The sequence below is a fragment of the Mchenga conophoros genome, linkage group LG12 (genome assembly GCF_057382185.1).
Source record: "Mchenga conophoros isolate Kocher_MC1m ecotype Shallow Benthic linkage group LG12, M_conophoros_male_GT1.1, whole genome shotgun sequence".
Lineage (NCBI taxonomy): Eukaryota > Metazoa > Chordata > Actinopteri > Cichliformes > Cichlidae > Mchenga > Mchenga conophoros.
The window spans coordinates 13,357,169-13,429,257 of NC_140537.1; the positions used below are offsets into that span (position 1 = coordinate 13,357,169).

The 72,089-nt window shown below is 41.3% G+C and overlaps 1 protein-coding gene across 7 annotated transcripts; it reads right to left on the reverse strand.

The window, feature by feature from the left end:
- Nucleotides 1-2,364: 2,364 nt before the first annotated feature.
- On the reverse strand, nucleotides 2,365-59,510 carry pbx3b (pre-B-cell leukemia homeobox 3b). Of its 7 annotated transcripts, none has more exons than XM_085293803.1 (11): nucleotides 57,829-59,510; nucleotides 57,159-57,238; nucleotides 14,872-15,113; nucleotides 13,748-13,938; nucleotides 12,602-12,737; nucleotides 11,750-11,779; nucleotides 7,942-8,107; nucleotides 7,277-7,354; nucleotides 6,731-6,843; nucleotides 5,741-5,830; nucleotides 2,365-4,130 (listed from the first exon to the last, which is right to left on the reverse strand). In XM_085293803.1, exons 1-11 carry the CDS (start codon nucleotides 58,074-58,076, stop codon nucleotides 4,038-4,040), a joined length of 1,467 nt encoding a protein of 488 aa, XP_085149929.1. In that variant the 5' UTR covers nucleotides 58,077-59,510; the 3' UTR covers nucleotides 2,365-4,037. The 7 variants fall into 7 exon arrangements, with proteins under 7 accessions (XP_085149929.1, XP_085149930.1, XP_085149931.1 ...); XM_085293804.1 differs by having other exon boundaries at nucleotides 57,159-57,232; nucleotides 57,829-59,505; XM_085293805.1 differs by lacking the exon at nucleotides 11,750-11,779 and having other exon boundaries at nucleotides 57,829-59,507.
- Nucleotides 59,511-72,089: the final 12,579 nt, after the last annotated feature.

Sequence of the window (72,089 nt, forward strand, 5' to 3'; positions counted from 1 at the left end):
CCGTGTGTGCTTTTAAAAGAAAGAAAGAAAGAAATATAGTTTAATTACATATTTAAATATCCTATTAAAATGACTAAAACGTGATTTCTTAATTATGGCTCTATGTTCAGAATAACAAATACATTTTTCCATGAAAAACAGATGTTCAAAGAGACACACGACTACTCTAATTTGCACTCTTCAGTCACTGTTAGGCTGAGGAGAATTGTTACGCTCGCATAGAAGTGTACACTTCTCAATATGATGATTTAGTAAAACACGGCTTTAATAGTCAAAAGAGAGATTTTATAATTGTGGATAAATGCAAAAAATGGAAATGTCCTTATGATTACATCACTATGATAGTGTCATAAAGCACTGATTAAAACTAAAAAAGCTAAAACAACAGAATATAAGTAAGAACTGAAGCCAGTCTTTCAGAGGACTTTTTTTGTCTTTGTTTTTGCCACTCTGCTGAACATATTAATCAATATAATGGCTGTAAGCTTCTTCCTCTTAAAATCTCTTCATTGGGTATTGGTATCATTTGCACTTGACACCACAGATGCTTTTAGATTTGAATGCTTTTGGAGTTTAACTGTTGATTATATTTTTTAATAGGATTTCCAAATTTTTTAAAAATGCATACACTGTTGTTTATTAACTCAGATTATCTTACACAGTGCTGTTCAAATCTTCAAATACAAATTCAGAAGATTTACATATACTTTCTGTTTTTTATCATATTGCTGCAATCTTTGATCGGCGATCAAAGCACCAACGTACACTTGTAATTATTCTCTGAAATCAGAAAGCATTGATTCCAGCATTATAGCGTTAATAAGGTTAACAACATAATGCTGTTTATGTTTTAGGGTGTTTGTGTGTACATTTTGAATATCAAGTCATATTGAAGAGAGGAACAATACGTTTGGCAGCTCATAAATTTCAGTTTGAACTTCCTACCAATTAAATCGAGCAAAAGTGTGATGCAATTACTTTTTTTTTTTTTTTACATTTTAATATTAACAATCACTCTGTTGAAACACAGTATAACATGGGTCCATGAACCAAGCATTGCAAGGCATAAATCATAACGTGACAAAATTACATTTTATATTTAATCTAATACGAACTCTACCTTAATAATACAAATGATATCTTTCTCTAATTTAATTGGCGCTAGCTTGGTGCATATTGCTAATATAATTCAGGATTTCCATATTTAATGATGCATGCCTTTCATGGTGAGTTTTACTTAGAAAATGTCGTCTTTAATGAACCTTAGAAAAACCTCTAATAGGCATAATCTTAGTAAATGTAACTTCTTTATTTAAAAGGTTCTGAGAGCAATTTTGCTGAGTGCAGTACTTAAAATGTAATAGTTGAAGAATTGAGGAAGCAAATGCATTTGTAAAGCTAGAATAAGCAAATAGATTGCACTCTGAATGGCTGAGAAACACTGAACTGACCTCTGCATGCTTTCAAGGATCCTTAGAGGGGATCAGAAAAGGATCAGATGTAAAAAAGGGTAAAACTGGGATTTTAATTTAATCTTCTAAGAAAATGTGTGCATGTGCACAGAAATCTGTGACATGGGTGTGTAGTATTAGGACAAAGGCACGGTTTCCAGAGAAAGGTGTTCAGTGTTTTTGCCTGGATGAGTGGACAAATATGTTCTCCTAGAAATTGCCTGTGCATTGCACTTGAATCACTCTTGTGCTGTTACTTTTTTTTTTTTTTTAACTGTGTGTATCAAAGAAAAAAAACAAACTTGTACATGTGCTTTGAACTTGCTGCTTGCTGGGGATGCTGGGAGTGTTTGTTGCAGCACTTTGTTGAAAATCTAGAGGGATCCATGACTGAAAGGGACAAACTCTGGACACGAGCTTAGTAGAAAGACAAGAATGAAGACCTATGCTAAGAAAATGAGAATAAATGGATGTCAATTTCCATGTGGAATTGGTAACCAATGATCCATTAAGCCAGCCTTTCCACAACAGACAGACAAAACAGCCTGAATAAGAAGTGCCTGACATTTCAGTTAATTGCACTTTGTCAGCTCTACAGTAGCTACAACCCAGGTCAAGTCCTCAGCGTCTACCCACAATATGTAAAGCTGGCAAATCCATACGTGATGAATAAATAACATGATTTTATCTCTAATTTGTATTTAATCTATCTAAAAACTAAACAGGAAATGTGTTTAAAAAATGAGAAGAAATGGCTTTTAATGACTCTGAAGTTTCGATTAATGAGCAGGAGCAGTCAGCTACCATTAAGTTGCATCCCTCGTTGAGAGTTTACAGAGATGGAGAAGAGAGCCGAGGTTCTACTTACCAGACAAGCGTTAAGGGAAAAACTAGAGACAACAAACACACCCCCTTGCTGTCATGAAAGCAAAAGGTTTATTCATGTTTGAAATTACACAACTACCACAAGGAAGACTTTTCAGTCCAGGGTGTAGTCTGGTTAGAAAGTAACACTAAACATCTTTAATACATTAGAATCACTGCCACAAATCATTTGTCATGACTTTTCAGTTTCAGAATCACATACAATAGAAAAAAGAGAAAAGAAGTCTTGAACCCTGTTGAACAGAGCTGGAAATGTACAGTTCTGAATACTGAAACCTCTATGCATTACACTTTTTATAGTGATTTTTTTTGTCTTTTTTCTCCGCATGATTTAGTAACAAGATGAGCAACATTCAAAATGTTCTTTTTTTTTTCCTCCCTTCATTATTTACAACAGTTTTAACTGTTTGGTGTTAATTTAACAACAATATTCGCCACACGTCCCCGCCCCTCCCGCGCGCCCACACCCCCCAGCCATATAAGCCACAGAGCAACAACATCTTCAGCCACCCAACCCCACCCCCTCCCATCCTCTCCCCGTCTATTTTCCATGGTATTAATATTGTTATTTCGTTGTTTTGTTTTGTTTTTATTTGTTATTTTAAGTTGCACAGCTGCAACATCATTTTATTAAAAGATTAAAATATACATTAGATTACATAGAGAATGAAGAGTTTACAGTGTTACAAGATGTGATCAAAATAACTACATAAAAACATTAAATAAGGGCCAAAGAAACTGTGGTGGTGATATGGTTTAGAGGTAGTAGGTGAGCGCTCTAAGCTACAGAAATGTTGGAAATTATTGGTTTCTATGAATGAGGTAATAAAGCTGGGTATTGATTGGTGGGGTGTATAATTACTCTTAAGCTATATTATGTACAACTTTTCCTGTGTAATGGGGGCCTGCTCCTGTGTGCCATGTTGTAATGATCTACTGTCCGTGTGTGTGTGTGCTGTCGAGGGGGGCTTCCATAAGCAGTACAAAAAAAAAAGGTTTACATATGTACATACTAAACATCAAATTATAAAATATGCAGTGGTGTCATGTTATAGTCAAGCAATCAATTATGCTTCTTTATGTTCCAGAGTTTGAATAGTCATTTCCTTGTACTAATGTATACAGCTGTAAGGCAAAAATAAATCTTGAAAGTAACTACAAAGCTGCCATTGAGCTGTCAACAACAGCATTGTTGAGTTGCCGGACAAGACTGCGAGCACATTACAGTCAAAGAAACAGCTGCTTTAATCTCTATGTTGTAAGGACTCAATTATCAAAATGGAGAGTGGCAATTAAATCAAGAATCGAACAAATGGGCCTTTAAGGTGTCATAAAATGTCACGGAAAACACACAAGTGTCATCCCGTACTTTTGAGTGGAGATAATTATCCTGAAAGCTTACTCTTATTTTTGTTTGGAAATGTGCATGTGTTTACCTCTACAGTGAACCAACAAATTAAAAAGAAGAAGAAAAGCATGGTGTGTACACTTGATTGATTTATGAAGAAAGAACAAAACAGCTACCGGGAAACACTTGGTGTTCATAATGGAGGATGGAGTTTCAATGCGTGCAACACGGTCGTGATACATTTTAAGATACGTGAAAACCAATCTGCTGTGAAAGTTTATGTTTCAATATCCTCTTCAGGTGGTCAGCCAGTTAAAAAGTCCTGCTAGAGGCGAAGATGCATTAATAGCGGATCAATTCGAGGTATCGGAGTGCACACTTCCAGGTCCTTCTGTTGGAGATATTACAGAAGATGGAGTCGTTGCATCTTGCCATCCCCCATTAGCCTTGGACACAAATGGAAAAGGTTGAGATTACAATCAAACACTCAATGCAATATGAACCTGGTAAATTCTAGACACTCCAAAAACAGAATATGTAGATATATAGACTGATTGCCCTAATGTGTCAGTTGATATTAAAATGTTGCAGACGCAGTTAGTCTAGTCTCTGTGTTACAGTAGCATCAGCAAAGAGACTCTCAAAAACAAATTTGTCCTGTGTCCCGACCAATGGGAGCGATCCCTGAAATCAGTGTCTAAGCAGATTTCAGAAGCGACCGACAGCTTGTCGCTACATATTCTCCTGTCAGTCAAGAAGAGGGAGGGCTAGGGCTGCGTGAGGTGGGGAGAGCTGAGGGAAAGTGACAGGGCAGGGCCTCTCCAAGAGAGCCAGTCTTAGCCAGCCTGACTTTGCTTTGCTCCAGGCGTGACCTAGCCTTTACTGGATCCCTCTACGTCACCACCAACACAGCTAAAGGTCTATGTGAATATATCAATAGTGCATTTTCTGGGCTATGGCTAAAAATGGCTGCTTTTCCACAGCTTTCTGTTCAGAATATGTTTTTTACTTTATTACTCTTTGTGCTCCGATCCTCTCTTTTCATGTGTTAAGGTTATTCGACTATTAATATTTTAGTAGGGATCACACTGAGCTCTGCTGAGCCAGTAGGCACAGGTCTACACTGCACATGGAAGTGAGAAACCTTGTGAGAAAGAAAGAAACACTTGATCCTACAAGGAGTTGACATGTCTAAAGAGCTTATAGCAATAAGGCTACAGCAAAGCCAAAATGACACCAACAGCACAGAATTGCTGGCAACAGCCGCCACCATTTGTTTATATTTAAAAAAAAGAAAAAAAAAGAAATAGATTTTTTAAAAACTAATTTAATACCTTATTTTCATGCTTAACTCTTACATACTATTAAGACTGTGAATATCTGTGCATTTCACCCAACAGGAATGCTAACACAAAGAGAGCAAATGCTGCAGTGTTGATACAGTGCCGAGAGAACGAGCTGTCTCCTCCTATTTCTCTCTCTTTCTCTCCTTCACTCTCCATCCTCCCTCATCAACGAAATTAATCTTTACTCTGATAGCTTCAGATTATGTGCTGCTTTACAAAAAGGCGCCGTATCAAACCTCATCAGGGAAGAAGAAATTCATGTCTGGAAAAAGGCTGCGGGCGATCACGTGATCATATTTTATCATGAAGATAAGTCTACGGAAAATGCTGTGAAGCATTTCAAAGCAGCTGAAATGCAACAGATAGGGTGTGTTTTTCCCCCCCTCCAAATCTCATTCTTGGTTTGAGTCAAACAAAGTATTAAAAGCCGTTTATTAAAGTAAATCTGATTTTATTCACCTGCTGTGTAGCATATTTTTTTATTAAAAGCAGCTTTTATTTAGATCAGGTGACACAGTGATGTGACACACTGGCTAATATTTTATTGTGCAGGTTGTAAAGCAATGTAATGCACTGTAATTTCATTGAATAAAATTAAAGGATAACCATGCAGCACTTTTATTGAAAAAAAAAAAAAAAAGTATCAATGAATTTCACACTCCCTTTGCCTCAACAAGCTCCACGTGTAAGCCAATAAAACCTTCACTTACATTTAGGCCATGTGGACTATACATCGTGTTTCCCCCCAGAGCATCATTGTATCCTGCCGTCTGACTGATAACATGGCGCAGGGTATCCACCTGAAGGGACAGACAAGGTGGACAAGCTGGTCAGCCGAGTGTCTCGCAGACTTCCAACACTAACTGTAAACATGCTTAGTAAAGCAAAAGATATTAACTGAAGTGAAATTAACAAAAAGGGACTTCTGAGACAGCAAATGTACTAACCAGAAAAAAACAGGGCAAAAAGATTTTCAAAATAAAATTAAAAACAAAGGATAGTGATGTTACGAGCATGCTCAGGTATACTACTTCATCTAAAGCAGTTGTGGATTGATACCAAATAAAAGCATAAGTAAAAGTAATGGAACACATAGACTTTAAAAAAAATCTTAAATTAGCTTTGATTTTTCTTTACCTTTATTATGAATGAGCATATATTTTTTCTGGTGTGGTAGTGAGTGTGTGCAGTGTGTCGGCTGTGTAGCTGCGTTAAACTCACAAAATGGAAGACATCAACAACAAACAATAACAAGATGAGACAGGAAGATAGCGATACAGAAGTACAGAAAAAAAGGGGATAACATTGTACCAAAAAACCCAAATACCAACCCAAGAGCTCAAGTCAAAGCCAAATGCATTCAGACAATGTTTTGAATAGTAACCAGGAAACTGCTTTGCGGCATGATTGCAGTGGGGTGGGATCATATTTTGGCGGCCAAAGCATTCCATCCAAAGCGAAATAGTCAGTAAACACTTCAGTCAATGGGCTGTTATTGGAGGCCTCACTTGGTAATTTGAACTGCCCGTGGATGGGCAGCATGTTTTTCTTATTTATGTTTTTTGGATTTTTTTTTTTTTTTTGCTTTTTTCAGTTTGTTGTGCTTCTTAGACTGCACTGTGGATGGCTCAGTACACAGGCAAGACAAGGACAGCTCTCTGCACTAGTCGTCAGGAACTGTCCCTGATTGTTGCTCCTACCTGTGACTGTACATTGGCTCCGACTTGTGCCCCTTGGTAAGAATCCCCATTCAGACTCTGCATGCTCAAGAACATGTCCCCAGAGTTTGGGAGGTTAAAAGAACCTGAAGAACCTGGAAAGGGAAGATGTAAGTAGCTGAATACATGAGAGGGCTATAAAGGGAAAGCACAGGCACACACACAGACACGCACGCACACTGGCGCACACACATTTATCTGTAAAAAACACACCCAGCTCAAGCAGACAAACACACAGAAGAAAGACTCCCATAAAGCAGGCAACTACAGGGGTGACGGAAGAAAAGGCAAGGAACCAAAACAGAGGAGGAGAAGGATGATGTGCAGAAGAACTGAAGATCTTTTTTTACGAATGCAGTGAGCACAAATTAAATGAAAATCACATGACAACAAGGGGACCGGTTCTATATGTGGTTGGTCGCTTAAGCTCCCAATTGTTCCACATCACCTACTTCCAGTCTAAATTAGCAGGGAGGTATCACATGGTAAATGACAAGGACAATAAGAAGCTTATGAAAAGACCAGTACCAGTAAACATGTTGCTTAAAAGAGTGTTTTTGCTCTCTGCAGAATCCAGCTGAAACTCTTCATCTTTCATCTGGAATCCTGGGTGCAAGAAAAAGGGACCACTTCATAAGCTTACCACATCCCGACGAAGCTCAAGCTAGTCCAAACTCAGCATTACATTACTCATCAAACTTGACTAAATATGCCCTTTCAGGCTCTTTGCTTTTATCTCTATTTTTATTCAGCATCAACTGCACATAATACCATTTTGATACTACTACTGCAGGTAAAATGCTCCCAGCAATTATGTTTCACTTTTTTGCAAAATGCCTTTACCATTCAGTGGGAATACATACCATTACATTAGAAATGACAAGAAGTTGACAGAAAGTCAAGGGAAAACAAATCCCACGGCATTATTTTGAAAAAATTTTTCTTATTTTGCCAAAAATACATGTGTTCTCGGTTCACAAGTCAGGAACGCTCTCTTTATGCATGAGTTTGCTTGGCATCAACTGTCTTATAGACAGGAGACACTGTGATCCCCAAGCTGGGAGCAGAGCCTGTCACTCTAGCCTGTGTGAATGGTGCATGAGAGAGTGAGGCAGGCAGGCAGCAGGTTAAGGACTGAGGTAGAAGGTAGATCTTTTCGTTTGTTTTATTTGTCTATATGCAGGAATGCCTACCGGAGTTGGGTGTGGTAGGGGAGTTGGCCTGGCTGTTCTGCACTGCAGCGGCTGCAGCGTGTGCCGCATTTACAGCAGTCTTGGCGGCATACAGGTTGGCTTCTTCCTGAAACTTGCCGATATTTTTCTTGTACCGGATCCTTTTGTTGCCAAACCAGTTGGATACCTGCGTGGGAGAGCAGAAGGAGGAGGAGCAGAGGAGTCAGATGTCAAGCAGGCACAGCACCATGCACTGAGCAGTGCGATTGTTTCAAGATGTCATGTTTGGGTCCATCAAGTACCCAATTCCCAGCCCCTGTGCTAATGTCCGCCGGGTACACAAGCTAATTAAGCCGTAATCAGGAGCCACTTGTGTCTTCTCATGGATGGGAGCATGACATGCTCTCAGATCTGTCTCCTGACAAAACTAAAACACAAGGGGCTCCTATTGCACAGACACTGAAGTCGGTACATATTTCTCATATGAGGACTGGTTGTTAAGGATACAAATTTTGACATTTCCCTCAGTGCAACATATGAATGTTCATATTTTATCCTCCACAGAATTCTCACTGGTTCCAGACGAGTGGGTCCAGGTGATTGACATTTTATAGAAATACAGTTGCTTAACGTATTGTAATAATTCATCATATGACGAGTACGTCCAATTTAGCATAACCACTGGAAAACATTACACAGCTTTTTGGGATTACTGGGTCTGGGTTGCTTTACTTTGGAAGATCATAAAACACTAAGGCAATGAAACATTTGTGCACGCTCAGTGATTTAGAGCGCCGTAGACATGAGAAGCAGTACAGGGATTATTGGGGCAGGCCTAGAGCTCTTAAGGCTCGAGAAAGACTCGAGATCAAACATGCACTAGAAACTGGGTACGTTCAGATTTAGAGCAGTCGGATATGTTAATTTTGTTGGACCGAAACGATGCCATTCAACATCAGACACTGAAAAGTTGTATGGTGTGAACCTTATGTGTGAATGCTGGCTCTGCAATAACAGTGGAATAATAATGAGATGATGCTTGTTTTTAATGGTCCTATAAATTAGAGTGTCTTGTCGCTGTGCTGCAGCCCCCCTCTCAGGCCCTGCAGCCCACGGCTGGACCAGCCAAAGAGCAGCTGCCCCTAATGACGCTTTATTTAATTTCCACCCATGTGCTTAAATTTTAATATCCCCAGCAGCCCGCCGATGCTGTGGCGTAAAAACTGACTGGATTTGCAGGACATCAGATCATTTCTATCCTCCACGTCTCTGTGCTCTAAATCTTTAATATCTAGGCAATTAAAATTAATGACCATTCAGGCGAGGCCCACTGTTGGCAGGGTTTCCTTGACATCAATTGTTTGATGGGTTTACCTAGAGGTTAAACTAACAAGCAAGGCTTAATTGGAAGCAATGAAAGCCCTGGCCATCATCCTTTTTACTTAACCTGCTTAGAGTGGATTGTAGAGCCTAAGACGATGCAATATTGTTGCTCTTTTGGACAGCTCGCAATGTGCCCACAAACCCCTGAAAAATCATATAAAATGTTTTGTAAAGCTCATCAGTCTGTTTAATTTAACAAAATGTTCATAAAAACAGTGCATTAAACAGATCTGCATTTATTAAAATGTCAGTTGTGGCCAGTTGTGGTGTTTGCACGTTCAGACCTATTTTTATCATTAAATTTGACTTAATGGATACAGACTATACACTAGTTTACTTTCATCGCATATTACTTTCATCAGAAAGGAGGCAAATCTTGCAATAAAATATGACTGATTACTTCATAAAATTAATAGATTTTTTTTTTTGAGTGTGTTATGACTGTAGTGCACACATTTATTGTGTTACAAGCCTCAGCAGTCTGGACAGACTCAGCCGCGGTGGCGTCACATCTTGTAGATGTTATACCACCCTTTTTTCTGCACACACATTTCTCTCCTGCCCGATGAACTCTGGCTTCAGTGATTCTCGGGTTCAGCTAAAATATTGAATAGATGCACAGCACAGCATCGTAGCAGACCATGCATTCAATTGACTCCTATGTTTGGTAAGAATTACCTGACACCACCCGCACTCAAAGGCAGCGATTGTGTCATGACAATGCAGACTTCCTGTGCAAAGCTATAATACAACTGGCTTCATTGTTGCACACTGTAGTTAAGAGTTTGGACTATTTCATTGTGTCTCAGACTGCTTTCTGATCAATATATGACCAATGCATGAGCCAAAAGTGAGCTTGCAATGCCCTACTGTAAGATCAAATACAAAAAATAAAGCATTCGCTGCTTTGAAATTATTATTATTTTTAAATAGCTGAAATATTGGAAAGGGTGTCATACATTTTGCATTATAACAGAACATATTAACCCTGTGGTGGAATCAGGTTTAACAGTTAACCAGTGTTATATTGACACATATTACATCAAAGGTGGCCTCTGAAGCATCCACACACCTCAACACAAACTACATCCATCATATCCCATGCCCTTAGCCCTTTCTGCAATGCACATGCAAATTAAATAATAATAATAATAATAATAATAATAATAATAATAATAATAATAATAATAATAATAATAATAATAATAATAATAAAATGAATAAAAAAGGAAATAAGACCTGGTATCGCACTAGGTAATATTACCACCTTAAATACATCATTGTGCATCAGTTCTGTGCTCAAGCAGTAATTGGACATGAAACAGACATCTGCAATTTTGTTAATTCAAGGGTATTTTAAGGGCATTAAAAGTAATAATAGAAAGGAAATGTGGCGTTTGGACTGCTGGAATCTGAGTGTGCGCTTGACTTGAAGATGACTTCATTTTCAATGATCCCTGTTAAAATGATGCAGGGTGTTTCATCAGCAAAGATGTATTGAGCAAAGCTGCAAAGCGATATTGGCATACCATTCACAACTGATGGTGTTTAGTTAATGAACTACTTGTGCAATCAAGAAAGCACCAAAAAAAAGGGGGGTGGGGGGGAGGTGGGGGTATTAGTCCAGCCTGCAGCGTGACCACAGTAAGCCATATATGAATCTGAAAGGCTGGGCCACAGTGAGGGATAACATACTTATAGTGAACCCAGCATTATGTTAAGCCTCTCACTCTGTTACCCTCCTAAAATGAGCCAAAGCACTAAGAATAAGTCAATAATGATGTCTGCCATGGCCTCCGCTTATCGAGGAGTACACCACTAATGGGGCCCGGGATGAGTTCAGGTGAATTTTTAAAAGCCCTCTAATTTCTGCAAAGACTTATTTGTTCTCATGGGAACTGGTTCAGCGGACTGCTTTAGGAGACACTCAGACAACAATGCCCATTTCTTTAACTGCTGTAAATCACACAGTGATCATGAGGTGGGAGGGATATAAATAAACTCTAAGTGCAATTTTTTTTGTTCAAGATTTAAAAAGATCACACAATTATTCAATCTTCTACAAGAAAACAAAACAACAATAAAAGAAAAGAAAAAGAAAACAAATAAATCATGTCATAAACCATAGCCAGAAAGTAAAAATTACATGTGACACATTTGTACACACATAGTATGGTGATAATATGGGTGTAGTGTAAAGATGTCAAACATTAAAAATAGGCTGCAATCTCTTGTTAAAAGTGGGATGTAAATGCTGATATAGCTTAGCCACGCTTTTTTTTAAATGTAAATTTAAACTTTAAATTTGATATTATAGCATTAGCATGGATCCAATAGTGTAAGAGAGGGAGGGTCTGTGCACTGGACAACTGTGAGGCCATTACATACATGAACAAAGGAGGTACAAAAAAATGAAAACAGTGGATCAGGAGAAGTTATGACATACCTGTGATACTGTGATGGTGCTTCCCACCCCCTGAAGGCAAAAAAGAATGGGCTTTTACAGTATCTGACTCTTCATGACTACACTCAATATACCCCTCATCACCCCCTCCCCACACAGACAAAACACTGCAGATTATTGTATAGATTCATGTTTCTCTGATATTGTGTCTCAAGAGGACAACCATAGAACAATGGAGAATAAAAAAATCTAGATAGTAGTCACAATCATAGCAAAGGGGGGAGGAAAAAAAAGAGAAGACAGGGTAATAATACTTTGGATGTGGGGGTTAGGTGTGAGAGATATTGCCTTCAGGTTTACCCAATGAGGAGGCTATGATAGATATCAAATTGGAAAGTTGACTTTTTAAGTGTGAAATATAACAGAATTAGCAGACTCCTGCAAGGTCACTTGAAGAGCAAACATATGAGTAAATACCCAGGATCATCCAGTGTTTTTGAAGCACCGGAGTGACCGCTTTTCTTAAAGTAATGGATGATGCCTTTTTTTTTCTTTCCATATGACCTGAGCGACTGACCAGGCAAGAGAGAGAGAGCGCACATGGTGGATGGGAATGAGGGGGAATAATGGCAGGGGACCCAGCGCTGGGGCGACTAAGGAAGGACAGCATAGTGCTTTGATTGAGGCTAAGATGATACAGGCCTCCCTTCCCTGTGGCCCTGCTCTGACTGACTGGGACCAGCCTTGACTGAAGGATCATTAGGAAGTCACAATGTCAAGGTTAGCAAAGGACATTGCGCCTTGGTGGTGCGACCTACGGTAACTATCCCTCAAGGCTTTTAGCCTTTCCCAACCTGATTACCCACCAGCTACTGTTAGACGAGCACTACCCACCTGGGAAACTGTGATGCTGCACTTCTTGGCCAGCTCCTCTTTTGCCTCCTCGCTCGGATACGGGTTGCTGAGGTGCGAGTAGAAATATTCGTTCAAAATTTCTGTTGCCTGCTTGCTGAAGTTTCTCCTTTTCCGCCTGAGTGGGGAGCAAAACGAGAGAAACACCGAGCAAGCCTATTAGTGAGACCAGCATTAACTCATCCACTTGGATTGCACAAATTGCACAATCAATCTCACACATAAATGGTGAAAATAATGAGGAATGGGCTCTAAGGGCCCTCAGGAGCAGGATATCGTGTCCTGCTCCAAGAGCCTCATCAACACACAAAAGACTACAACCAATAAACTGACAAGCACACAGAAAGACACACATACACATACCGTTGCAAAATACATACAATGTTTAATTTGGTGTGTTGGTCTCCAATCTCTAGTCCAAGCGTGTAATGTGTAGAGTTTAGTGCAGCGGATGGGTGGGCTTCATGATGGAGCGCAAAGCCCAGTCGGAGTGCATCTCGGTACATTATAGAAATCATGGCATGCACAGTTGAGCATTGTTCCTGAAGTGCCACAGCCCCAGGGATCTCAGTAGAAACAAGCAAACTCTAACTAGATCTGGGTCCCCTTCCCTCCCAGGGCACTACTTATCATGTTGTTGAGCATTTGCTTATTTTGCCTTGTTTACTGTGCTTCACACAGGCAGTGGGCAGCAAATGTGCTTCCACTTGGCTTGTTTGGCCCAAACTTGTGCTTCTCTCCGCAGAGCTTCTACAATGCACCATACTGTTAGTGATTAGAGTAATCCACAACACCTGCTGATGACCTCCCCTCCATCCATTACACATGACTCGGCCCCCATTTCATTTGGGTCCTAACTGCTCTCAGGTGTGAGGGCATGATTGTCTTGGAAATGGATAACGCATGGAACATGGGCATAATTAAAATCATGCATCTCTGCAGTGCTCACACTGTGTGCTGTGCCAGAAAAGTGAAAAGAAACTTCAGACCTGCGCACCGTCTAAAAATGACCTCGCCCACTGGATTTACTTATGTGGGTCACGCAGAAGCAATAAAAAAGTCGAAACTTTATACCTACACACACACACGCGCGCGCGCATTCGCACTAAGCACACACGATCAACTGACCTGGCATCAAGGAATCTGGAGCGCAGGATCATGACAGCCTCACAGGTGCTCTGCTTCAGTTGCATCTGGATGGAACTGAACTTACGGTGGATGATTCCCACCATGCGCTCAATCTCTTTGGGAGAAATGGGCCGCGTACGAGACTGTTCCCTCAGCAGGTTCATCACGTGGGTAGTGAATTCGTTACATGCCTGCCAAGCGAAAGAGTGACAAAAACAACCAACGTGAGGCGGGGTTTTTGTTGTTTGTTTGTTTTAGAACTTTAAAAAGCTCTTGACTGATGTTTTAAAGTTATATCCATTTTTCATGTATTAAATGAGTTAATATGCACGCTGTTCTTGATAAAAGCCTCCACGGAGTGCGGTGTTTGCATATAACTCTGACATAATAGGTGAAGTCATCTCAGAATAAATGCAGATCTGCAATTTGGCCTGGCCTTAATGCACTGAAGTTAAGCAGCTTTTCGTTAACACGGTAGTTCATACATGATTAATTAGAATAACTCATTTACGTAGTGCACACTTTAGCTCATTACTCTGAGTAAAATTTGTTAAGTATTTACATTTAGATAATTAAAACCTGGAAACACCCTTAAGAAAGATGCATTTACTCCAGGCGAAGTGTTGTGTGCCCCCGCATACCCACCTCCTCTCTCGGAGAGAGCACAAAGTAAATTACTCTAATTTACCTCACTGGCTTGCTGAGGCATCACAGTTTCACCTTCTATTTTCACCCATAATGCCCGTGTTTAATGGCAGGCTCAAAGTGCTGGGTGAAAGAGCTGATCATACTTTCATTTAACACAGATGACTGGGGCACTCCTTTGGATCTCTATAATCAACTACAACACAGTGAATAATACGGCAATTTCGCTTTTTCCCGAGCTGCTTTTTTCCCCACATCCTCCTCTAATCGTACATATTCGCCACAGTTTGCAGTTGTGAAAGTACAACTCAGTGGCTTTTAAACATTTAAACACAAAGTGAAAATTTGAAAGCTGGTTGCCACATGGAATAATGCATAAAGAACATTTTGGAGGGTGTGTGCTATTTCCAATAAAAACTCATTCGGGAGGCATTTCTTGGGAGGATCTTAACCTTGGGGTTGTAAAGCTCCCTCCTTACCTGTTCGTATTTCTCCAGCTCTGTGTGGTAAATCTGTCTGATCTGGGTGAGTTTGGCTCTGTAGTCGGAATGTTCGATTGAGTTGTCGGCTGCCCCGCCCGAGGCAGCGGCGGCGGCGGCTGCGGCGGCAGATCCGCCACCTTTCTCTGGTCCCGCTACTCCCTCTGCCAACAGCATATTGTCTAAACGCATGAGCTGAGGGTCTGGGGGGTCCTCCTCCTGAGCGCCACGGATGCTGAGACCTGCAGAGACACAGAAACAGGGACAGGTTTCAGCAAATGCATTCAAGAGATGAATTAAGATGGGGAAATTAACATTATTAATAAGAGAATAAGTCAAAACTGCTGAAATCAGAAGCGTTGACTCTATATCGTTTGATACTGTGATGTTTCCCCGTCAGGTAGGAACTGAGCGCCTCCTGTGTATATGCTGTGTTCCTGTCGCCCATGTGTACGCCTGTTCTCTTTTATTTACACACTGCGCTGCACACTGTGTGTACGGGAAGGCTGACATGACAGCAACATCCATAAACTGACAAATGCTCAATGGTGAAGTGGCACTTCTACTCTGTGAAAGGATGCTAAACAGAAAACTATACCTCTAGTAAGTGTCTGTCTTTCACACAGTGAATGCTGGGAAATCCACAAAAGTAACTGCTGTTTTACTCGCGTCTATTTCCTTGTGAGTTTTGAATCTTCAATTCATTTAATTTAAGACGAATCTAGGCCATTATAAGACTGAGCTGTGAAATAATAATAATAATAAGGAAAAAATTGTGCAGTGAATTGCATGCAAAGCGCAAAGCCTGATTTCTGTGTTTGTTTTCAGATGGTGCTGTTTATTTCCTCTGGTCTTCTGTCTCGCCAGCCTGTCAGCAGGTCGTAATCACACAGCAGATAGCGCGGGCTACGTGCACACCTGGATGCGCTGGCAGTGAAACCACAATGTCAGGCTTTTCAGAAAACAAACACAAAAAAAAGCTCTCGCAGGTCAAAATTACACCAAAAACACGCTCGAGCAATCAGGTCTAGTAAGTGGATAAAAATGTGGCTCAATGGGCAGTAAATACTGAGTGGCTACTCAAACGTTATGATTACCAGAGTTGTTTCAATTCAATAATCCCTCCCGCAATTCAGGGATTTTCAAGCGCTCATTACAGCTTCATTAAGATATGGCTAGCCTTTGGATTCTAAATAAGAAGATTAGCGGCTCTATTGTGTCAGCCAGTAGGCATGCAATCAGAGAAGCCCTTTTTACCGTGCTTTGACCGACTGACCCTGCGAGCCGTTCACAAGAGTAAATACTAGAGAGAAAACACTCCTTTTCTTCTTAATATCTTTCTTATAAACACAATCGTAGGTTAAAAAAAGCCCACAGTGTAACCTCTTTTCTGATGTTTTCATCCCCGTTGGTGGTTTGTTCAACTGCAATGCCACTGAAAAACAAATTTTCCTCTATTTATAGGTCGGCTGGCTTTGAGTCTTTTAGGTGTAATGGTGTGAAAGGAGTGGATGAATGTGGCTATTTGTGCTGGAGACATTGAGATGCTGGACAAGGCTCCATCAGGCTTTGCAGAGCCAAGCCATCCATGTGGACAATATGCCGCTGCTCCACTAACCCTCATCCACATCACGCTGCATCTGCACAACTCCACCCAAAGCCATCATTCTGGACAGATTCGACTGTTTCCATTCCAGTTTGTGCTGCGTGAAACAAAACGGCACATGATTCAAATGTGACTGACCAGATGCCCGGCTCGGGATCTCAACATGCTCTAATAGCTGGTGGTTTGTCTGCCACGACGGTTCATATTTTCCCTAATTCAGTGTTTACACCCACTCTCTGAATCAACGCAAACTCAGCAGGCTGCACTTTTCTTTGTGCTGCGGGTGGTGGTAAGTAGGTAGCCACGTTTTTCATGTCAGGTATATTAAATATAACTCTGGGACGCGGCGTACATTTCCACACCAAACCTAGTTGTCACTTTCACTCCACTCACTCCATATCCAGGGGAAATGCAGCTGAGGGAATTTACAGGGCTTTTCAGCTAAATGGGCATAAATCACTGGTTTCATTCAAACTAAATAATCACAGGCCATAAAGAGCTACTTGTCTCTTACCATATATTACCACAAAGTTCCTGTGTGCAATACTGTGGCCATTCACAGCAAAGGAAAACAGAGCGAGGCATTAGAAAGTGACACGTAATCCTGTTAGTCCGCTGACATGTGGAGTGGCCGTGACATTTTTATCATACGTGTCCATTTCTATTTAGGAAATCAGCAGGATAAAAATGATTACTGCGCTGCTCCAAGAAGGAGACGGCCCTGCAGGAGTCCACCAGGGTGTATTTGTGCCACGCCAGCTCTGGCTGGTCATTCATAACACATGTTATGGGAGGGATAGTGAGTTCATCTCAACCACATAAATACTGAAAATTAAAGAAAGAATAAGAGCGAAACGCATATCTCTGCCTCGCTGTCTCTTTTCCACGCACCTTTGTTGGAGGAGCTAAGCTCGGCGTCATCACACAACTTCCACAATATAAGCTCAAGCGAGATAATATCTTTAATTTGCTGTGTGGTTGACAAATCTGTATGGTAACTCGCAATTCCACAGTAACATTTTGCAATGCTGCTTTTCCTGCTCAAATCTTTATCCTGTTTTTGTCTGATGATATGGGTATTAAAACAAGTTTGGGCACCCGAGTTTAGCTTTAATCCACCTCCACAGTCAAAGTGGGATTAATCTCGGTGCGAGGGGAAAGTGCGGGAGTCATGTCACCTTGGTAAAGCCTCTAAGCAAAAGAAAAAGGAAAAAAGAAAAGAAGAAAAGGAATTTAAGAAAGAAAAATCCATATCTTCCAGTTATTACACATGGGCTTGATGATGATGCTCGCTCACTTAATTACCAGGGCGCATTTCATGATATAAAAGGGAAAAAAAAATGAGAAATTGTAATAATAATGTCACATGTCCTTAATCGGCCCCATTTGTCATTCAACAATACAGGTGGGGTAGCCGGGTAGAAAAAAAAAAAGCACTTGCATATATGATTGTTCCTCATTTCTCTTCTGTGGCTGAGACAAAAGGAGACGCTGTGATTAATCCTTCCCTATCAGTTAGGGGTGGCTCTTCTTTTCACTTTTTACAGGTTTCACTGTCATTATCTGATTCGTGGATGTAACAAATTTGACAGATAAAGGCAATGCAGGCCTTTTCTCTCATACACTCTCCCCTGTTCACTGTTTATAATCATTTCCGGTTCGGGGCCGTTGTCTCGTACATCATTCCCTGCTTGAAGCCCTGACAGCGATCTGAGCACTGCCTGGGGCTGCTCTCCTTTCCTCCCACCTCTTTTTCCCCCTTGTGCCCTCTTTTATTCTGTGGGCTTAGCTGACCTTTGCCCCGCTGCTTGTTTACTCTCATCACTGAAGTGTGAGCAGGAGAGCCATAAAGGAAGAGCCCCGCTGGGTTAATGTGGCCTGCTGAAGAGTGCAGGGGTGGCTCTGGGCTTCTCCACCTCATTCTGCCTCGCTCAGTGCACTGTCAGACACGAGATGATACACTGGAAGAGCGGCGCTTCTTGCAGATGAAGCCAGAGATTTTTATTTTTATTTTTTTGCGACACTTTTCTCTCAATACCTAAAGGACTTTTCAAGATTAAAAGTTCTGTGAAGCAGTAAAGTAACCTATGTTTAGATGATACGCGCTGTGACTCGGTTACTTCCACCACTGTTTCCAAAACATCCTGTTCATTACAAGTAACCCTGACCTCCTGCAGTCCTCTCCTACCCACTGCCTCTAGTGAACAGCTCCGGCCACATATCGACAGTCTGTTCATCTAATTGCATCGATCCGCAAAGGTCTCCCAAAGCCAACTAATCGAAACAGAATTTATTTTCTGTCAATATTTGCAAAGGTCATCTCTCTTAAAGCCGTGGAGTTGATGGTGTGAGGAGAGAATCGTCTGGAAGGAAGAGCGGGACCGTGGCTTCTAGCCTGTTACTGAAGCTCGTCCAAGGTGAGCTTTAACTTAAGCTTGGCACTCGGGATCCGGGGCTTCTAATCCACCGTGTTATTAAAACCCGCTGCCAAAGCAAAACACTAGAGACTACAGAGGGCTTAGAGTATCCATTTCACAAAGAGGCCAGTGTCACTACAGCCGCGTTCCACGTCTCCTTTGACTTCATATCATCTCCTTTGTCGTGGCGCCTGGATCGGTAACCTTCAGCTCGAGAGGCGGGGAGCTGGATCAAATTACCATTGAAAATCTTTTGTTCTGTCAAATGAAACATAAGAATCCTCTTTCATCGACGTTCTTAAAGGCTTTTTTTTTTTTAAAGATTGGCCTACATCCACATGGCACAAAGAATCTGAGAGAATGCCTGTGGGCTCTCTCTCTCTAACATGTACAGTAATTAACATGCCATTAACACATTAATACACATTAACTATTCCCAATGTTAATGGCAGGGTAATTATCATACCTGATACCACTCTGTGGGGAAGCCAAAGCACATTTGCCACTTTGTGTTTCACTTTCTTTGTTGAGTGAGCTGAAAAGAATAATTTGGGAAGATGGCTCGGGCTGCTTTCCTCCACATGAACAATATCTGTGTCAGTGCAAATGGATATATTGTCTGTCTCCAGCTCAAACGCTAAGAAGGGCGTCCGTGTGAATAATGCAGCTGTTCTGATTTTACTATAAAAACACCGGAAAGGAAGAAAGCGCCCATTGTGAGGCGCTAAGGACTGTTTTTTGTTTTTTTTAGAGGTGAGGCTGAAACACTGGAAGGGACAAAGAGTGTGGTGATTAAATGCCGAGCAGTAGAAGACAGGGAATGGGCCCTAAACTGGGGAATCCCTGTCTGGAATGATGATGTATTTCCTCCCAGTGCAGTGAGTGATAAGCTAATCAGCTGCGCTGACAGTGAAGTGTTACAGCCCCCCAGTGCTGGGTCAAGACTTCTCCCATCATACACCACCAGCACACACTAAACAGACAACGCATGGAGATGGTGGCGCTGGGGAGTGACAAAAAGTGGCTCTGGTCAGAAAAGAAGATCTCTGTCAGTTCAGGTAGCCTTTGTCCTTTGGTGATGATGAGGCACTCCTCCCCCCCCAAAAAAAGCTGTGACAGCATTGGGGTGGGGGGTGGAGGGGGGCATGCCACTCTCGACCCACAACTCCAAGACATGCGAGGAGCGGGGGTGGGCAAAGGGGGTGGGAAAAGACAACCCAAACAGACATCTTGAAGACATTTTGCCAGGCACACCAAAATTAATCACTGTCCCACGGTGGCACTGACATTTGTGGGAAGTGACACACAACATGACAGACTAGAGGGAGAGGATGAAAGGAGAGCGAGGGAGGGTGGGAGGGCTGAGTAAACAAGAGCCACTGTCACTCGCTGTGATCATGTGTGTGCGCGCACCCCTGTGTGTGTGTGTATGTGCATTTGTGTGTTTATATGTGGATATGTGAGTGCCCACTTTGTTTCCTGCCCTCTAAGACTCAAATGTGGGCAAACAGCCAAGTGGTTCAGTGATGGCTGACCAGGCCTGGTGGTGGCGGACACACGCGGCGGTCGGGGGAGACTGGCCAAATGAGCGGACAGGACCTCCGCTACAGATCAGCACACTGACTGACCCTACAGGACACGTACAGCATGGGGCTCCAACATAGGGCTGACGTGGTTCACATGGTCCGCTAGTCACAGAATGAGCAACAAACACAGAGACATCCGTGTGGTACTCAGGCAGCCGTACCAAAACCTAGGACAAACATAGCATACGCTCAATAAACAAAATGGGAACAAATGACAGGAAAATCTTCCACAGCAGCTTCAGTGTGCCTTGGTTTTGGTTTTATAAATCTTTGGGATTCTGCTGGAGGATTGAGCACCATTCACCCAGCTGATCTTCATTTATTTGTTATTTGAAACAAATAAAGTGGTCAAAAAACACTGTCATCTTGGGAGAAACCACTCCCATCAAGACAGGAATGTTTCACCCTAAAGATCCGCAGTGACACTTCCCTCTACAGGGGACAAGTGGACACAAACCACATGAGAAACCCCTCCACCCCCACATATTCGAACTGCCTCACTAGGCTCTCAGTAGGTGACATGCATTCAGACCTTCACCCTCTGTTGGTGTTGGTAAGGGATGAATCATCCGACAATGTCCCCCTTTTTTTCCTGCATCTCTAAACCAGTGATAGTTTTTAAACTTCTGAACCTTCAAATTTGCATCTATCTTTGTAGGGATCAGTTTAAGGACTGCAATACTGCTGTAATATCCCTCTCTATGTAACTGTCAACAGTCTACTGTTGCCGAGACTGATCACATGCTGCATTGGCATTCTCAAGTCAGCTAGGGAAGAGTTGCTCTTTTGTTTTTCCCTGAATGTTGCTCTAGTGCACAAGCATCACGGGCCAATAGCAGTTTCTGACCATCTTTCCCACAGATCTCAATGCAGATGTCACTTAAGTCACTGTTCTTACTGAAGCACTAGCGGAGCAGTCTTTGTGACCGAAGCCCCTACCATCTGTGTCCCAACAATGAAACCACTCTTTCACCAGTGAAGAGAAATATGGGTGAGGGGGACTGAGAGTTTTACTGTCCAAGAATCAGACCCACTGCTTCACAAGATGTCTTTGCATGATCGAATGCCAGCTGCTTAACTCCTGCGTACCTGTAGTCACTGTAATTTTCCACTCATTTCTTTATGCCTTCCCTTTAATTTGTCCCCCACCCTTATTAGTCAAATAATATCTGTAAGCCTCATCTAGACTAGCACATGGAGCGTAGATCACTTTGAGACCGTTATTGCATCTCATGTTTCAATATTTCATTTTATTGCCCCCTATATTGTGTTAGCATGTTTTGCTTATTTCTTTTCTTCAGTTTCATTTTATATTTCATGTATTGATGGTCTTTAGCTGCTAGCCTCAATTTGCTGGAAAGGTAGGCTGATTTGTTATTCAGACCCCAAGCAAATAATGCAAATGTGGCACTGAAAGCCACTTATGAAATACCCAACGGCAACTAATCACTCCTCCTCTCGTTCCAGCCTTTCTACAGCCTCCTAATTAGAAGATGGAGATTGCATGAAACCAGGTCACACAGCAGGTCTTGTACACACCGATAAGCAGGCAAATACGCAGGCAAAACTTTGCCCAGACACTAAGCCAAGCATGCATTATTTTAAAGGCTAGAGGTGAAAAATAATGCTATTCAGGTTATTAATCCCATATATTTCACTGTATGCTTCCAAAGAAAGGATTTGGGCTGGAAGCATTTTGTCTGTGTGTGTTTATGTGTTCTGTATTTGTGTGTATCTGTGCATGTGCATACGTCCATGTCTGCATGTGTGCGTGCAAAGGCTAGATGCTCACATAAACAAAGAAAAGGCATTGGTAGCATACAGCCAACCATGATCCACTGCCAGAGAGATTATTCTTTGCAGTGCCATTTCTGCAAGAGAGTTGACAGTCCATCATTTAGATTTTGCAGTGTATCCACGAAAAGGCTGCATTGCCTGAAGCAGAAGGAGCTGCTCTTTCCTTCAGTGTCTTTTATAGAAGAGAATTCAGCTCCAAATTGTAAAGCCAGAATGTTTTGCTAGCCGTGCTAGCGTGTAAGGACTCTGCTACGAGGCAAGCGGGGTTATGACATCGGAATAAAACTGCACTTGACGTGCTGATTCTCGGTGGGGACTGATAAAGCTCACAAAAACAAATCCACCTCCAGTATCTGAGGCTGAATGCACCCAGGACGACAGCGCTTTTTCTGGAAGCATCCTGAGTATGAGCCATGTTGCAGGTTACTGCTAGGTCTGCAGAGTGCAGTGCAAGGAGTGGCTGGGCAGATCAGGTCCAGGCCAAACAACAGCTTGTGACAGAAGCAGGCCAAAGAGGATGTTGAGACACGCAGAGATTTAACAGGCAGCCGGCCTGCCATCCACTCTTTTTCAGCTCCCCTTATACTCAGCCCATCACTTCGGATCCATCGCAAGCGACTCTCAAAGAACACAGCAAGAATATAGTTTTGCATTGCTATGAGAAAGGGACAAAATAATAGTTGCACGTTTGTGGAAAATGAGGAAAATATCATTTTTCTCATTTTATTTTGATTGTATTACACACCTGCCGAGGATACTCCACTTTTTTTAATGACACCCTGAAAGCAAGATAGCAAAAAAAAGAGGTTATTTGGTGCTAATTATTCCCAGCATGTACTTTACACAACATTTAATGAGTTAGACTGGAGGTGTGGCCATTGGCTGTGACTTGCTCGCCCAGTTACCGAAGATGAACCATGCAATCTCCCTCACGTCACCCCTGTCATGTGTACCACGTCCCCCTCCGCATCCAATTCCCTGCTAAGGCTTCAGTGGAGCAGAGACGAGGCGCCACTGAAGCAACACAACAGCTCCCGTAGCGTCTCCACACACCGGCTAGGGAGGGGTTGAAGGGGGGTAGAGCTGGGAGCTCACTCCCATAATTACAATAATTAACAGTTGCAGATTTAATTGGAAGGGAAGGCATTAACAGGAGGAACATTGTGGTGGCGCATGCAGAGGGAACCTTTGCTGCGAGAAGCTTTTGTCTTCTTTGTACCTAATGGTGCCTTGGCTGTGGTTGGCGAGTGCTGACACAACACAACACAACCGAGCTGAGGGTTCAGACGGTAGAGCTTGTCAGGACTCAGACTGGAGGCAGATAATTAGGTGCCAGGTTAATGAGAGCACAGGCTCTTGATGGCATTTGGTTACTGTATGTGGGCAATTAATGACTTTGTTTTTGTGTTTTTATTGCCCACTTGAGTGGAAAACATAATACATTATTCACCTCAGGCCCGGCGTGTGGTGTTTGATGGAGTAGCAGTGACTCTGGACTAAAGAATCAGTTTCATTCACCGTGGCGAATTCAAAACAATACATAGTATACGGAGTTGTGAAATGCAATCTCGGCTCACTCACGGCTACTGCGCCGTCTGACCTTTTCAGAGTGCATTACCTCATGTCGTCAGCAATGATGTTAAAAACTCCAAATATGTCAAGCAAACGATGAAGTCACTGGTCAGGCGGAGGACAACGTAGCCCACAAAACACACCAGAACAAAGAAAGCAAACCCGAGCGTTGGCTTAATTCTCCGTGTCGCGTTTCATAATGTATTTACGAAATTCCACACCCTGTGGAAAAGCCCCGCTTTCATTCCAGAGGATTTATTGGCAATGAATCCACTGAGAGGTCTTTAGACATCCTCTTCTTTAGCCCAACCGCTCGACGCCTCCTATTTTGGAGTTAGTTGTTCTCTAGCCTGTGGTGGCCAATTAGAGTGCTATAAGATAAATGGGCACCCGCAACTTTGATGTCCATCTTTTTAATAAGCTTTGGTTAAGATGACATCTGTGTGAAAGAGTTCAATATCTTCACAGTGGGAGAGAAAAGAGGTTTATTCTAAAATGAAATATCATGTAAATACTGCTGGAGGTTTAGGCTGGGTGGGGTGGGGTGTTGGGGGATCACAGTGTCTGCTGTGACTCTGGTGTTGGCATTCATTATCTTCCACTGCAGTCGCGCAGATTAGTCAGCGAAAGATGATTTTTAGAGCCTTGTGAAATCTAGGCTTTTATATACACCGAATACTGAATCAGCTTTAGCAGGATTCAAATAAGGAGAACGTATCACATCTGAAAAACAGTGTCTATTTTATATATGTATATATACAGAAAAGTCAAAAAGAACATAGTAGAGCAGTAATAGGATAAAAGGTGCAGTGTAACAATATCTAAAATGGTGGGGTAATAAAATGGTGCATGAGTCTGTATGAATGTAGGAGAGAAGGAGAGGTGGAAAAAGCATATATCTAACCTAGCCTGCGGACTTGCTCCTTTATATGTGCGTGTAACTCAGTCAGGAATAATGTAAATGTCTGGAGAGTCTTAAGACTGAGCAGGCCCGTATAAAAGCACCCTGTTTCGGGCTAGTAAAACAAGTCAATAAATACAGCGGAGAAGTCAGTGCTGTCTGCTGCACTCTCGTGAATGAAAACAGAGGTGAACTGCTTATTTTCAGTCTGGCACCAGAGGTTGACAGCGGCATTATGGGCGCTCATACATTCTGACTATCACTCGTCACAAGCTATATCTGTCAACATTACACTCAAGTGCATTTTAGATGTAAAACAAGCCTTCGCCTTGCTGGTGGGGTGGGGGGCAGTATTTATGACTCGGCGTGGTCAGCTGCTAAATGAACTAAACAGCGGTGGCTGACCGCGGTTGCGACGTCCTCGAACTACTTTTCCGTCTCGCCCACTTGGCCTGTTTGTCTTGTTTGCAGATTCTCACGGGCAGAACAAACACAGAAGCGCTACATGCGAAGCCTCTGCAGACTGGCACTTACTGTGGGAGAAAGCGCATCTAAATGGGAAGCCAATGGCACAGACTCGCACAAGATGGAAACACCATTAGGTAGGCAAACACTTTACCGAGATAACTGCTACCTGATTACAAGAGGGAAGCGTAGTCATGGTTCTCCTTTTTTTTTCATACTGTATCAACACTTTGGGAAAGCAAATATTTCAGTGACTACCCTCGCCGCGCTTTAATCCATATGGCGCATTCCGCGTGTCACCACGGATGTTACACTCCCCGGATGGGTTTTCAGAATAGGAAGAACTGCTCTCTATAAGCAGTGCTCACCTGCTCCGTGCTACACAATGAATATACAGAGGTCACACACCATATCACACCAGGGCCAGCATCAATCCTTTATTAAATTACCCAGCTATCTTATTTTCTGTCACCACGCTGATATGAGGGTTATCTTTTTCATTTATGTAGCGGATTTTCAGGGGATTATGCATTAAAGATTAGGGGTGTGTATACCTCAGCACAACAAAATGCAATACCTCAGACAGCGCATGGCTGATGTGTGTTAAGGAAAAGGAGGTGCTATAAAACAAATCTTCAGCAACCAGAACCGGACAGGGTTTATTCTCCTCAGACAATACAAGCTGTGACTATACAGAATGCTTCAACCCTAAAATACTGTGGTAAGCAATACAAATCCCTTGGACAAAATGAAATGTATTAAACATGTGGATTTCATAAATCTCCCCTTCCTCGGTCTGGGTCAGAGGTATATTCACTGTAGAGCTCTGCAGGCATTTTTTTTTTCTTTCCCCAGCATTGTTACACCGAGTCGCAAGTGCTCCGAGTGGTTTCAAAATGAATGTCAGCAAAAGCTGCATGTGTACGGCAAACAGCAGATCTTCACACTAAAATGGTTCAAATCACTTACCCCTGCTACTTTATAAGAGTACAACACTGGTGAAGGGATTTAGAGGTGTGCTAGAGGAACGCTGCAGCTGAAATAGTGAAGCGGGATCTACATTGTAAATGTGAAATCGTCTAAGATGAACAGTTCCGGATACTTCTCTAAGCTCACACTCTACAGTACAGACAGTTTGAAAAAAAAAATGCCATTCAGATCCGAGCACAACACTGTTAAACACCCAACTGGGATCCCTTTAACCTTGAGTAACATACCAAAGGTAGAAGCAGCCTGGGGCTATGGGGGTGACTGGCTAGCACAACTCCCAGTGCCATGCTGGTCCACAGTGGGGGCCCGACATGGCCAGATTGCCAGAGCGGCCAGGAGAGGTGGTACTACAGAGTTAGTGGGGACTGATCATTCATCTGCCACAACATTCATTTAAGTTGCTTCATTATCTGTTTGTTTTGTTTTCCAAACGATTCTGTGCTGGTAACCTCGCTGAGGAGAAATAGCACCAATGTTCACCTTGTGACTGATAAAGCATCTGTTGGCGGTTCGTTTGTGAGACGTTCCTGCTAATTATTTAGCTAGCTTGATGGATAATATGTGATCATTAAAGACCAGTGCTAAGAAAAGGGAGTAATTAGCACTGCTTTGTGGTTCTTGCTAGGACTTGAAGTAGCACAGATACACAATTAAATATTTGCACTTTTTGGACATACCAACAGGCTATACAATTTGGATGTCAAACTAAAAGCGTATTAATGATCTATGGATGTTATATATAGTCGTGCTTCGTGCGTCTGTGTGTGCGAGGGTTGGGGGTGTCGGGAGGGTGCAGGAGATGAATAAAGATGGAAGATAAATTAGTGTGTGTGAAAGAGGATTTTCTTTCCCTCAAGCTCACGTTACAGCTGAAGCAAAAACAAATAATGAAGCCTACAACCTACGAGTCACTTCAGTCCCATTGTACGATTCAATCATTTTTGTGACAGCTGACGATTACTTCATCATCACATAGAGACAGATTAAAAAGTTGTCAAATTAAATATTAAAGAGGGACTGCAGGCAGTGGTGAATTTTTAAAGGAATAACACAGATTGGAGATGAAACGAGGCACCTATATGCATATTTCATGCCATAGGGAACAAATGCATATTTTTTTCCTCTAGGCCACCTACTTTGTAATAAAGAATAGTGAGCGTATAGATGTGGCAATGCAAGTACAGCAGAAATGATATGAAAGAGAAATTGGTTCTACATAATGATGTCAAAAGGAATACGGCTCTGCATGGTCATGCAGAATAAAGATAAGATTCTCTTTCTCCGTCAGTGAATATTTTGCTAATGGTTTCTTCATTTCCTTAAAGAATAAAGAAGTCAGCTTTGTATGAACCTTGAATGAGGTTTCTATTGAATGAAGTTAACATTTATCTTTCAATGGCAGAAGAGATCTGTTGAAAATACCCATGTGTGGAGCAGAATGCTGAATATAAAAGCTTTGTCATCTGTTGAAATAAAGATAAAGTGACAAGTGACAGTAAATGCTATCACATTTTCAGCAGAAGGGAGGTTTGAAGAGGAGAACAAAGCCACGAAATGCAATGCAGAGAGGGTTAAATCCCTGCAAAGAACAGAGAAGAGGCTGCATTTCACTAAGTCAGCATCGATTGGAGTAAACAATGACTGATCAATACGCATATAAAGGGCTCCTCCTAACAAAGACTTACATGCAGATTTCATATATTATATCTCACAGAGAGCGTTTTCTCAAGCCTGTTGAATTAGCAGCGTCGCACCTTTTTTTTTCTCCTCTGAGCAGTTTTCTATTCGGTGCTGCTACATAGACGCACTCTTGTGTCCATACACACTTACTCATGCAATAAGCATCACTGTCACAGAGGCTTCCTTTCCAAATGGTTCAGCCTCCACCATCTGCAGGCGTTCCCAGACACACCGCTTTGAGTCTGCCATAATGATGCATGACTAAGTACAGTTAAAGTGTTGCAGTCTGTTGGCAAAAAGCAGTCAAGCACTTTGCTATAGTGTCACTCCGGATAAACCATACAGCTGAAGGTTGACGATGGATAAAAGGCGGTGACAGGCCTAGTGATGTGACTCTGTGTGCATGTGTGTGTGTGTGTGTGGATTCATACGTGTATGAGAGGTTAGAAACCATGGCACAGCAGATTTGTAAGTGTACTTAACTAGGATGTGAAATAGGGTTGGACACAGTGAAATAAAATGCTGCGCTGGAGTCTGTTGAAACTGGGACACGGTTTAAAAGTTATTCCTTCTGCCAATAAACACGCGGCCTCCCTCTAGAATTAAGGGGTTCACAAGAAACGCAGACTCATGGGTTTGGAAATATGTTTCGTTACACACATTTCTGAAAGACTGTTGTTGGCATAACATTGTCAAATTGCAATTCCGGGATGTTATTTTAACTGCTGACCTTGATCCACTTGGAACGTCTTTAAAAAATTGTTTTGCATTGGAATTATTTTGTGTAGAAATGATCATTACTTGCGGTCCATGTTTTTGCCAGGCTTATTTGGTCCTGTGCAGCCTAGTGGTTCACTGAATTTAGCAATAAGGGCAGCAATAAGCCTTCCTCTCAGCTCCAGTCCAGTCATTCTCCCCTTTTTTACTGTCTCCTACAGTACGCTTCAGAGTAGATATTCAGCGTACAGTGAATACAGAGAAGACAAAGAACTCTCCATTATACTGTACTCTGTTTGCCAAAGTCTTTAGTGTCAAAATGCTCCGCAGACTTTGTTGCTGCTTTGTCGAGTTCACCGCTGCAGCCGCTTTCATGTAAATGATCCTGAATGTTATTTTCTAAAGAATGCATTTTAAAGAGAAATTCTCATTTCTGCCTCTGCGTCTTGTCACGAACCCTTTTCTCTTCTATCTCCTCCCCCCTCTCTCTCTCCCCCCCTACTCGTCTCCCTCCTGCCGCAGCCGTAGACTGCATAATTGATGCAAATACTGTCACTTGTGTCAGGAGTGGAGGCTCTTCTAGTTTACTTCTGTGCTACACTTTATCGGAGAACATTAAGTGGAGAAAGCGGTCTCATGCCAGGGGTGGAAAATCAGCTTGTCAGTGGTCTCATTCACAAAGCCATTTCTTCGGGATTGTTTCATCAAGGTGATTGAGAACAAAAAGAACGGCAGCAAATTCCAGCTTATGTTTCGGAGCCCTGCCACATACATTATTTATATTTGTTGCCCACCCCGGTCTCCCTAGCCATCTGAATACATCATTGCCTAATTCTCAAATATTTCTTCAGATTTGCTCTTATTTGTGCAATATCCTTTCCACATCAGCCACGCCAAACCATTAGGCTTGTAAAGCATGCCTTTTGTGTGTGACACTGACATGAAATTATAGATAGCTACTTTAAAGGAGTGCTAGGGCATGATGAGAAAGCTGTAATGGCTGTTGAGTGACTGGGGTGCAGTCACAGACAGAAACAGGATTTCATTTGCAACAACGATACAGGAGGAATTATGTAAAATGGTAACATTCCATGCCATTTAATGAGCCATATTCACTAATGTCGAAGTCTATGGTCTAGCAGTAATAAAACGCACCGCCTGCCAGAGCTCTGCCGCTACACTGTTTCTGTCTATTTCCAGCTACGTATGAAACAATGGTGCATAGCAGAACAGCCAGACATTTGCAGTTCTTTACCCCGCGTGCTGAATGCTTTGCCTTCAGAGTGAGGCGCTTGTCTGCTACCCTTTCCCCTCCTCCTCATCCTTCTCCTCCCTTTCACCCCCCCCCCCTCCTTCCATGCTCTCCCTGTCCTCGTTTTTCTGGCCCTACTCTGTGCCACAGATTAAGTGACTTGATCCTGCAAACATCTGAAGAATTCAGCTCCACAAAGAGGTCAGACAAAGGCCAGGGGATAGCCTTACAGGTCCTCCTCTATTAGCAGATCCACAGAGGTGTCATCAAGAGGAGCAACAAAGTCGACTCAAAATGAGCAGACGGCCAGCTGATGTTTATCGCGGCGCTTGTTATTAAAACTTTCACAGGCCGCGTTTGCTTGGACGCATGCCGTCGGAAATTAACGGGATAAATCGATTAGCCTCGGACTGCGCGGATGTTGTGTGATGAGCTGCGTCAGAAAAGAATATATTTTCGGACTTGTAAATGGAATCTTTGCTCTTTGTCGTATCTTTACAGTTTTTATTTTTATTTCTTCACAAAACAATTTTTTTCTTTTTTGGCACAAACAAGTTCTCACTTGTGCACTGAAATACTCACACCGAGTGAGCCGCAAGTGCTGACTGTCTCTTTGTTTACATGCCACTTGATATAGATAAACAAAAAAATACCCCCATATTTTCCCAGCAATAGCGTTCACAAAGAATATCTGGGGCTCTTAGAAAAACATTTCAACTGTAATAAGCTTTCTCCATGAGAGTCTGAAACATTTCAGAGCGCCTCTTTGAAGCACTCACTGTGTTGACTGTTCATACAGACAGTGCTTGGAAAGTCTGAGCGCCATATCGCTGTAACCTCTCACTGCTTCTGCATTAATAATTAATAGCCAATGTGAGTAAACACCACTGTAGATACAAGAATGTCCTTAACAACGCAATCTCTGCTCTGCTCCCACTTAAAGCTGTATGCTCAACAAATTTAGTCGAGCTTGCAGATGCATGCTAATGCATGTATGTAGCGCCAATTCCAGCGGTGCCTTCTGTGTATATATTCGTGTGCAACTGAGCGCTGTTTGGCATATTTACCTAAACTGATTTGCTCAGTTGTGCAAAACCTTCACACTGGAGACGGATTCAAGCAGGTGGCTTTATCTTTCATGCCACAGACTCCCATGTGCGGTGAGACCTGCTCAGGAGGAGATTTGGAGGTGCTGCTCCTGCGCAGTTACCCTTTTGCTTACAGGCAACACGCTGTGAGTTTACAGCTAACACGGCCTCATTTATATTACTTATAGTGAGCAATGTATGTGCAGGGCCTGTAGAACATGCTGACCTTGTCACTGTTAGCGGCATCTCTCCGTGCTAGTGAGGAGCCTGTTCAGGTATTGTTATCCAACCACTCTGTGGCTTCCTGCTCGTGTTAAAGGAGAAGTTAATGGGAGTAGTACAGTTGCTTATTGAATGGCTGAACAACATAACATGCCCACTGAGCTCTGATTAAAAGATTTTATTACACATACAGCACAAGCTCATATCACAGCACTGCATAATATCTGGTTTTGAAAACCCCAGCTTGCTTCTGAATATAAGAGAAATGAGATGCTTTATAATATATAATATAATGCATACACTAATCATATTACAATGGCTGTGTAAGCATCACCAGTGAGCCTTATTTAGCTTTTGGTGACGGAATATGAGCAGCTATTCAAAATTCAGGAGTTAGGAGAGCGTCTTTTATCTAACTATATATCCTCATTATTTCTAATAGCACTTCTGAAGGCTAAAGAGTAGAGCAGAGCATGTTCTCTTTATTCTTCAGTCACTGACAGACATTGCCAAGCACTATGGGTTAATGTAATATCACAGTTGGATGCCTCCTCAACTCACTTACATTCCCTGTTAGCTTAAAAGTCTGTCCATGAAAAAAAGAGGGGGGGATGCAATGCATGAAAGGATGTGACAATTGTGGGAGCTCGTAATGGCAGAGGGCCCACAAATTACACCATAAAAACAATCTTTCAAGGACCCCTTAAGAAAATAAGTTTAGTGGGATAAAAGCATATTATTATTTTTTTATTCTAAATAAAGAAATACATCATTATAATGTTTTCGCATAAAATCAAAGGGAAACAAGAGATCAAAAAAATTCACATGTGTGATAGCTACAGTCCCGCTTTGTTGTGGGGAATTGCCGGTCTAAGAATAGAAAAACTGACTGTAAAAAGTCCATGGTTCATCTACTGAGACTGGCATATCAATTAGGATTCTGAATAAGAGTGTAATTGAAAGCAACAGGAGCAGAAAGAAGCGGAAATTCATCAAGGCAAGCATGGAAAAGCACAAATGAGTTCCGAGCGAGACACAGAGAGCCTTGTCCCTATTCTCCTGCTCTGTCTTTGCCCAGAACAGATCCACCTAATCTCTCCCGCCATTACCAAACAATGAAATTAGCAACCAAACAACTCCGCCCGCTGTAGTTTCCTTTAATAATTCCAAGCGGCCTAATTGTTTTACTAGAGGTACAAATAAATATTTCTCAGAGAGTCTCCCTTTCCAGCCACAGTAGATTCATAAACTTTGCGTTAACGGCGCACTGGGCGCTCAAGTCTGCAGCCTAAGGGGCCCCAATAAGTGGTAAATCTAGTTTTATAAAAGCAAGCGAAAAAAAGGAGCTCACTGTGAAGCATTAACCAATTACTGTTAGCTCATCAGTCACAACCTGTTGCAGTGGTTCATCGCCTTCACGCAATTTTGAGCAAACTAAGAAATAAAAGTGCTGCTGGGGTCAAAGGTCACCTTGCTGGGAGTTTTATAGGTAGGTTTTATTGGGTGCGCCGGAGCTCTGAGCTTGTGATTGCTTTGCGGGGTCTGGTTTGCCGGACGGTTGCGTCTGGGTGTTCCTACAGCCCTCATCTCTGCTGGTAAGCGTGCACGCTGGTGCAGGACTGCCACACAATCATTGTACCATGGCTCCACTGTCACTAAATGGCACGTTCTCTGAGCCCCAGTCCTCCCTTTCCTAGGCACGGGCTTCTCCAGCTGCAGCCTAATTTCCTGTGACTTGCCTAATTACTGTAATTAAGGATTAATTGCCATTAATTATTCACACATAAGCTCATCGCAAATCATGGGGTAAATGTCTTGTGAAAGCTGCCATACAAGCCATGTATAAACACACTAGGATGCTACAGGCTGCTGAATCGATCACTCAGCCCTCTAGCAAATACTCCACGCCACACTTAGAAAAACGGCGATAACTCTCCCAAAAATCAACAGCCTATTCAGGTGATGGAGGGATCAATTCACATGCTTTATTCATCTCCGCTAAATTCTGTTGCTTCCAAACAGCGCTTCCAGGATTTCCAAGGCATCAAACAGAGGGAGCTGTCTGCGAAATATTCCGTAAACACTAACTTTTGATTTTAAAAAAAGGGGAAAAAAGCGTCTCGACAGAGAAGAAAATGTACATGAAATAGATAAGTTGAGGCTAATTCTGCTCTAATCTGCTTCTGTCATCTTCCGCTTGATGTCAGCAGCATAAGAATCAGTCCATTAAATCTGCTATCTCAGCAAAGAGGTGAGGAACGCGAAGCTCTAGCAGAAATTGTCAATGATTGAGGTCATTCACTGACAACCCTAAGGAAATTTATTCATGTGCTACTTTACTTTTCATTGTCTCTCTAAATTTTATGCTCAGTTGTTTGGGGGGGGGGTTCCAGGAACACGGTGTGATGGTTTTGCGACTGCGATGTTGCGGGACCTTCTGGTTCTGGGTGGAGGGGGAAAGTTGGACAAAATTCGGACAATTCCCAAGCAGCTTTTTTTTGGAAAATACTTTTTTTTTTTTTTTTTTTTTACATTAAGCATCATAAAACCTTAATAGCCTATAATGTAAATCTGCTGAGCAGGAAATGTCTTCCAGGGACCTGCATGCAAACAGTATTTAAAGTGAGACATTTTTACAAGGCTTTAAATCAGCAGCGGAGCCATGTGTTGATAGAGAGAAAGAGAGAGAGAAGAAAAAAAAGGAGAAGTAAACTGTGTGGTGCGTCACACCGGTCCCACCACATATCAGCTCCTCTGTGCTTTTTTTTTTTCCTTTTGGATAAACACTGGCCACTGAGTGGGAGGTGGATGGAATGAGAAGGGACTAATTGCTGGACCAAAGGCAGATGTGGCAGATTAATGCAGGAAACAGCTTCATTTTGGGCGCATAAGTTTGTGTGTTTGATTTAAACATTTATGTTAATGGGCCTTCTGGCAGCTCTTTAATGCTCTACACTCTCTTGCAAACAGCCACTTTGCAAATCCATCATTGGACCATCTTGAAAAAAAAAAAGAAGAAAAAATCAAGCTGCACAAGGAGAGGGGAAAAGATAACACTGATCCAGATCAAGACAAGGGGATAACAAGGCTTGGGATGTACAGAGGCAGCTTGAGCCAATGCCGGCAAAATTTCTCCAGATCAGCATTATCGCAGCCAGAGTTTAATTTATAGAACTGAGCCAGTCCTGTTTTATGCGTTTGTTAGATTAATGTGCCGAGCCATAGTTTTTTACTGCTATAGCCTTTGATCAAGTTCAATTTACTGGGCTTAACCTGCGGTTCAAGCGTAGTCTAAGATCCATTTCGAGTCATTATGTGAAGCCTCTACTTTCTTCATCCGCCACTGGGCTTCAAGTCCCCGTAATTAAACACAAGTTCAGAATATCAAATCTGTCCCCCAGTGTTGATGCTTCTTCCATGACCCTTTGCCGTAGCGTATTCGTTTCCTTTTATTTCGAGCCAACTTTTATACCTTTGTCGCCTGCCCCTCAAATTAGCATGTGTTAATTGTTACTTTATGAGGAGTGCAGTGCTGTGATAAATACCACTTTTCACTGAGACACAAGAGACAAGTGCGCACTTGCAGCTCGGTGTTAATATGGAGATATGTTGTACAATCAACGTGTCACCGCTCTGTGCGACTGCACGTGAGTTACAAGATCCCACAACCTGCGCTTTCTGCGGACCCTGCTGCCCCCACACATTTCACACTCCTACCCCCCGTCCCCCGCGTGACACCTCCCAGCATACGCATGCATCATCGCGTCATTGATGCCTAATTGATGCTTCCCTATTTATTGTCACCTACCCTCTCTGTCAGCTGACTTGGCTCTCCGTGTCGCTTTGCATTTATGGACTCCCAGTTCGCTTGATCTCAGTAATTAGAGTTTATGTGCTAATTGGTGTAAATACAAAGATGGGAGTTGCAGGCGAACACTTCACACCGCGGCTATAAATTGTGGCTCTGATAAGTGTGGGTTGTAGTGCTGAAGGGATAGCAGGAGTGTCTCTAGGAAACTGATATTTCAATCACCAACCCCCGTCTTTTTTTTTACACAATCAAAGTGCTGCAAAGCGTGAATAATATTTAGATAGCTTAAGACATCGTCACATCTTCAGCCTTTGAAAGTCTCATTCACCTTTTGATGTCAGGTGTCACACTTCTACTGTCCGGACCAGGCTGTCAACTTAATTGCGACGACACGACAGTGTTTTATAGATATGGAGAGATGGTTAACCATTTCTAACAGAGCCGCAGCTTCTCCATTCTAGTGAGAGTAATGTTCAGTCAAAGGCAGTATAACATATATAGTACCCACACTTTTTGGTTTCTGGTGCCTTCAGGAGAAAGAGGGCGATGGTTTGGCTTTTTACACTACTGTACGGTTACAGCAAACTCCACTTTCAGAATATTCATTTTTAAACTGACTGTGGTGTTGCTGAGGGGGAAGGCTGAAAAATAACAACTGGTTTGCAGGTCCACGGCAGAAAACATGTTAGTTTCACTGGAGAGGTGCTGCAGTTTCTTTACACTTTTTTTTCCCTCTTTGCCTGTCCTCATGTCTCTTTCTGAGAAAATAGCACAATACAGTGACTTATTTTGCACTAAGAGTCCAATGAATGTCGGCCTTTTTTTGTTGTTTTTCTTTCACATAAATAATTTGACAGTCACACGATGATGAGGTAAGCCCAGAAAGGTTAAAAAACCATAACTGACATTGTACAATTTTTAGATGGTGTTGTGAAAAAACTTACACATTTTGATGTTATAAAATCTAACAGGGTATTAAAGATGAAGAGAAAAAAAATAGCTTTGGGGGCTATAAATTAGACTTTTTATCGTCATACAATAAGTTTTAAGTGTAAACAGAAGATGAAGTTAATCCTCATTAATCATCCTAAAAGTATAATAACCCTGACATCAGTGCAACAGAGGGCTTTACTTCAGAGGGCCGTAAACAGAGATAGGAGTGGATCACTGTTGTAGCTGCTATGGAAAGAACTATCAGTGAGATGCGATTTTAATCTGTAAAACTCAAACCAACCTGTTTTTAATATGTGCCGATGAGATCATTTATAACGTCTGCTCAAAGCTACAACATATATTTCCTTTCTCGAGCCAGGCGCTTCCAAAAATGCTCAAATCTGAAATTATATGACAGTTGTGCAGATATCAAATAGCAAACTTTCACGCTTGTTAAAATCGTGGTTTAACCACATGCTTTTCACATGCAAACACGCAGATGCATGTTCCTTTATCCCCGTTTCATTTTCAACTCGGTTCCTTTTAAACTCTGTGTTGTCAGCAGATGTCCTTCTAACGGAGACAAAGAAAATGAGAGGGGGCTGGATATCATCAGCATAGAAATGAGCCTCCTCCATGGCCCTTCTAAGGCACAGCCACAGTGCCGCTCCAGCCACTACACTACCTTTTCAACTTGCAAATGACAGTGTCACCAAATGCTATCCTTCCATCAATCAAGTCAGGGGGGTCATGAATATACAAAAGGCAAAGCGGAGACTGGCTGCCTCCCGCAGCTCTACTTGGCCCAATTATACAGGCTCAGCTTTCTCCTGTGAGCTTCCACTTTTTGTTTCAGTCTAAAGGGTACAGTCCAAGGCAGCCCCGGGCTTAATCAAGGTAGGTCACGCATACTGGACCTCTCAAGTGGACTGCAAATGCAAGTTAAATGTGGACACCAATCATCTTTCTTTTACATCATTACTGCTAGGGGGCAAAGACAGCAGGGGTCAGCTGCGCACCCCTTTTTCTGTGCACACTCCCATGAACTGAAGTCATCCTCTTTACCCAAACACAAGACCCTACCACTAAGCCGTTGCAGCTCCCTCCTCTGCTTCTCTCTGCCGCAGCCTGCTTGCCCCTTTCTTTACCCCAGCTGTCAGATCATAGTAGTGAATTAGCATTCTAACAGATTCGCCTCAACCCAGGGATGAATTAGCACACAGGAGTAACTAATGACCTCCCTGCTGAAAGTGGACCTTATAGTCGATGGCACAGCTGATCAATACCACAGCTTCAGCTCAGTTTACCTGCTCTTCTCTCTTTTTAGTGCTTTTGCAGCCATGGAAAAAGCTTTCAAAGACACTTTAATTCAAAACATTACTTGGGGAATTGCAAAAGCTATTTGCATTCATGTCTGTCTGAAGAAGAAAATGGCACAAAATTCATCGATGCAGCTGAATGGCGACTGCTCTGCGCAAAGTCCGCTGGTCAATAACGTCTCATTGTTACGTATTCATTATGATACCAAATGTAAACAAGATAAATCCACGCAGTAGTGTAAGTAATGGTAATGTGACCAGATAGCATCAATCACTGAATGCAGCGTTTGTGTTCTTGCTCTGTGTTGACAAAGTGTTGCGAGAGCTGACCAATCAATCATCTCATTAAAAGCCATGATTCTAATAGTTTTTGATGAGTGTAACACTGACGCAAAGGTTAGACCATTTTGTTTCAGTGAAAGGCGTCTGACTGAACGAACGCGTTATAAATTTGTCAAGAGTGACACTGATGAAGCAGGAGTGGACTTTCTTACCAAAACACTTAACGATGATTTCGTTCTGAAGAAAGTATCTCTCCGCGTAATCACACGTTTTCTACCTAAGCGAGACGAGCCACTGACATGCCGTGCACAAACATGAAAGGATGTAGGCTGTCAATGTTGTTAATCGGAGCTCCAAGCCCTTTGAAAAACACATTCGAAAATAAAGAGTGTCAAAAAGAAATCCGAAAACAAGGAGCCCGAAATGAGCTTTGATCAGCTGTTTTGATGTGCCGGTGAAAGAGAAGCGGTCGGCCTACGATGACAAGTCTCAGAGGACTACGAGAAAGCAAAGGGTTAATGTGGCTGGTAAAATAAATTACTCTAAATATGTAAGTGGACGTTGGAAGGGGCCCCTGCAAGAGCAGAATGGGTTTGGGTAAACCAACAGTCTGTCTGCAATAATTTATAGACAGCTATGATAAATACTATTTGTCCATGACAGTCACATGAAATAATAAACCATGGCTGGCTATAAACATTACTAAATCCTGACACTATTGATTTATAATGTCTAACAGTGACATCAAACCAAACAACTGACAGAAACAATGCCAGGGCTTTAGGAGCAGTTTGTCAACTATTAATTCTGTCAAAGGGGGTTTTGCTCTAAGCCGAGGGAGCTTGTCTTGCAGTTGTCAATCCCTTTGCTGGAAATGACTGCAGCACGTCTGCGGGTAAGGGCCCTAGGCGCTGCTCCGTTAGCCCTAATTACCCCCATCCCTGCCTTGGCAACGACAAGACCAGCCTCTATTTAAAATGCATGTTAATTATGCAAATTATTAATTGGGCTGGTGCTTGAGGATTTGTGTTTATGCCCGGATTAGAGTTAATAACTGTATCAAGCTACGTTTTAAGCCTGACCTATGACAAGTTATGCTGAGGTGCTGAAAGGGATATTTTCCAATACATTACCCTCTCTTCTCTTCCAAGTCCGTTCCCCATTACGGGAGGTTGAATAAACGGCACACAAATTCTCTTACCTCGCAGCAACACCCAGTTTGGATCTACACAGTGTGCTATCGTTGACACTGCTGCACCATAGGGCGCTTATACAAGATCTTTTCAGGGTACAGCAATCTGTATTTGCTGGTAACCACTATGATGCACATGTAAGCATGTTTTTAAAAAAAAAGAAAAATCACACGAGCATAGTCACATAAAGATTAGAGGGTCTTATTTCATGGTGATCCAGGAGTAGCTGTCAGGCTAATTGCACACACCTGTGATGGGGGACCACACATGCTCTGCCACCACCTGCCATGGGCAACAGTCAACGAAAGCCTTAACTCTCCTCACCCAGTTCTCAAGTTCAAGCAAAGATCATGAGGCAAACCTAAAATGTCTCGTAGTTTGTTCCAGTCGTACGTGGAGGTTTCATTATTTTGACTTTCGAATAAATAATTCTGGTTATCTCATTTTATGTATGTCACCACTGAATGGCATACATCAGGGTGGCATATAAGAAACAGGAACATTTTAGGAAAATCTCTAGCACTTTAAAGTTAAACAGTAAACAGACTACATGGGGTGTCAGCATGTCAGCAGTCTTTCTACTTTCTGCCATGACTGAAATGGTTAAGGGCGCATTAAGCTGTTTTGCTCAATGGCCCTTGACCAATATAAAGAAGTACTGAGATAGCATGTTCTGATTTATGCCCTGTGAATACATTATCAATGCATCCAAGCACATGCATAAAGAACAACACACAGGGTGCAGGAAAAAAAATCAGTAGATAGATAGATAGATAGATAGATAGATAGATAGATAGATAGATAGATAGATAGATAGATAGATAGATAGATAGATAGATAGATAGATAGATAGATAGATAGATAGATAGATAGATAGATAGATAGATAGATAGATAGATAGATAGATAGATAGATAGATAGATAGATAGATAAAAACTACTACAGCACAATCTGCACAACAACAAAAGACTAAATAAGCCCAATAAAAGAGAAAAACCTGTAAAATTGCAAATAGACTTTCCATTTATTTTCTAGGGAACCTTTTGTTTGTTGGATCTAAATTATAGCTTGATTAAAGTCTAACAGAGGGCTACAGTAAATCCTGTGTGAATGTTTGCTGCAGTTCCTCTAAAATGGGAAATATTGATCAGTATGATTTCCCTGGGTACTAGAGAGCTGTAGAGGAAGAGTGAGAGACATTATTTAAGGGACATGGAGCCTAAGTTGGGGGGTTGAAGAAAAAAAAGTGACATTATTGTATATGCCTTGAAACATGACTTAGCCTGAGTGGCCTTTGATGGTAAGGCAAAAAGGTAGTTCATCATCGTCTGCATGGGAACCAGGGGGGTGGTTGTCTTGTGTTGATTTTACATTATTAATTTGAAGCGCACAAGGTCATCTGGGCCCGTATAGTCATGAGAACCGGTTGTTATCTTAACACAGCTGTCGAGCTGCATCTGCATTGACTGATTATGCCATTGATTGGTAACAGTGTGAGAAGGAAGCCTTTAGGATGTTGCTGTAAAATCAGGGTATTTTCAGTACCACGACAGCTTCCTCGCTACCAAAAGCCTCGACTCCAAACAGGCCTTGTTATTTGTATGTACTGAATTTTCCAGCACAGTAGCTCCAGGAGTATTGTAAAAACCATGCCTCAGACACCTTCAATCTGCTGTAAGCAAATCAAATGTAAATGTCAAATTATTGTAAACATATGCTAATGCAGAAAAAAAATCCATGGGGGGGAAGGTGGTAGTGGGGGAGGGGGGCTAAATAGAAAATAAACATTACAAAAACTGTGAAATCTTAAACAAAAGGGGGTTGAATCCTGAGCAGCTGGCAGGGAATGAACTCTTCTGGAGAGGGAATGCCAGTTTCAGAGCGCCCCGAGCATCGATTTGGAGCCAAGGCAGTAAACAGCTTTTATCAGCAATAATGATGGCATAATCCCAGCTAAAGAGGAAAGTAGCATATGGTGCAAAGCTTACAACTGCAATCCCAACAAAGTAGGGGGGATTTTCATCACTTTGTCCACTTGAAAGACACTCTGCCAATTCTTTTTTTTTTCAAGGATGATAATCCAAACAGTAAAACTAAAAGGGATTTGTTTCCTCTCATCTGTTGACTGTAAACCAGTGTTATTTATACATCTCCACCATGCAAAGTTATACTGAAAAGGCTATAAGCACACCTATGTGCTTTAAATTACAGCCACACATCAAATTATGGATATGGATAAAAATCTCTAAAATGAATTGCAAACAACGCATTAGCTTCGACCTACACAAAAGTCAGACAATCTTTGCTCCAGCGTCCTTATTTCAGCTGTCATCTTTATCGTATCCTCCATCATTAAAACGATCAAGTTCTCCTTTTGATCAGACAACCAGGGCCAGAAGACAGCTCTTTCCCAGGAACAGTGTAACGCTGCCAAGTAGCACTCTAGACTGGCTTCAACCTCTGTCATTGATTTTCCTCCAAGCTGTGACCATTCATTGTTTGTGACATTCTCCTGTCGGCTCTTTAACACCCGTCAACCAAATCAATTTCATATTTTTGTCAATGCCTTGCAACTGGATGAGCCAGATGGGAAGGGATGTCACATGATTTAAGATGTCGATTCCTGGCAACAGTTTTATCTGCAGTTTTTGCAAGACATGGAAAGCTGGCACAATGTTTTTTTTTTAAAGATGCATAAGAACAGGAGAACATAAAAAAAGCTAGCATGCATCGCTGATCACTAATTAGTAATTAATTGATTACTTGATGAGTGTGGCCTTACTGTAGCTTCTAACATTCATTCATTCATTCATTTTATTTTGATTTTATAGTTCAGCCTATTTGCAGATTTTGGATGTAAAACAAAAACAGACTTTTGCAGCACAGCGTTATCTTCTGAAAACTCCAGCTCCAAAGAAATATAATCAACAGAATGTAAGTTAACATAAGTTAATATAAAGTTCATGTAATCTGATGTTAAGTTAAGCGGTAGGAGTCATCAAAGGGAAACCAAACAACAAACCAATTTGCTCAACTCACAACAAGTCACTAAATCTATTCTTTGTCTCTTTGTAAGCCTAGCAGACCATATGGCATTGCCCTCCATTATAGTCTCAATATCACGCACTAACAATGACAACAATAATAGAAGGGGTGACCTTGACTTCCCGTCTGGACTCTAAGAATAATATTTGATAGCAATATTAAGTGTAACAATAATGAGATGAATATTCCCCATTTAGTGCAGACAGCTTTAGGACAAATTCTGAAGGGAGAGCTGCCTGCTGCAGCTACATGCTGGTCACTCTTAGTTGTCAAGGCTGATTTATTGCCTCCTAGCTGTTCAATTTCACATTTTGTCCTCGTCATATCCCCGACTCATGATCATTCTGCACTGACCCTTGTAGGGCAGGCAGGGAATATTGATAAAACAATTATCTGCTTGCCGTTCATTTGATTTTCCATTTCAATTACGGATTGGAGGAGGCAAAAAGAAAAGATTGCAGCATCGATTTTTTTCCCCTACCTTACAACAGGAAGGAGGCGAGCTTTGATGGGATGCTTTAGTGACATGGAACACGGGAAAGAGAAGTGCCTACCAGCTTTGGGAGTTCTACTTCTCTTTGGATGATGTCATGGCTTCAAGCACTACAGACTGAATTTGGCATATTCGACACAGCCAATTAATAGTTGTTTCAAAGCTAAAATAACGCCCAGATTCTGTATTTTTAAATTTTTTTAAACATATTTTGGAACTATGCGTCCAGTTGACTAAAGATTATCTGACCAATTATTGGTGTTGATGATTCGGTGCGATGAGCGCAATAGGCTTTTTCTCCATGGGGGAGCAACATGTTCATGCTGCTGCTGACCTGCGGTAAACACTGTATGTGCCTTGCACTCTGGAGGCCAAAGGACCCCAAAGGTCATAGCAGTTTGTCAGCGATACCATTCCACTCTCTTCCCCTTTCTGATGGTCTGCCACTGTCTATTTGTCAATCTAAAATGACAACACAGTTGCATCATCCTTGTTTTTCCTGCAGCACTGACACAATGCTCCACCACCTCTGCATTGTGCAATATTGCACTGTGACGGAGAGCATACTGTGGGAATGATTTGGGGCATATTCAGAGACAGTGACAGATAAAAATCAAACCAAATATACAAAATACAGTAAATGATTCATTCATGCATGTTAAAAGAAGAGTTTCATTAAGAATAGGCTTGGCAAATGAATTCATTACGACATAAAATAAATAGATTCTTCTGTAAATGACTTGGAACATTGGTAATGGGTAAAGATCTAATGGGAATCCTGGTAAAATAGCCTTCGGGGAGCCTGGGAAAATCTGCCTCAGTGAAGTGGCCGGCTCTTGGCCAAAACCCTGTGTAGATGGGGAAAGGGGAGGGGGGAGGGAAGGGGATACACAGACTTCACAGAGATGACAGAGAGCGAGGGGGAGAAAAAGACAGACAGAGAAGGATAAGAGTGCGAGCGAGAACGCACTCTCAAGGAATCTCCAGCCGTGGATGGTTTTAAGTTCCACTGTTGAGCATAATCGTGTAAAAATGCTGAAGACTTGAAAGGGCTGATGATAATGCTATTGCTGTCCAGTGATCCAGCACGGTCACCGGCAGCAGCAGCAAGCCACAGCGCTGTACTACTTCCTATATCGCAGTCCGCTTCGGCGCACACTGCAGCTCCCAGGAGATTTCACATGGCTGACCTTAAATAAGTTTGGCTTTGATCAAAGTTTAGCTTTAGCATGATCAGTCTGCTTACTGCAGATCAGGGGATCAGGGAGATGAGACCCGGGGTAGGAAGCCCTGGCAAAGACTCCTTCCCAAAGCTCCAATGCACCCTTCCAACACCGGATTATGTTGAGCAATTAAGGTAATGAACTGGCTAACGTAACAGCACATAATGATCCTTTTTATCCTTGTTCTCTAAGGTGCCTCTTGTATTTTATCTGACACATCTTTCTCTGTATTGCACAAAAAAAAAAAAAATCAATTTTGTACCCTGATGGTTGATGCTCCCAATGCAGGAATTGATATCACAAGTAATATAAGGCAAAAGAAAACCTCCACTGGGCATGCCTGTGGGTAATACAGGCAGTGTTCAGAAGCAGAGTGCTAACAGAGGGCCTCTTGTTCGCAGTTTGGGCAGAAAGTAGAGGCCAAAAGGAGAAAGAGTGCAAAAGTACCTGTGCAGACATGTGCACTTGCCTGCACTGGTGTACATTGGAGTGAACGGTCAGGCCTAATGTCTCTCTGTGTGGCAGTGAAAGCCTGCATTCCAGTTCCCCCAATCAACCTCCCACCCCATCAGTGCACGACTTGTCTGCCTGCTCCCTTTTCATTTGAACACATTTTCTAGCCAAAAATTTCACTTCAATCTCACCTCATCTCTCCATACTACATTAACCCCTGGCAATTGCCTTCCAAATGACCCCATTAAGCTGTAATTGCCTCAGCAGGCCTGCTCCCTCGCTTGTAATTCTGTGCAGCGAACCCACCAGACGTTCCCCCGGCATTGTTTCATGTTCTGGCTCCCATCAGCCAGTTCAGATACTGACCCCCACCCCCACCTTACCCACCCACCAACCGCTACTCCCCACCTCTTCTCTGTCGTGGCCAGTGCGCTGTTGGTGCTCACTGCTAGCAATGCCACTCTCAGGCTCTCCTCATCTCCGCAGTGGGCTCACAGAAGGGGTAGCATGCCCTCACTACTTCCTCCTTAACAGCCAAACTCGTCGTCACTTACACAAGTACATTTACTAGAAGAACCGCCAAATAAAATAAGCTCCACCTGGCTTTTTATCATGTCTTTCCCTCCATTTTATGACAATATTTGTTGTAACTTGGGAAAAGTATCAGGATGAAAGCAACGTGTTTGGCTTTGCCGTTCACAATCTCCCTTCACGTGCCCATCACACAATTAATATGGCATAACAGTTACATGTTAAAGCATCATTTCTCTCTTCAGTAGTCATTACGGTGCTGTTGGGTGCAGCGAGTACAGCCAGCGATGACACCCGCCGCGGCAACTCCCAGCACAACTTCACCTTTTCGGTTCCCACAAGGGAGCTGATGTCAGGACTGCTCAACTTTTTGACGAAGGCCTCCGCGGATAACTAACGTGCAAATGCGGATGGGTGGAGAAAGTGATCCTGACAGTGATGTATTGCAACTAGTTGCAGGTGTCAAAAAAGAAGATGCTCTGCCAGCCACTGGCGTGCGTGCAATATATACAGCGTGTGCATGCATGAACACATCTGGGGCCCCTGTGCGTGTTTCCTCAACATGTGTCCCTCTGCGCGTCACATACGCGTTTATATTTGTGTGCGCACTCACAGACGTTCGATGTGCACGCACGTGACTGTTGATGGCTCTGAGCCTCTATGGGTGATCTCGCGTGAGGAGACTCGGACTAATAATCTATTCAGTGTTTAATAAAGGGCATTTCTTCTTCTTACTCCCACTCTAGATTGGTTAGCTAATATAGGCTTTCTTTCACACGCTGCTACACAAACAATCAACTTAACACCATCTTAAACACCCTCCACCTACTATATATTTCATTTGTTTAAAAAACTTTAATTTTTTTTAAGACTGCTGAACGTCATTACCAAAACACTTCAGCTACACTGATTTCCATTTTGTACACTGCAGCGCTTTACTGTGATTTGAAAAGTGGCTGCTAAATTAATTCTAAGCCAGAGATACACGAGCTTTCTCTGAGCACAGAAACCTTCAGAAATGCTTTAGATCATTTCATTCTCTCGTTGCCCGTTTATTTAAATTCATTCTTTTTCCTAAGCAAATGTTCCCAGGAATATCAAGGTGTTTTTGTTGCAAAGCTCTAACTGATCCAGGGGGATTTGCTTCCAACAGCCTGTCTCTCCCTCGCCTTTCAACACAAAACTCTGCGCTCCAATCAAAATGAACCACCAGGGACCCCCGCCGCACGCCCCCCCCCCCCCCTCCCCACCCGCCCCCCTGAGCTACGCCTGCATCGAGTGCTGTGATAGCAGCCTCTCTGCCATTGATCGCGGAGTTTAGCACGGAGCATGTACGCCACTGTTAGCAGAAAACAAAGACCTCTCTCCCTTTAATAGCGGCGCGCACGGCTAATGCGCCGTCCTCCGCTTCCCCATGCCCCGAAGAATGAATGAAAGAAAGCAGATAACAATTAAAAGGGTTAACAAGGGTCCACGTCTAGTCACAAGTCATCTTTTTCACACAAATCTTTTTACCTCATAAACAGATTGATATCTTTTGGGAGCGCACATTCACTTGCCACCAGAGATAAAAACATGCATTCATGTCTTACTTCTAATTGTGTTCCACGTCGCAAATCTAATTGTAGACACTGAATTCAAAAAGGAAACACAGCTTTATTGATCCACCTAACACAGACCAGGAGGATCTCATGAATTAGGAATGAGATAAATCACCATTAACCCCAGAGAACCCAGCTTGTGGTCGACCACTGACACACTGCGCTGATCTTTTTTTTTTTTTTTTAATATTTGGGATAATTCTGCCTCGCAACGTATAAATATAACTCTTCAGTGAATACAGCATGTGTCTGTTTATTAAATCAGGGGCTGATTTAATTGTGACAGAGAATAAATTCTTCTATTTTCTGCCTCTATAAAATTGCCATCATTTTTAATTAATTCTTAATTAAAATATATTACACCACAGCTTCTACCCATCTCTCTTGATATTCTAACATAATCAATTCAGAACCATTTACGTATCATTAATTAAAAGCTTTCCTCTCTCATCCTTAAAATCATAATGAGGGCCGATTCCTCATTAGTAACCTATAAGGGAGAAAATAACAATACAGTAGAGAATGGATGGCACATTGCACAGTGAGTCCTTTGTCTCGGAGATTCGAAAAAAGCACATTTTTAATGCTTCTCAATTGGATTTAAGAATTACTGAGTCAATTTTGGAGACTCAATGAGAATAAGTGAAGCAACGCAGACTCTCTTAGTATTAATTTGTGCCTCCATGCTGCGTGCAGCGGTGAAACTAAGTCAATCAGGATCATCAGTCAGGTTGATTTTTGCACTAAATTCTATTTAAGCTGCAAAGAACTAAAAAGCAGAATTACTCAAGAGCGTTAAACATTATAAAAGCCTAATGTAAATATTTAAGAACGTGTGTGTGTGTGTGTGTGTGTGTGTGTGTGTGTGTGTGTGTGTGTGTGTGTGTGTGTGTTGTGCATTTGATTGCATCTGTGAATGCTGATGCTAGACCAGTAAATTAAATTTTCAAACACTAGCACTTTTTATATTGAACCTTCAGACAAAAAAAAAAATACGACCATTTTCTCAGAGTAATAAACAATTCTGCATGAATGTAAAAGCCATTTTAATACTTGTTGAAAAGCCATCAGCCTTCATAATTCCACTTAACCATAAATTCTTCTTTGGGGGTGGGCGTCTAAATAAACAGCGGCCAAAGATCATTTATTATCCAGACTTTAAAAGAAGCCAACGCGTTGAGACTATCTTTCCATCTTGAGCTCTCTCTTAAAGAAGAGTAATAATATCAAGTAATGATAGGTATTGTTATGCCGAGGATCAGGCGTATCCTGATTTTTATCGCTCGTCTCTCACAGGTGCTCCGGCGTTACTTGTCAGGACTGCATGTCTGGGTCTTCCACATGTCAGATAAAAATCGCTGCACTTGGTGTTTCGGCAGCCTGACAGCAATTTATTTGAATGTTTTGTCACACTGGTGTTGGTGCATTTTGTGTGGGCTGCTCACTGGAATGGCAACAGCTCGTAGCTTCCTGACACTCTCCACCACACACACACACACACACACACACACACACACACACACACACACACACACACACACACACACACACACATGTTGTGCAGCATAAAATCACAGATGTACATGTCTACTCTGGGTAATTAAACCCGCTGTATGTTAGAAAATATATATATACAAATAGCTGCTGATGAACTTCATATCTAACAACCCATGAAGTAAGTGACACTACATGATGAGCACTATCCTTTTCAAAACTGTACTTTTTTTGCTCGCTGTGACCACGCACACACACTCAGACACACACACGCACGCACAAAACCCACTATGAAACCCAAATAAAATGTCAAACCAGCTGAGGTCAACTACAGCCAGGGAGATATGGAGTCTATATTTACATGCAAACCCACTGCTATTTGTGCCTCCTATTAATTAAATAGCATCTAGGTAAGTAACCCACTTGATTCAGAGGATGTTAAACACAAACCTCACTGCAATCTTGTGATCCTCCGAGCTGACATGGAATATTGAGTAAGTTAATGAAATCCTCTCAAAGACAGGAACTCTATTTTTACACCACGATAATTAAAGTAGGGTACAGTTATAATTTACAGCTCTCGCTTAATTGCATAGGAAAAGTAAAATGGGAAGCCTACAGTATGAGATTAAATGTGTCTTTGTGTTTCTGTGTGTGTGTGTGTGCCTCTTCACTCAAGAAGAGCGAATATAAAAAGAGCTTCCTGTGCAGCTACACAACGGGACTGTATCTTTTAGCATCGTGGAACGTATCAAAGATTAGGTAATGAAATATACACTCTTCTATTTTTCTGCTACCAGGCCCTTTGACAAATCGAGTACAATCCAAAATCTCCATAAATCACTATTAAAGACAAGTATATCATCACCGGCGCATATATCTTCCCCAGCCTGACCTGTAGACTAATGAGAAAAGGCCCAGACTATCTTGTCTGATTAATTAATTCAAAATGTCGGCTGTTATTCAAATGTGAGGCTGGTGTTATTTGAATAACACTTGACAGCGACGCCTGAAGAAATAATTTCTGGTTTGTGAGGCTGCAGCGGCATTACTGATGATGGCTCGTGGAAATGTTAGAAGCCGCCGAGTGTTTTCCCCCCTCTTTGCTTTCCCTCCCTCACCTTCTCAGTTATGATAGCTCCAAGAAGTATTTCATTACTTCAGCCGCCCCTTCCTCACAATTATGGCTCTTGCCATTTTTTTTTTCCAACTGTCCCTCTCTCCGTGTTTGTATTCCCTCCCACAGCCAGCCCAGATCTACAGGGCAGTGCTTTGGCTCTGCAAGAGACATGCTGGCAAAGAGGAAGGTCATGGTTTTTACAACTGCAGCTCCCCAATGCTGACAGCCCGTGCTGCCAAAGTGACACGCTCTGTTTGGCTTTCCCACGTTCATGGAGCTCCACAGCACTTCGTCTTTATCACGGAGCACGCCACACACACACACACGCACACACACACACGAACACGCACATTTAATCAGGCTCAGAGCTGCATTTCCTGCCAGTGTGCAACAAAACGATCACATGTACGGACATAATCACGAAATATCGTGACGGACACAAGCGGTTATTATCCTACTTGGTGGTGCACTTTTCCCTTTTATGTCTTTCTTTTTTTATTGCAAAACCCAGTGGATTGGGAGGGGGGGGGGGGAATAGGCACTGGAGAAAGAAAACCGTGAATGTACGTGCTAGGGCCTAGGGGCAGCGCACTCCCCTCTATCGCTTCCCTCATCAAGCATGGATTCTAATCAGGGCTGGGGAGATATAAGACGCTCAGTCATTAAATAAATTAACTCTGCCACTCCATGCTCTCCTTCAGCACCCGTGCGAGGCCCGCCGTGCTCTGCATACTTACAGAGGCTCACCTTCACGCCATAACCTAGCATGCCTGCCAACACACACACACACACACTCACACACACACACAGATGCACGTTAAGAACTAAACTTGAATATTTAGAGAAGGAGAGGAACCACACCTCCTGTCCCTCATCAACTGATGTTCCCTTTCCCATTGAAAGCTTTTACATTATTGGATTTCATTAAAAAAAAAAATTTTTTTAAAGTCCTGTGGACATTTTAGGTATGTCCCACAGTTTAGCATTACAAAATAAAAAGAATTGGAAAAAAATCCAAGTGTACACATAAGAGATAAAAAAATCTCTGAGATCCAAGGTTGATTCAGAGGGCTGGTGAGACAGCACAGACACGAGGTTTTTTTTGAGGATCTGTGCAGTGCGCTGCCATTCATCAACAGGAAGCAAGTGCAGTGACGAACAGTAAAAGAGCTCAGTGTCGGCTCGGATCACTGACACAAACAATCAAAGCTGACACAGTCTTCGTATAGCACCTGCCACTCCGCCAACACAAATAGATCAATATGAGGGGGAACTCATTCGCTGTTTAAAACTTATATGCGCGCACCCACATTATCTCCCAAAGCGGCGTGATGTAAAAAGCGCACGCTTAATACATATCAATCACTTTGACAGAGGAAATGCTTATTTGAGGAGCCAACGTGAAGCAAATACACAGTGTCAGCAGAATGTCCGTTGTCAAAACTTGCCATTTGAATTTTCAGCCGCATTGTGCTGAGACAAATGTCCTTAGAAATCCCTTACATTGCAATTTAGATCATTTTAATGCACGCTTTAATTCTCCATTACTTAGAGAGGAAGTACCTGGGAGGGTGGAAACGCATTAGAGAAAGTAAGAAATGAACAGAAGGGTCTGGGGAATCTCTCGAGCAGACACAATTAAATATTCATGCGTCTCCTCCTAGGACACAACAGATACAGATCATTATCATGGCAACAGCACACCACCATTTTGTTCACACCTTTGGCTTGGAATCAATGGGCGTGCGTAAAATTCTATACGAAAAGAAGCCATCGTCAGGTCATCTCTTATTAACTCTTATTAAAATTACATTTGCTAATTTTTTTTAGCGATTACAGATAACATTAGATATCAGATTCTTAACTAGAGTTATGACCAGTGGTTGAGCAGCTTTGCAAAAGGATCCATGTATTTGTGAGGATTTTGCAACGGGACAATATAGTAGGTCACAATGTTACTGAATGGTTCCAAAATTCATTACCAGTGCTCGGTATTTTCCTGCCTCTTGCTTGAGGATAAAGTAAGAAAAAAAAAAAGAATAGCAGTGTGTAATGTACTTCCTCCACTTTCTAAAGAGAGGAGAAACCAGCCTTTTTTCCCTCCTTCTTTTTGGTTTTCAATCCCCCATCAAAGAGGGACAGCATTTCCCTGCTTGCCGTCATTAATCATAGCTTTCTGGGAGCAAGTGCATATTAATTTCTGTCATCCCAAACATCATTTGGTATTGTTATGCCACGGCTTAGTCCTCATTCACCAGCAGACGTCGGCCGTTCCTCCTGGTTTGAGGGAAGACAGGGCCTGTGTGGCTGTGTTTCAGAGCAAGAGGCCTTTATCCCTGGGGCTCTGACACCAATTAAGCCATTTCACCGAGAGACGAAAACAGGTCCCACCGTTTCTCTGTAACATGAGCCAGCACCTAGCTGCTGGCCCCTCGCCATCTCTCCATTACTTCAGACGCAAAAATGAACTTCAAGGACTAAAGAAAATAAAAAGACAGTTAGCCCGGCAAATGGTTGCACTTAACTGACTGCTGACAAAATTACAAAGAAAGCTACTTAAGTCTTTGTCCACTGATCACCAGGAGTGCCAGCCCAGTTTCTCCATCATTAGCTCCAGTGACACATTTAGTTAAAATGATTTTAAACAGATATTTGAATTCACGGACGATATCAAAACAGTGTGATATTTATGCCAAAACTGATAAGAAAAATGCTGGGTGTGCACTTCCTTTAACACCCCCTCCACTCCTCCATCGTTGCCTTTTAGCAGGCAGCAGAGTGGAGCTTGTCTTAGGGCAAGAGCAGAATAATGCAAGGTTTGTTATGAATTAAATATTAGAAATCTTAACACAGCAGCCAATAAGAATTATTTGCCTTATTAAAGCAGCAGAAGACGCTGATTAAAATTTCATTGCATTGCAGTCTTTTTCCCATTTCTGCCTTCAATATATCATTCTAATGTATGAAACGTGGAACAATGGCATCTGGAACAATGGGGAGAGGGGCTACATTTTCAAGCTCGCAAATGTAGCAGAGACAGCAAAGAGCCCCTTTTTTTCCTTCACCCGTTTTTGGAAAACAATCGTGTGTAAAGAGAAGAAAGGTGACGATTGTGTATCACGTCGCTTTTGTCACACAACAAGCCGCAAACCGCCACGGTGTCGAGATATTACAAATGTGTGCATTTAGTGACTGGTGGCTTTAACTCCTTCATCATTTTAGCAAGAGAACCGCATCACCTGTAACACCTTCACACACACACACACACACACATACACACACACACACACACACACACACACACACACACACACACACACACACACACATCCCCTCCAAAAAAAGTCCATCTATTAAAAAAGATTAAACACAGGCACAAAAAAAGCTAAATTAGGAGGAAATTCAAGAGCGCTGTCCATGTTCTTGCACTCACAGATGATGGGTCACTTAGTTGTCCACATGTAATGTGTACAAGAGTAAATGAACATCATGGTGTCTATTGTCCCATGAGGAAGACTCTTCCCTGAAACACTAGGGCTAATGAAATAGGGACCTATAAATAGCAGAGTCATTACTGAGAGAGGACTTGCTTTGCGCCAGTCTTTCACTGTAACGCTTTTTACACTAATAACCAGCTCTATGGCATTACATACACTTGGCCATCGGGTGACACAGTAATGAACATCATGACACAAGAGACTTGGAGAGTAATTTTAAAATAAAGTCTCTTTGTGACTTTATTTACTTACTTGTAAATAAACTCCAGCTATAGCTTGAAATCATATAGAATCACTACGAGTGTAAAGGAAGAAAAACGCATAATGAAATGTGTTTTCATAATCAGAAACGCATTAAAAGGGGTTTTAGATTTTGCAACAATTTTTTTTTCGTCAATACATTTTAGCCTATGAATAAATAAATAAATACAGATGGATATTTTATTTTGTTTTTCCCTGCTACATTTAACTTTAACATTTAAAAAAAATGCAAAAATAAAAAGTGGAATAAATAAGTTATAAAATTGTTTACAGTCCAGCTGCAGTGACATAAAAAAATAAAAATTAAAAACAACAGCAGGACGAGTATTTCTTCAAACAGCCAAAAAAAAAAAAAGCGCAATATTTCTACAGGTGTCAAAACGTGACCCACCTTCTTCACGTTTGCGTCTGCCTCGTGCTTTTTGCATTCAGCAACAAACAGATGCCACAAAAAGCAAGAGGGGCATGCAAAGAGTCTCCAGCAGGCACGCTCCTACTGCTGTAAACTAATTTCAATCAATCCTTCCTTTTTGCATCCAAAGCAGCCTCTGCTGGCTGCCACCGCCTGAAGATAACTATTTCACCACCTCTGTCATGCCTAATTAACAACTCAGATGTACAATTCAGAAATTTCGCAATTAACCTACTAAAATATTGTTGGAGGATGCTAATTGTTATGCCAGTTGCCATAAAGGCTCATTTGCATAACGTATGTGCAAAAAACAATTATGAGCTGTTGATCGCGCAGGAGCCCGCAGAAAACGCTTGAAGCGATTCGAGGGGGAGAGAGGGAGATGTGTGCAAGAAGATGGGTGCGTGCGTAGATGGAAGGACAGCACTAGATCACCCCCCCCCCCCAAAAAATAAATAAATAAATAAATAAAGATTTGAGGTTCTGTACGTGCAGATACCAGCCACTACAGCTGCAGAGACATCTATCGCCACAACACAAAAGCATTTACCCTTCCAAATGAAACCAATATGTATACTCTGTTTTTTTCCTCTTTGTCTGGCTCTCCTTCTTTTCATCTTTGATGATGGGGAAATGGAGGGTATTTGGGAGCTACTTAGATAATAGCCACATCTTCCTCGGTCCCCCTTGTGCTTTAGAAGGGGAAGCACTAGTGGCCCTGACACTGAGCCAGTCAAGAACCCAGCTGTGCGCAAGCCATTCGGCACAACACTATCTAGTCAGTGCAGCCGCATCACTGGGGCTCTCTGAGACAAAAAGCAGCCAAAGTCAATTGTGTCTGCTGCTGAATAGCTTTCTGTTCTCTGTCATGCATTTACTGGAGCCTTTTCAGGATGAAGAAAAACCCATGAGGTAGAACCAAAAAAAAAAGAAAAGAAAAGAATTGACTAAAATAACATATATTTTTGTTCCCTAGCTCCTTAATTTTGAGGGGGAAAAAATTGTAATAAAAATATAATCATAATAATAATAATACAATTAGAACTAGTTTCCTCATTAACTTTGGCAGCACTAAAATTCATGTTCCCTACAGAATTCAGAAATGCTTACCCACTCAGTCCTAACTCTATTTACTTCAGGTAACACTTTTAGTCCGGCTTGCATGTGGTTAATTACAGGCTCATCCTGAACTGTATTTAGTGAGCACAGTCTTTCTCAGTCGAGCACCGAACACAGCGTGGACAGACCCAAATGCACACGTGAAAGCACGTTCAGCTCTTTCAGAAGCCATATCAAAAACGTGCACAAAAAAAACCACCAAACGGCGACACCGCCTCGACCTGTGAGTGCAGTACCCTCCCTAATCCACTGCCTCTGACACAGGATCGCAGCATTCATCAGCCTGAATCTCTGCCACATTCCCTCCCTCCTTCCCCTACCTCTCCAGACCCCCTATTTCTGAACCTGATGAGTCAAAGGTCACGAAAACAACAAGTCAATACGCAGCCAAAGAAGCGCCACGCAGCTGAGAGAGCTGTGGAGAGGGCTAAGCCTCTCTGTAGTACTCCATGATTTAGCCTGTAATAGTTTTCTGTAATCTCTTTCTATTGATTAAACCTCACATCAAAGAGGAGTCTTGCTACAGAACCTCTCTTTTCCTGGTCAGAAATACCATATGGAGGTAATCTTTCACCTTTGTTATTCTTGCCGCTCCCGCTGCTCCTGCTGCTGTGAGCCTCTCTTCCAAGCAAGAGAGCAAGACAAGGGAGTAGCCAGCAGGATAAAACAAACCCAGCACAGAGGAATAACTGCAAAACTCATCTGAATCGCAGGCAATTTTCACTCAATGCATTCATTGTCTCCTCATGAAGCCTAAGGGGGGGAAAAGGTACAGCGTGAATGTATCCTTTGTCCTAAAACAGTTAGAGACATGAAAGATTTTGATTTGTTTGTCTTTTTTTATGTATCAACCTAAAGGGGAAAAAAAAGATCACACACATGAAAGCACAAAGAACAACACTTGCCAACCAAATCTCACATTCAGCTTATCTAAATGCAAAACCAAGAAATTTTGGAGGAAAAAGCCTTCCTGCTAAAACACTCAATTTAGTGACAGGCAAATGACTTCATGCTGCCACTTAATCTCATTTCTTGCATAATGCTCTCTAATTAGCATATCAAAGTGAATTAATACTTCGAGGGCATTAGCAATGCAGAAATGTGCCCGTAGCTCTACAATAACAGTTAAAAGAGTGCCATAAACTTCCAAACACCTTGGAAAAAAACGCTTTGAAGTGTCTTGCTATTACTAGAAAATGCATTTTCTTAACCTTTCCGTTCCAAAACGCAATCATTTCAAAATGCAACTGAGTCTCGCCATCTTCGTCACAAAATAATACGAAAGCCAGACCTTAGTCTTACTAATCACCTGCACACCATGCAATAAGCCCTGATAACATGATACATGTGTGCAGTAATTACACTGATGATTCTTGGACCACTTTCAAATTTATTATTAAAAGCCATTTTCAGGCAGCGGTGGGCTCCATGGCTAAAAGACAGCGGCCCCATGTGCCATCTCAACAGACATGAAAGGGCCAAGGAAGCCTTGTGAATGATGCTGTAGGAGCCAGTGAAAGGCTTACTGTGAGCTGGAAAAGCAGACCGGTCAACAAGGCCACCAGACCAGCTGAGTTCTGTCAATGGCTAAGAGGGGGAGGCTGTGACTCTAAACCACAGGTTAACCATGCACACATACATACACACATGCACGCACGCAGGCTTGTGCTCACTCTCCTCCTCTGTCTCGTCTCTTTTTCACACTCACTTCTTACCAGGATCTCGATCAAACGTGCACGTGGACACACCAAATGATGTTGCTTTAAATAATTTCCATGCTAACTTGAATGACTCGAGTTCACACAGCTTAAACATTCAAACAGGAGCCATTATAACTTCAAACAAACAAACAAGTAAAACTGATGTGGGAAAGTGGTTTGGGTCTGAAGCTAAAAATCACTTCTAATACTTGTTTTTTTCAGTGAGCTCCACATTCTACAATCGCAGCAACACTTCCGCCTCAAAGCTGGCATTGTGTTTGATCTGCATCTACTCTTTTTTTATTATTGCTCCGTCTCTTTCATTGCCTGAAATCAACAGGCTCACAAACATAGCAGAGCAGCTCGGCTAGACTGTGGACCCTCGGCCTGCCCCTGTGGACGCCACCTGTGTTGAGGAAGTTCATAAACTTTTATGATCTCCTTCAAGCTAATTTCCTCATAAACCGCACAAAGGTCACAAATCTGACAAAACACCAGGTTTACTCCTTTTTTTTCTAGTAGAGTCAAATTCGTTCATCATTTTAAAAATACATATTACTAGAAAAATAAATAGCTAACATATAGGAGAGTAGATATTTGAAGCACCTGTTCAATAAGCATTGTCTGCAAAAAAATTGTCATCAAAAAGCCAGCGTCCTTATTTAAGAAAATAGACCATAAGGTGTAAAACCAATAATCTCATGGGATACAGGTTTGGACTTGAAATAAAAAAAAAACACAAAGTTTAAGCTATAAAAAAATGAACGCTTGTAATTACAACTCTCAATAATATATGAATGAAGTGTGTGTGCATGCTAAAGGTTTTCAATCCTAGTCCTAAAAAACAGAAATAACAGTTTATGCTCATATAAATATATAAAAAGAGGATTTTTTTATTATTATTTCACAATCCTTTTCTCTAACTAAGCTTCCAGGAGATGTGTTGTTTGCATTTTTCAAGATTAACCATCCACCTTTGCAGGAAGGCTTTCATACAACTGCAGTCGAATTATTAATTCTGCGAGCCCATCGTATGATTTGACTAATAAAAAAATCTCTTATAAGTTGATGGCAAAACGTTGTCAGGTTTTCCAGCATGGATTCTGTGTGATCTAGGATATGTAGAGCATATGCTACGGGACTTCCCCAGCCTCTTCACTGGCAGGGTGGTGAGTGTGAAATCTGGAGCGCACTTTATGTTCAAATCCAAGCAAACCAGTGCTTTAAAGCACACTTGCAGAAGAAAAAAAAAGAGCATCTTCAGTGGAAGAAGACTCTGCCTATTGTTCCGTGACAACGGGAGTTTCTGCGTGGTACGGTGACATATTTTTAAAAAGTGACTGATTCATTCGGTCAGAGGTCACCTATAACCTGGATGCAGGCTGTCATCAGCTCACTGAGAGGTAAAAAAAAATGCCTGTGTTTTTATTGATTCTCCAATTGCATGTATCACTGTAACGATGGAGTTTATAGTTTGATATTACAGTATTTTAGACAAAGATCTTACCTGTCTTTTCTTTGATTTCACAGAGAACGCTGAAGAGTGCTGGTTTCATTCTGTGACAGTTCAGTCCGTGTTTCCTGTTTCAGTATAAGAGAAAATAAAATACTGAAATAAGTTCACTGATAGTTCACATCTCTGACACAAACAGTTAATAGGGTTGGACACGCTTTTAAGTTTAGTTGCCACTTTAATAATGCCTTCCAATGTTCCAAGCCTCTTCTTCAGAAAGTTAGCATTTTCTTCTAAAATGTATACTGTGTCATAGTATTTATTTATTTTTTTTTAAACACCAAATAACACCAAGCCCTAATGTAAATATTAGTCTCAGTGGCAATTCCCTGCATAACATGAGCCCACTGGCATTAATTGTGTTTCAACACCACGTAGACTTTTGTAGATGAATGAACATTTATAAAACACGTGCTCACTAGGACAGTTTAACTAAAATGCTGTGCTTCCCTCAGTGGCAACTTTCACTGTGTTAAAGCTTTGCGAGGCAATAAATACACCTCAGAGTGAGATTATCATTAAAGCCACTCCAGCCTATTGTTGTGCATTAGGGAGTTAAGTTAAACGGGCCACATCTCAATAATGATGCGTTCGGCGTTTTGTTTTGTTTTTTCTTTTCTTTTTTTGGTGTGGCGAAGTTAATAAAACATATAAATCAACCAACTTTGCTTGCGCCTCGTCCAGACTTTGATCAGTTATGGTCATTATTTGATGCAGAATGTCACCAATGTCTTGTTTTCTTCCGTCTCCGTCTGTCCCATCGTGTCCATGTGGAGGCGGCAGTGCCATGCCTCCTTGTACCGAGTGGCCAGCCAGACTGACACCGCCGATCGACTGCATGATCCGGGCTTGATCGTCCATAGTAGCCGCTAAAGAGTCTGTGCACTGAGCCACACAAATTGAAAAACTCATATACGAAATCGGCTACAACATATGCCGCAGACTGGAAGGATGTACGGTTGTGTGATTCTTCGGGGTTAGGCAGCACACACGCGTCTTTTGTTAAAAAATATGCAGCAGTTTTTATTAATACTATTTTTTAGCGTAAATCTTCTGTCCAAGTTGTCGTCGCTTTACGCGCGGTCCAAAGTGCCAAAACGCTGATTTCGGCTGTGTTTGTAGAAAATCGCATGAATATTTTTTTCTCTTCTTCTTTAAAACTTGTTTGTCAAAATTGACGGTCCATCACATCCCGCACGGATCCTCATAGCAATCAGTCTTTTCTCTGGGTTTTGACGGGCGGTAGAGACAGAAACGGTCCTTGGTGGTCTCTCATTTATTAGCGCTCTTCGTGGGATTCCGGCGCATTTCCTTTCGAAAATGTCCAAATCCTCCTCATGAAGCACCGGCAACAAAATTAAAAAAAAAAAAAAAAAAGATATCCGCTGTGAAAACGTGTAAACAAATAAAAAAAACAATCTTAGGCTCGCAGGTGTCAGCTATAAATGTGCAGAAATTATCCCCGCGACAACTGACAGTATTTAAAAAAAATACACAATCTGCAGCAAGGTTTCCAAATGTGACTACAAAAAATATGAAATGTACAAAAAGTTGGGAGATTTCTGCTTAGAAAAAAAAGCAACGGCGAGAGGAAATTAATTAGGAGACAACGCTGTATTAAGGCGATGCGCAAAAAAATATCTTGCCCTTCTGAAATTTATGAGCTCCAGCCTCTGCCTGTGTGTGTTTTATGTTGTTTGATGGCAGCAGTAGTGAGCGATTGACAGTGTGCCAATGCCACTCACTCAGTGCAGACGTGTCAGAGAAGGGAAGAGGGCAGGAAAAAAAATAATCACAAAAAAAAAAAAATACAAAATACGAAATGAAAATGCACGCTCCGCCCTGCAGAGGAGGGGTCTATATTCTTGTCACTTCTCGCCTGAACACCGAAAAACAAAATGTTAAGCGCTAGTACTTAAGATGGTGATTATAATGATGAAAGCACAGCTGAGTCCCCTCTCTTTCTTGCAACAGCGGCAGCAGGGTATCCTCGTTTCCTCACGCGTGCACGTGCAGCTATGTGCATATTCTCTTGCAATAACAAAGATTTAGCTCTGTAGCAATACAAGCAAACACATAATGAGAGTTTTTATACAGTTTGATGTAGAACTGCACAGTCCCTTGTAAGCCTCGGTTCAAGCCAGGCAAGCAGTAGACATGTTTATATTATTGGAAAGTAAAGCTCCTCGACCAATCCCGGGCGAGAATGACGAAGACTGACGAGCTCCGCGTCCTATGCTGGCAGATGCATGATGCCGAAAGCCCACCCACTTCATCCCTCCATCTTCACCACAGCGCTTGCAAAAGGATGGGAACTTCTGATTGGTCGTTGCTACGAGTGACATCCACTGCACAAGCAGGCGGCGCTGCTCTGTGCTCTTTCGCAGTTGCTATGGCAGCAGACAAGTTGTTGAGCCGGAGGAATGGCAGCAAATATACAGTGCACCTCTACTATAAGCATCGAGATCAGAAAAAAAAATAGGGGCTTTCCCTTCAGTTAAAATGAATTCAGCGATAACGTGTAGGAATAAAGGATGTGGACAGAGTTTTATACGAAGAAACCACAAAAGAGGGCTTGTGTTGTGCAAAGACGTTAATGGTGAACTTTTGATAGATAGGCTTTGCTTGGTTCTGATTACTCTGCAATGAAGTGACAAAGTCACATAAACAATATTTAAGCACGGCCGTGTTGCTAAATATATGGACTTGTTTGCTCAAGTGAGTTGTTAAGTTGTCCACCAGCCACTTTTCTTCCACCCTGACATCACTGAATAAATGACGTGTAAGTAGTTTAAAGCGGCCCATCCAGTGTATCACCGGACCTCTGAAAAAACAGAAAAGCTGCCTAAAATGCTATTTATTACTTCTGAAGTAAAGCGCTATGTCCAGTTGGTAACTGTGTGCAAAGGTGAATGTGAAGCCATCAATAATAGAAGTGGGAGTTTCAGCAGGCAGCATGGTGGTTCAGCGGTTAGCACGTCTGCCTCACAGCCAGACTCCTTAGTTCAAACTTGGGCAGAGCCCCTCTGTGAGTACGCTCTTCCTTTACGTTATGCATGATTTCTCATAATAAAATAATAATAATAAAAACTAGTAGTTGGTGACCAACCAGCCTGCTGATTTGTACCGTGGACGCAAAGTATACCAGGATGTAGCATGATTTTTTTTTATAAGCACCTTTTAGCACACCGAGTGAACATGTGCATTTAAAATATCTATTTATTTAATTATTTTTGCACAGTTAATTTAATCAAAATACAAACAGGATGTTCTATACAGTCAACATCTGCCTGTAATTTTGACTATGTTGCATGTGTAGATATTTATCAGATTTGGAATTAGCTTAATTCATGAAACCTGAAATGTAGAGAAAAAAAATACTGTAACATTTTTAAAAAACAAAAAGCATATTTCATTTGTTTTTGTCATATATGTGTATGGTTTTGTTTATTTGAAAGGTTTATGTTGACCTTCCCTACATCTACAGATGTAAACTAGCAGTTTCTCTAGAATGTGACATCTTTGCATTTTAAACATGTCATGTATATTTGACAAATATACATGTTTTGTGTATTGATGTTCATTAAACTGTGTTGACCCTTGAGCTCATTCATTTTATGGAAAATGTAAGTCTGAATTTGATGAACAACAGAAGTTACTCTGACATGGAAAGTTGGCATTATGTTCAACTTGTGAGTCTGTCAGTGCGTCATCATGAAAAACTGTTTTCCTGGAGACAACTACTGTAGCGGAAACTACCACAAAAGCACTTCTGAGTGTTTTGGCAGGTGTTTGTATGTCTGTCTGTGTACAGATTTCGTCAACACAGCAGTGTCGCAGTCGTACAGTATAAAGCTTCAAAGATTTACAGATGTGATGCTGAGCTCAAAACGAAGGCAGGAATTAAAGATGTGTGTTGTTTGACCAATAGAGGGACTGCCGGGGGCTATGACAGCTTCACAAAATACCACCTTCTTCTTAAGCTTGAATATGTTTGTAGCTCCCTGATTAAGTGTCTTTTATATGAAAGTTTGATATCTACTAGTAACAGCTGATGTTGTTTTAACCTTGCTCTATCTGTCTTTGTGTGTACGTCTACGTGTGTGTGTGTGTGTGTGTGTGTGTGTGTGTGTGTGTGTGTGTGTGTGTGTGTGTGTGTCTGTGTGTGTCACTGTGACAAAATGTGGTCGTCAAGACAATGTTGCAGAAACCACCACAAAGGCATTTTTTAGTGCTTCGCCAGGTGTTCGTCTGTGTGTCTGTTGACAGATTTTGTCAAAATGATAGTCACAACTCTGCAATATGCAGTTGCAAAATTTTATAGGTGTGTAACTGACACTGGAATAAAGTAAGAGATTGACTATGGGTTTGAGACTGTGGCTGTGGACTGTAGAAATCTCGCTGGTGTGATCCAGTGTGTGGTCTTCACTTTATATGGCAAATATTTAAAATCAGTGTGCTATAACAGTGATGTGACGCATAGCTAACACATTTTAAGCTCTGATGACACCTGTGAAAGTCACCTGTCTCATATAGATGGTAAAGATGGATATGATGTGGCATGACCATATTTTACATCACTGCATTATCTGTTATTAGAATCATCTTATTACTTCAGGAAGTGCTCCTTTTTGAATATTTCCCTGGCAGCTGTCAGGGGTCCACGTAATGCTGTATTAAAATAGTGAATAGTTTTAGCGAATGATTCATCTTCATGAGTCAGAACTCAGGGAGTGGATCGATCTTGTGAAAAGGGAGCAACTTTTACTGAAAGAAATTTGTTTGAAGTCATGATAAGGTGAGTCATTACTTAAAATAACCTTTCAGCTTCTGATTTCCTTACTAGAGTAGGTAAGAAAATCTTACCTATAAATGAATATATAATTGTTTCACAATAAAATCGTCTGACGTGGTCAATTTAAAAGAAATCACTGATGCTAAAAGTTTGCATTAGTGTATCTACCAAATTCCAAAGTTTGAAATGTTCACATCACAATCAATTTCAACATGTGAAGAAGAAAAAAAAATCTAATTTGTCTTTAGTGGTCTGTGTGGTTTTGCTCATTCATTTGACCTTGAAGTATGGGAGCAATGCACTCTCGAGTTTAGTGAATGGGAGTCCCAGGACTACTGCATTTATCATTGAAATACTGAGCTGTCAAGTCACACTGCATACCTGTCAAGAGGGGCTCAAAGGTACGGCTCCGACTCCTCTCCTCTGTTGCAGTGCATGATTCTTCATTGCATTGCATAGCAGGCCTATTCGCCGTTGTTTTCAGCCATATGTCAACATAATTCATTTCCGTATGTGACAGCTCCTTACAGTAAGACACTGTGGGTCTACTAGTTGACAAAACCATCTTTACATAACCGAGGGGTTGTGCTAACCACTGCTGCTGGTGTGAAAACAGTGCAGGTCAGTTTATCTGAGGAGAAATAATTTAGACGTAATTTGACATGTTGTTTCCACAAGTACTGCAGATTAGGTTAAATAAAATGACAATATTTTTACAAATGTGCTTAGCGAGGCATAGGAATAAGCACCTATGAGTGCAGAGACAACACTTTGTCATCATGCTTCTCATTGTGACATCTGAAAAGACCCACAGGTGCTGTGGAAAGTGACTGTGTTGTCATATTTCATTTAGGCATCCTTCTGCAAAGCTGTAATTGCCTAATTAGCTTGTTAATTAGGAGATTAGCATTTACTGATAGAGTGGCTTGCTCTGTTGTGATGAGAGTAATACAGATTAAGTGAGAAGTTATGGGTGCATGAGTTCACAGTTTCACTGTCCACAAAAAGGGTCAGAAATCATTAAAAGATTTGTGAAATCACCGGGTGTTGTGCAAGTGAAGATGTCTTTTCTCCCGGCTTCCTTGTATTTGAACTGGTGTTGAAGAAGGTGAGAGAATGCAAGAAGTCAGCCTGTCACGGAGCGGCGAGACACTTCCTGTTCTGAGTGTCGCCTGTATGATCCCCTGTTGCTCAGGGAGATTGAAGGAAATGACCGAGCAGACGGTGCCAGGGATATTACTAACCCAATTATAAACAGCCTTTCATCTGGTTTGGATATATTATTTATTTCTTGATATTTGTCGCTGCTGTGCATGCAATTCGTCTTCATTGTGCTTGTAAATGTTAGAGTGGATAGAAGTAGCATGAATATTGGTTTAATCTGCAGGAAGCGGTGCCATGAAAAATTTTGACGTTTATGCCTCAGATGCAGGTGCAAGTCGGGTAGAGTCAGGTTACTTTTATTCATATAACACATGCTTCGACAATACAAATACACGCGAATATCCAGGATGGGTAATACACGAAACATAAACACAATGAAAAACTAAAGTAGAATCAAAAAGTATTTATGGAGAAAGTATTCACATCCTTAATTAAATTAAAAATCCTGCTTTCCAAAGCATTGTCAGCAAAATGTACTTATAGCACCAACATTAAAAGTACTCATTATGCAGGACTGTGGCTGTCGTTAATTGCATTCTCATGAAGCACTTTTATGTTGAAGCTCATCGAGGAGGAGTTGATTTTAATTGCTTTATGTACTGTTGAGTGTAAAAATAAAGCTTCTTACGTGTTTTGGACATAAAGTCTTCTTCTGCAAAGAAACCAGTAGAGGCTTTAAAGTGAACTTGAAAAATACAAATGCAAAAAAAAAAAAATAGAAAGCAAACTGAACACAGTCTCAAAAAGAAAATACAGATACAAAAGTACTAGTAAATAGTAAATATGGGTTGACAGTTTACAGGAAATACTGTATGTGAGGTTAAACTAATAAAACGTGATACCTCTCAACCATGTTTCTGGCACATGACAGAATGTTGCTACTAATAATAAGATCATTTCTTTGAGGTTTAAAAATCTGGGTGATAAATAAACAGATGAAGACTAACAAAGTAGGCTTCATTAGACTTAAACTGATCAAGCACACACATCCATACATATGCAATAATACTAAGTGCAATAATCCTTTCTGTCATCGTTGTATTTTTACTCAGTTGTATATAGTATTTGTATTTGTATTCTATTTTTATCTTATTGTATATTTATTTTATTTTATTCTACTGTATATAGTATTTTATTTTATTCTATTCTGTACAGTTGTGTACTGTATTTATTCTTATTGTATTCTAATTTTTGCCTCATAACTTTTGCACTGTCCACTTCCTGCTGTGACAAAACAAATTTCCCACGTGTGGGACTAATAAAGGTTATCTTATCTTATCTTATCTTATCTTATCTTATCTTATCTTATCTTATCTTCATTACAACACAGCACCTACTACAGCAGCTACTCAGTGCCTCACTCTGTCCACCTCATTCATGTGCATAACTGAAACCAAAAAGTAAACCAGTCAATAAAGTTTTAATCCCAAGAGTTTTAAGTCTAAGGAATTTGTTTCTTGAGAAAGTCAAGACAGATGTGAGAGATCAGGAGCAGGCACTAATCTGGGAGGGGGGGGGGGGGGGGGGGGAGTGTGTAAGAAATACACAGCTATACTGCTCAGCGCGATCAATCATAGTACACTTGTCCTCCCTCGACTCTCTCGCTGTTACTGTCTCCACTGAATGCTCTTCTCTCTTTGCTTAAAATTATTACACAGACCATAAACCCAGAGAGGTGAGTGTCCTGTTAATGTGGGTACATGTAGTGGATGCAGTAACCTTTAAGACTGGCCAGCGAGCAGTGGTGGCTTGGACACAGGCCATATATTCTGGTCAATACCAAAGGCATGGACTGAGCTCAGCAGGCATTTTAAAGCCTTACATTTTAATTGTCATTCAGGCTACAGCCCAAATTGATTCTCAGGAGAGGAACAACATCAGACCTTTGTTACAATGCTTTTATTGCAAAAATTCTGATACATTTGTTGGATTTCTCAAATTTTGGGGGTGGAAAGAAAAGCTGGAGTGAAAGCTCTGCCACTGTAACATTTGTTTGGCTCAGTAGCCAGAAACTTGATGATGGACTGATGTAAAATTCTATCATATGACTCATAAAAATTGGTTAATGTTCACGTTAATCACTTTTTAGCCCAGGTTTTCTTGATATTGTAGAGTCAATTTTTAATTTAAGCTAGGCTGTGTTTCTCTTCATAAAACAGCAGAAGCCCTCTACACGACCAACTTCGGACTTCATTTCATCTACTTTATCTCCATCCTATGTCTAATTATAAAGATTAAAACATAAAATTTTATATTTTTCACTGCTTTCATCATCAATTTATCTGGTAATGAAGAGGAAATCTCAGAAGAGGTCAGAGTGTAGCATGTCTAAATCACTGCGGCCAGACTGCCCTCAACTCAGCTTGAGTATTGACATTATGCCAGCTATGACACCATAACTCAGCCCACTGCGATGGTCATTTGATAAATGGTATCATAAATTGTTGACAAAACAATTTGTGATGTATTATGTTACCGATGGGTTGTACTGCTTATCAAATCAAGTAATCTGGCAGGGCTCTCCATTCATCAGCATAATGCAAGCTCTAGCTGTAGATAGTGATGGCTTTGTTGCTTTGTCAACATAAAGTTCAAATGTAGTGTTGCTAGAAACAGGGAGACCGGTGAGTTTCATTATTTTTATGAGGCTCTTATGGGGTTGCAGTGTTACTGTCTTTCTTTTTTTTCTCTCACTTGAAAGAACGAGAGCAAGGCGAGTATATTGTGTAATTTTCAGCTCATCATTATGAAATAGTCATTATATTGAAATTCGCCGGTGCATGAAAGAATAGTAGTGTGCAAACAAACATCACAGATGTTTTATCATTAATGAAAAGTAATGAAGCATCAAGAAAAGGAGTCAAAATGCACAACTGCATGCATGTTAAACCAGTCCAAAGTTTAAATTAGACATTTTGGCAAAATATTTGCTTAGTTCTGAATAGGCAGCCTTTTTCCTTATGCTGAGCTAACATGACCGATGACCCAGTTAAATAAACAGCCAGAGATTTGTTTTTATGAAATGGAAGTCTTAGAGTTAACATATCAAGACATATTTAAAAGAAATTAACTAGTGCTTACTAGGTCTCAAAATCAGGTGAGTGGAACCCAGATGAACAAGAATACATGACACATAACACTTTGTGATTATTTATTTAACCAAATTTAAGAGTACCCTCCATGATTCAGTAGCTTGTAGAATGACCTTTAGCAGAAATAGCTTAAAAAAAACATTATTGTGATGGAATTTTGGCTCACACTTCTTGCAGAGTTGTTTAATTTCATTGAGGTTTGTTGGCATTTGTTTATGGCTCTGCCATAATATATCATGTGGGTTGAGGTTTAGACATGGGATCACTGTCCTGTTGACTGAGCCAATTTAAACCAAACTGGACAAATAGCTTCCCATTAGACCCCGGGCCACATACTGGTACCGGCCCGTGAGTCATATGGTGCCGGGCTGCGAGAGTTGAGGCTCTGATGTGAAATTTATGGTTTTCAGGGTTTTTATCGTTATCTCGGTTTCCCTGGGTCTTTTCCCGAGTTGTGTTTCTTATTTTGAAAGAACTATTTACACATTACCATAGTGACCAGAGAGAATTAAGGGGCAGAGAGGAGGATGTTACTCTCAATGTTGTTGGCACATTTCAGGAGGACGCTGCTAATAAAGTTACACAATTAGACAGTGAATTTGCATTTTTTATTATATTTACAAAATACCACAAGTTTTGTCTTGATCGTAGTATTTTATTTTGTTGTATTCATCTGTGACACCTTAAAGGCTGGTCCGTGAAAATAAAGTCTGACATTAAACCGGTCAATGGTGCAAAAAAGGTTGGGGACCGCTGCTCTAGAATACTTTGGTTTACAGGGAAGTTCACGGTCACCTCTATGACTACAAGGTCCTGCCCAGGTTCTGTGGCTGCAAAACAAGCTGAAATAATTACCTCTCTCTACAACCGTGCTTTACAGTTGGTACGAGGTGTTTGTGCTGATATGCTGTGTCTGGTTTTCACCAAACACGGTGCTGTGCATCATGGTCAGACATCTCCACTGTGGTCTTGTATGTTCAAAGGAACTTGTTCCAGAAATCTTTTGGTTTATTGATGCACTGATGCAACTTTGCAAACCCAAGTTATGCTGTCGTGGTCTTTTTAGAGAGAAGAGGCTTTTTCCTGAAAACCCTTCCAACCAAGCCACACTTATTCAGTCTTTTTCCAGTTGTATTGTCATGAACTTTAACATTTAATATGTTAACTGAGGCCTGTAGCGTTTGAGATGGAACTCTTGGCTTGAACACATCTTTGGTTTGTTTTAATTAGGGATGGGTATCGTTTAGGTTTTATCTGATACCGGTGCCAAACCGGTACTTTTGAAACGGTGCCGGTGCTTAAACGGTGCTCAAACTGGTGCTTAAAGAATGGAGAACACAAAATTGGTCCAAAAACCTCTCATGTTCAGCTGTTTTTTTGTAAAAAGATAACAATGTTAGCCTTTTCTGCAGCTATGGGGCATATATGGTATCACTCTTGGCTGGAAGCAGTGCTTAAACAATGGAAAAAACACAAACTTTGTCCAAAAACCTCTCATGTTTAACTGTTTTCCACTTTTTCTTTGGTAATTTTAGCCTTATTGGCCAGGGTGAAGGGAGTATCTGCCATCAAACAAGAAGACAGCCGCATGTAGCTATGATGATGGTTGCTAGTTCACCTTACATGCATTAATTTAATGACGTGGTTAGCCTACTCAACGTAAATTACACACGAACAACATTAAGCTACTCACGCAGAGAAGAACGGCTGCTGCTGCATCATCATCCGTCATCATTTCTGCTACACTGGCAGGGCTAGGGGCCAGGACTCTACTCTTTGTGTTTTTGCTTTCTGCTCTTTGTATGTTGCTAAATCCGGGTCCGATAACAGGCAACCCACCCGCAGTAGATGTGCTCAGTGTGAGGTCTCGCAGCAAGCTATCAAATACGGTGCATTTCTCGGCTTTAAAAAAAACAAACGCTATGCGTCGCCAGGTATTTCATCGGATTTGAGGTGTTACCTCCTTTGACAGTATCACAGTAACAGCTTAAAGCACTTCTTGCAGGCTGCTGAGTTTGCATCTTTTGCTGTGAAGTACAGCCAGACTTTTGACCGCTTTGCCTTGGGCATTTTTAAGCTGCAGCTCTGCTCTAAAAGAACTTACGTACCTGGCCCCGCCTACTATCCTCGGAAACGTAAAATGATTGGCTAGAATCTAAAGTGTATCACAGCTCAGGAAAAAAAAAGCACCGAAATAAAGCACCGAAATGTGCGCTGCTTTTCAGTCTGGTTACTGCCGTTTATGTCAGAACCGGTGCCATCATGGCACCGGACACCGGTACCCATCCCTAGTTTTAATGTGATTTTTTTTAGTCCAGACATCAAAGGGTTGATTTTGTTACATTCTGTTGTTCTCAACAAATTACACAGCATTCATCAGTAAAGATTTTAATAGATTAAGATCCACACTGATTCAGTATGATTTAGTAGAAAATTGACTTTTTTGTTGCTTTTTACACTGACTTTCTATGATGCATATTTATAAGTAAAAGGTTAAATGCTTTTGCTAGTTTTGGCAAGTTTCTTTACTCCAATTTTATCCCAGAATAAGTGGCTACTATTGTATTTTTCCCAACAGTTTCTATCAAATTCTGCACTGTTAAATATCTTCCATTGATTTCAATTAAAGATCAATTAAAATAGCCTGTTTCACAGCTATTTCACATTCATATGCACTCCTGGTATCTAAGCTTGATTTTACTTTCACGCTTTACAAATTAAATTAATTTGACACACACGTCAGTATTTAAGACAGTTGTTTTTCTCCTTTACAAACATTTGTCATCCTTTATGTCCCTTAAAAACATGGCAGATAGAAAATATTCCTCTTGCACCAAACAGCTCAAGAGTGAGTTCATTAATGTTGGGTTACTGACAAGCGGTGGTGTGAATGTGACCGCGCTCACCAACAGCTGTCTTTTTTTTTCTCTTAAGTGTCCTGCATAGAGCGCTCAAAGAAAATAAAAAGCAAAACAGCAGCCTGCCTAGGTGGTGTAATTAGGAGGCATTTTAATAAATGCTAAAAGCATAAAAAGAAAAAAAAACTCCTTATTTTTGCCTTCTGTGAAGTCACACGATTACACTTTTAATTGTCAGTTTGCTTCAAACACCTTCAGGGGACTGTGTCCCATTTTTCTTTTTTTTGGCATTCATGTGAAACATACAGTACAATATTTATGACGTGCACCGCCATACAGCCTGCACTACAGCCAATTTTCAGCTGAAATATTTGATCTTAAAAGCCACAAGCCGCGTGCTCTTGATCAAGAAACAATGTTGCATCTTTTCATCTCGCTCTTCTTTGCTGGAAGTCGCCTGTCCATTCTTTCTCTGACAGTGCCATTTCTGTTTGGCTGGCAGTAAGCAACCCCTGGGCTTCAAAGATACATTGAAGTTCTGCAAATAATCTGTCAAGCATGGAGACCAATGACTATAACAGCATCTGTCCACCACATCTCAGCAAACCTATTCATGAATGCACCGTTTGTTGTTGACATGATGGAATGCGTTTGTTGTCATCAGAGTATTTTAGCACAGTGAGGCCCTCCAACGCAGTCATTGCTCACTTCTTATCATTGTCTTAATGCTGTTTGTTGAGGAAAAGGGATTTGATGACCTACTGGTTTGTGACATTTAGTATCCACTATCTCTCCGTGGAGGTGATGGGATTTATGAAATGGGTCACACACACGCACATGAGTCTTACTTAAGCTTCCCGTTAAGGCCGCATGACCTTAAGAGAGAGAGAAACATATCACTGGAAAATGCTAATGTGGTACATTTGGTGCACATTAATTCTGTGCATGAATAAGACACATATTTCACTACAGGAAAAACACAAATGTAGCATTAGAGTGATGTATTCTCTCATCATCCTTAAAAATTAAGGGAATCTGCTCTTTAGCAATTAGTGGTAGTATTTGTAATTTGTAAATGGTGATATTGCAGCTGTTACTGGGTTTTCTTGTGATAATATTGAACTGAGTGATTTGTTTTGAGGGAAAGCATTTTAAAATACATGTAGACTGTGTGGATGTACAACCTGCCCATATGGAAAAGATATATATAAATCTTATAAAGTTTGTATCTGTCTTGTGTGAAACTTGTATGAAAAGCATATAAGTGTGAAAACAGATATAAGATCCCTTGAAAAATTATATAATGAAACTTGTATGTTTTGGATACTTACTAAAACAATGTATGAAAGTAATGCGAAAGTGGCCACTTTCATGAGTAAATCATGTAAGCCTTATATGATTTACTCATGAAAGTGGCCACTTTCATGAGTAATTACATATAAGTTTTTACTATTTCTTTTCTGTATGGGTGGAGTCAGTAAAAGTGGAATGCATTCATTTAACTTTGTACTTTTTTATATCCGTATTTGTTTATTTTTATTTATGACGGTGAGACCTGGATGACAAAACTTTCCAGGGAGGCTGGAAAAAGGGGGAGGGGCTGTGATCAAACAGTTAAGCAATATCAGAACGATACCTAATTTAAACATCTGGATAAAAACTCTGATCACAGTGTTCAGAGCAGGATTCACTCTATGTAAACAAAAATAATTATACAGCAGGATCCAGATGTTGTTTTTGAAAATCGTGGATTCCGAATTGTTTGGACTGAAGAGGAGACGGATCGTTTCGGCTGTTACCAAATCCAAAAGTCAGCATCTGTGATGATATGGAAAATGTTTAGTACAGAATTCATCATTGAAGGATTGATGGCACAATTCATTTGGAAAAACATATAAAGGTTTTATTAACGTCAAACTTTGTTTTCTTTGGAGGAAAAGTCTTTCTTTTCTATGCAAGACGATGTCAAATCACATTCTGCATATATTCCAACGTGGCTCTGTTGTAATCAGACCTGGCAAGAAAAAAAACATTTTGTGGTCTATGATGCCATGTAAAACACAACAAAGGAAGCCCCACTAAATTAAGAATTAAGCTCCTTGGTGCCTCAAACAGTTACAGGGTGTTTTGAAAGATGAGGTGATGATGCATAGTGGGAAACGCCGCTGTTTTTGCTGACATCACATTCAAAATGAACTTTTTTCCAAACCCTAACATTTACATCTTTATTTAGACTTTATTTGCAACATTGTGCCCTGAACTATGTCCCAGTCTCTAACAGTCAAAACTGGACAGTTGTTGAGCATGAGAGGAGACAGTTGCTATGGTTTTCCTGTCCAGTGGAAACACCTGACTGTCTGGGTTTTGGTCAATTTTGCTCCACGTTTCAACTTCAATTTCTCCCAGAACTGCAGCACTAACTCCTATGAAAAGATGAAGTGCTCTACAATGTAGGGTTCATGATAGCCCTTACTGGTCTGCATTGGTGCATCATATCTTTATTCTCTTCCCCCTCCTGCCCCCCCTCTTTCTTAAATAGATAACTATCATATCTGATATCATATCTCACAGTACAATAATATTGAATGGGTTGCATTGTTGTATTTTGTCATGTTTCTCAGGTCTTTGTCTGAATTTCTACAAACATTATTGCTAAGGATTGTCTTATTGCATTGGAGTCACACTGGGTTAAATATGTACACTTGGGTTTTAAGGGGTATTTATTATTTTCTTCTTTTTTTTTTTTTTTTTTTTTTTGGGTTGTATGGAAGCCCCAAACGCAATTTCATTGTTCTTGACAATGACAACAAATAAATAAATACTAATACTAAATACTCCTGGTGTTCTGTGGAGATCACAGCAATTAGGCTTTTCACTTGTGAATTTTAAACAGTTTGAAATTGAAGAGGTCAGTTGTCGTTATCAACTGTGTGCCCTCAAAAAGGAAGACAACACAGAGGTCAAGCGCGTCGCATTACAGGGCTAAGATGATAGCGAAATCTAAGCAATGAAAAAT

Coding starts and splice junctions, on each gene's coding strand:
- pbx3b (XM_085293803.1), bottom strand. CDS start 58,076: ATGAGTTTTTCAATTTGTGTGGCTCAGTGCACAGACTCTTTAGCGGCT. Junction 57,239..57,828: donor CTGGACGAGGCGCAAGCAAA/GTTGGTTGATTT, acceptor TCTCTTATACTG/AAACAGGAAACACGGACTGA. Junction 15,114..57,158: donor TGAAATCAAAGAAAAGACAG/GTAAGATCTTTG, acceptor GTGTCTCTGCAG/GTCTCAGCATCCGTGGCGCT.